The sequence below is a fragment of the Vanessa atalanta genome, chromosome 10 (assembly GCF_905147765.1).
Source record: "Vanessa atalanta chromosome 10, ilVanAtal1.2, whole genome shotgun sequence".
Lineage (NCBI taxonomy): Eukaryota > Metazoa > Arthropoda > Insecta > Lepidoptera > Nymphalidae > Vanessa > Vanessa atalanta.
In genome coordinates, this window is record NC_061880.1 from 12,208,807 (window position 1) to 12,271,747 (window position 62,941).

The window sequence follows — 62,941 nt, forward strand, 5'->3', positions numbered from 1 at the left end:
TCACTGCTCTGTTCTTGCTTTTCCTATCACGATTTACTCCATCTATCCTGTAAATTACAGCCATCTAAAGCTAAATCGAGAATTCATCTGCAGCGTAATTTTGATGGAATGGACTTGAATGTTCTACGGGAAGATGCTCTTAAACTTGACTGGGCTGAAGTCTCCAACTAAGGTCTCTAAACTCTGAAGACATGTCAATTCAAGGTCGAAGCAGATTATATGTCTTTACTCGTTATGCGATTGGAATAGCCTTTAGTTCAAATCAATATTAGAAACCCTTTACGACGTTTATAATTTCAAATAGTGCCTAATAGTTAAAATGAGTTCCAATATGTAGTGTCCCTTTCTAATATAATAGTTTCAGTAAAGAAAAACCCCCAAATAACTTTAGTTTTAATTTCAAAGATGTTTACAATAAGCTTATTCCAAGTTACTTGAAATGACTTATGACAGTTACAGTTACAGTTAAAGAAACAGTGACAGATCGGTATAAGTTGGAATATGGAACTTTAAATTCAATAAAAAAAATCCATTATAGATATATCTTATAAATAGCATAAAACATAGTCGTTTTCTATTTCCGTCTACTAAACCAATTAATGAATTTTGATATTATGGCTACCACTAAAATAAATACAACTAATCGATGATTTATATGTATAATTCAAATATTTTATTAAAAGTGGCTGTACTATGACAGTTTCTATAAAAAAAAAACTGATTTCGTAGGCTAACACTAACTAAACCTTAGGAGATACTTTAAAACAATGTACTAAAAAATTTTAGACCTTTAGAAGGCCTACAGCATGTATCAGGTACATGTTCGTTTGGCATTTAATAGAAATTGATATTTTTTTTAACATTATATCATCCGAATCTATTTGGTGGTATAACTTTGTGCAAGCCCGTGCAAACAGCAATACTTGGTATTGTGTTCCGGTGGTGGCGCATTGTCGATGAAAGTCATGGTTAATATTTCTAACAGCGCTAATGTCTATGGGCAGTGGTGACCACTTAACATCCGGTGACTTAAGTGCCGGTCCTCCTACCTATTACATAAAAAAATCCCCTTTAGAAGATCGTTATTTATCATTGTTTTCTAAGTTCGGAAAACGGGTTTATGTTTCACAGTAAAATTATTATTAATAATTCTCGTGACACACTTATATAAGAACTATTAAATAAATAAACATTATAGAATAAATTTACCTGATAAACTCCCCACTTCTTTTATTAGTAAATGGCACCAGTGAAAGGACGGGGCGGGTCGTTGGTCTTAAAATAAAATAAGCTTAAAAAAATAATTAAAATATGTATTTTAATAGGAAGGATAAGCGTGTGGCACTCCTTGTGACAAGTGGTCACCACCTTAACCAACTCGTCAACGATGAAAAGTAAAGTAAATAAAATAAAAATCTGAATAGTTTAATACGTCTTATTTGTATTAGAATAGAAAAATATTTGGTACAATATGTATACAATTTATAACAAAATTCAAATAATATTTAACTAGTTAAACAATTTCAAATATGTTCAATAAATTTAGACCTTATAAATAAATAGAATATTAATTGCTTTGTGACCTTCTGTGACGAGGAATGATATCGCTATATCTGCGAATGGCGAAGACACGAAGGGAATTTAATGATTAGACGTATTTTCTTTAACGGGACTTCGCTTTGCTTGTAACGGAAATCGACCCATATCTACATATAAATAAGGAGTGCAATCGTATTTACGAAATTAACGCCACACATTTCCAAGTATTTGTCGGGAATACGATTATGCTGTTTATTTATAACACGACACGGATTAATATCCTATGCAAGTATTTCCAAATTTAACTGCGAACTAGACATTTATTTTGAAATCATTTTTAAATTACTTTCTACCCTGGTAATATCTTATATGGTAGGTCTTATAATAGTAAAATCATTATGAACCTTACTCTAAAAATATATATCATTCTTTTAATCTCTACTTATAATACAAATGCGAAAGGATTTTTCTTTAAAGTAAAATACATTCCAATGGCAGGAGGAGTAGAATTAACAAACCTCAGGTTGACTAACTGAGGGTAGCGACTCAAAGCAGATGCATTTGTTCACCTATTAGGCTCTAGTTACACAGTGAGAAAATCGTACACTTCGTTATATACGACGACGTTTAAATTCCTCCAAATCACATTATGTAACCACAGCCCTAACAAATCATCTTACTTATGATACGTAGCTAGTATTTTGCAATTTCTATTGATCTTAATGAACTACTTTATTAAACAACTTCAGTAAATACGCCATGGTAGTTAGCCTTTGTGCAAGCCCGTCTGGGTAGGTACCACCATCAGATATTTCACTGCTATAGTGAGTATTGTTGTGTTCCGGTTTGAAGGGCGAGTGAGCCAACGTTACTGGCACAGGGGACATAACATTTCAGTTCCCAAGGTCGGTGGCATTTGTTATGTAAGAAATGGTTAAATTTTCATATGGCGTTATTCTGTCCGCCTACTTATGAAAAAAAAACAACACACTTCATGCGAACTGTCAATGTTAATACGTGTTACCTCATCTGCAATAGTCAGAGAGGTATTTATCGTTCATTTAAAGCGCCCTTTAATTTAAATTTATCATGTGAAATCTAAACCAAGATAAAAAGCGGCTCACGAAATCGACAAATATCTCCGAGAAACACTCAATCACGCACTACACACAGTTCTCGATTAAAATATATTCAATTACAGGACGACACCACCTCACTTAACCACCGACGTCCACTCCTACTTCAAAAAATTTCGATAAAAGTTTGACCGACGCTCAAAAGGTGTTTTCACGAATGCGCATAGATCGCTACAGATCGAGACCGCCGCACTCCTCCTGCCGTCGGAATCGACTTCACTCCTCGTTCGGGCGCAGGCAGCGCGAGCGAGATGAGATTCGAGAATGCGTCGGGCGGCGCGCTAGGCGGCGAGGATCTTGAGCGCCAGCTTGGCGGCGGCGCGCTTGGCCTGCGCCGCGTTGGCGCCGACGCCGAACGCGGTGTGCTGCCGGCCCTCCTTCGAGAAGTTCACGGGCACCATCACCTTCCGCAGCGCTGCGGTGCTCACCTTCGGCTTCCTGCAATCGGCGGGTACACGCGTTAGCGACGCACGCTGTGACGAAATGCGTAATGAACTGTTGCCGACTTCAGATATTTAGATTTCGATGCGTTGTTTGATAGAGCGGAAGTATCCAATACTTCAATAGATCACAGACTATATCCCACAAATATTTTAGTATCTCGATTGATTCTTTCCGTTTAGATTTAAATATTTATTTGTAGAGTAATATGGTTTTTACTTTTACTAGAAATTAAGCTTATAATTGAAGTCGGACAATCGGCCGTTCGTTTGGCTAGATACGAACAAGAGAGGTGTGCTGACTAATAAACACCTATATTATAGAAGTAGAGAGTGTATTTAATTATAATTAAAGTTCTAACGTCCAAAAATTAAAGTGTATTAGTGAAAAATAAAGTGTTGTGCGGCTTGAGTGATTAAAATGATAAGGCCGTAACAGAAGCAACCGTGAACTCCAAGGATAGGTTACTTTTTATGCCCGAAAACTTTTTTGAGCGAAGCCGCGAGCGACAACTCTTGAATGATAAACTAACCCGAAACTCGGACAAGCGTGGATCATCTCCATCAAGACTCGAACCGGTTGCTTCGGAATGCACATAGCGAAGTTGTTTATCTCCTTGTACATTATCTTGTACACCGTCGACCACACCGTGTTCAGATCGCCTCCACTGTCCAAGTATATCGCTCCGACTAGTGCTTCGAATATATCGCTGAGGACCTGCCAAAATAATCACACAATTAAAAACAAGTCAATGTAAATATGAATCACTTTCAGTTTTCACAGGTTCACATAAAAAAGAATACCCAACTCCATAGAATTTTCGTGTGCTTTATTTTTTAAATAAAGTAAACATCTTCGGGAAACCTTTATCGAAATCCAGCATACGTGTATCCACTGACTCGTACTGGAGTAGCGTCTAAATGATCTCGTATCCTCAAGATGAATGTTTTATAAGCATTTTATTCTACGCAGATTCCCTATCACGGATACGACATATCGACTGGTTACAGATGATGTGATACGCGATTAGAGTGATATATTAGGAGGCGTGATGCTGTGCTATTGCTGGCCGACCTTGGGCACGTCGATGTACTGCGCCACGTTGGAGTCCTCCTCGTCGATGAGGTACAGCACGTCCTCCACGATCTCGTGGTCGCGCTCCGCCTGGTGCTCCACGAACGTCTTGATCGACGTCTCCAGCACCGGGTTCATTTGGAAACACAGGAATCTGCGATTACCGAGTGACGTGATTAATGATTGTTTGTCACGAGGGGATCTCTAAAAATTGTTTTAAAAATAAAATAAAATATCACTTGTGCAATCCCAGCTTGACGACGTAGGAGGCGAATGTGACGTTGTTCACGAGAGACGATCGCAGGTCGGTTAGATCTCCCGGCGTTAGTTTGCCGAAATTCTCAAAAATATGCGCAGTTATTAGGAAATCCAATATGGCGTCGCCGAGAAATTCCAAGCGTTCGTAGGAGTTCGTGAGCCGGTTCCGTATGTATGAAGCGTGAGATAGAGCCTGAAAAATTTTTATACTTATCGTTTAAATTTGATTAAAGGTTAAACATATAGTCGTATTTACTGTCACGGTTTTGTAGGAAAAGATTATATTCTGAATTAATTAAGGAAAACTAATTATTATTGTATTTAAGAAAAAAACGACAAACTATAGAGAAAAAGGTACTGAATTGTTCTGTTTTGGCCTATGTATCCTATTTTAGTTTTAGTTACCTCCAGTAAAAAGGCTGGGTCGTTAAATTTGTAGCCAATAATATTTTCAATGTCATTCCGACAATTATTCAGCAGCCAGTCGATTTCCTGTTCCGTCGCCTTCTTCTCTGTTATCACCGTGCTCACTTTCTTATGGAGAAACTGTTTCACGTTATCCTAGGAATTATAAAATAATAATTAATCCTTCAAAGCCTGGATTTTATATAGCTAAATATATTATACTTGGGATTCATATTAAAACTAGTCAAATTCCTTCATTCATAATATAAGCATTACTTACATGATTGACAAATGAAACACTATCACGGGTTCGGACAAGAAAATACAGCGGTTATTTTAGATTTTATAATTGTTTACATATATACAATGTGAGCCGAGATGACCCAGTGGTTAGAACGCGTGCATCTTAACTGATGATTTCGGGTTCAGCAACCCAGGCAAGCACCACTGAATTTTCATGTGATTAATTTGTTTTCATCTCGTGCTCGGCGGTGAAAGAAAACATCATGAAAACATCAAACCTGTCTAATTTCAACGAAATTTTGCCACATGTGTATTCCACCAATCCGCATTGGAGCAGCGTGATAGAATATGCTCCAAACAGTCTCCTCAAAGGGAGAGGAAGCCTTAGCCCAGCAGTGGGAAATTTACAGACTGTTAATGTAATAATAAATCCAATATGACAAAGAAATAGCCAGGAGGTGATCCTTTCATTCTCAAGTTGTGCATTCAACCACGAACTCACTAATTGTGTAATAACTTTTTTGCATTTTGGCATTTTAAAGCTTTAGGGGATCCTGTAATAAATCCTCAAAAGAGTTGCAAACTATACTGTCGAGTAACAATATTTAAATATATTTAAATAAATAAAGGTATTTTATTTGACTATAAATATGAACTCAAGTTATTCAAAAAATAAGTTAATAAATACCTCTGGAGGCAACACCTTCGTCCATTCCAAGAAGTCAATCGCCGCTGGTATCCCTCCACTTAAGAGGTATGTTCCTATCAGAGCCTCCACACAGTCAGCCACAGACTAAAAGTGAAAACACATTTTAAAAAAAAACAATAGTTTAACAAATAATATTCAAAACAATGAAGGTAGTTGACCTTGTCCGAGACGGCTTGTTTGTTTATATAGCATTGCATCGCATTCTGGGCTCGGCCCAGGGGCTCGTGTTCAGCTGTCCTGTCACAGTCGGCGAAGCGCTGCTCCATCACTGATCTACTTTCAGGCGACAGTTTCCCGCTCAAAGCGTCCGCTTGAGGAAACTGCATGCCTATCATGAAGGTTGGCCGGATCTGCGAATGAATTCATGGAAGTCAAAATTTTATGAAATCTAAGAGTACAGTCGCGATGTACAGCGTAGTACAGTCCCAATGTCTATTTGTGGTGGTCAGCACTTAATATCAGGTAGCCTATTTTCCAAGCTGCATATATATTTCAACTTAAATAAACATCCTATTAAAACGAACTATTAAAAAACGCATCAATTTATCGAGCCTTAGATCTCATCTCGACAAGACAAGCAGGTGACGTCATCGAAGCATTATGCAAAACGGTAGAAAGCTTTCCATTGATTTTTGTTTAAAACGGAGTTAAATATTAATACACGTTTGCGTGTTTGAAATGATTACACATATGTACATATGTGTGTGTGTTGAGTGTAAATATTTTACCTTTTTTAATAAACGATCCGACGGTTTTAAATCTTCTATCCAGGTTGATAGGATAAAATATTCATTGAGTTTATCCGTAAATATTATCGCAAGACATTCGGGTGTTCCTCAATTCGATATTAGGCAGCGAAGATGACACACGTGGAGAATATGTTTTTTTTTTATATATCAGGTATAGGTGTAGGTAGGTATCACCTATAGGTGCGTACGATCAAATGGGCCACCTGATGGTAAGTAGTCACCACCACCTATAGACAATGGCGATATAAAAAATATTCAACATTCCTTACATCGTCAATGCGTCACTAACCGTGGGAACTAAGGTGTTATGTCCATTGTGCCTGTAGTTACACTTGTTAAATCACCCTTCAAACCGGAACAATACTACCCAGTATCACTGCTGTTTGGCGGTAGAATAATAATGTATTTTATTTAAATGGACACGTAAGTTATACGATAACGTGTTAAATAGTTTTTTAGTTTTACTTTAATAGTCAAAGGCGAAATCTGTCATGGAGCAAATATTTCTAAAAGAAAGTTTAGCTAACCTAGTTACATTATCATCGCATACTTTTTTTATAATAAAATGACTTCATACCTACACCTTCTTCTCTAAACAATGCTATCAAATTAAAGAAGAAAGTTATTATAATCTGTACTAATATAATTAATGTGAAAATAATTCTGTTTGACTGTCTGTTAAACTTGCGCGACAAAACCACGGTACACGTGATGATGATGATGATGATGATTATGATGATGACGACGACGAAGACGACTAAGTCGATGATGGCGATGGCGATGACGCCGATGATGATGACGATGGCGATGACGCCGATGATGATGATGATGATGATGACGACGATGATGATGATGACGATGATGATGATGATGACGACGACGATGATGATGACGACGATGATGATGACGATGGCGATGACGCCGATGATGATGATGATGATGATGACGACGATGATGATGATGACGATGATGATGATGATGACGACGACGATGATGATGACGACGATGATGATGATGATGATGACGACGATGATGATGATGACGATGACGACGATGATGATAATTACGACGATGATGATGATGATGACGAAGATGATGACGATGACGACGATGATGATGATGATGACGAAGATGATGACGATGACGACGATGATGATGATGATGACGAAGATGATGATGATGACGAAGATGATGACGATGACGACGATGATGACGATGACGACGATGATGATGATGATGATGACGAAGATGATGATGATGACGAAGATGATGATGATCACGACGATGATGATGATGATGATGAAGCAAGCTTGAACTCAAGGAATTTAAATATCCATAGTCTAATGTAAAAATGAATATGCTTAACAAATGTCAACCAAGACCTAAACGAAACCGCAGACGATATCGAGTATCAAATATAAATGCACTGATTATGCAGACTTAAAGCAGTTTACTGAATTATAATCATACTAATTACTATCTCCAGTTTCGTATATCTCTAAATACGCTGTTTATTACTGTAAGGGCTCTTTTTACTGGAATAAATCCTGTATAATACACTTCCTGTACTCTAGGATGTTTGGTGCTCAAGTGCGGATAGGTGAATACACGCTCACCTGACACATACTGGTTTCCACGCAATATTTTCCTTAACCGCTAAGCATGAGCTGAATAACAAACACAATTAAAACACACAAAAATTCTTTCGAGATCGTCCGGCTTTGAACCCGTTATCTTGATATTAACATATACATAGTTATATACATGTAGGATATGTAATTTTATTTGTAGTTGAGTTTTAACAAAACAATGTGACTGACCAATCACTTCGGATGTTCAAATCGTTAAAACTTTTCACGGTATAAATTTTAGGATAAATTTGTTATTATTAAAAACTCCCAAAGGTTCAATGTGTCCAAAAATAAAGACGAAACAATAATACCATCTAAAACACCGAAACAGTCGGTATGTAAATAAAAATAAAAGTGCAATAACATTGCCTATTTAAAATTAGTTTAATATTGTCAGAATTCCATTTCCGGGACCAAGAATATTTTTATTTACGTTTAACTTCACGTACACATAGGATATATGAATTTAATTGTATAATAAAAGTAACTGGATATTCATAAGATGAGTAAATCATTTCGCTTTTTAACCACCAAAACTTCCGTTTTACGTGTAATTTAATCAGACAAAATGCCGATCGAATAGTGACTGTATGACCTTAGATAAATAAATTATATTTTGCTTTGATTTAATTTAATTTCGTGAGAGCAGTAACTGAAGACATCGACCAGTTAATCGAACTGAATTTTCAAGTGACAGTTCCTCCCGTATGCAATGCGTCTGCGTCGCCCTCATAACTTATCTAGCAGTAAACGCAAAATCCTTTATTACTAAAATGATAAAAAATAACTATGAAATCCTTCGTTTCGTAACTCGGGATCATAATACAATGACCATATTATACTAGACTACTATTATAGAGCCGAGATGTCGCAGTGGTTAGAACGCGTGCATCTTAACCGATGATTTCGGGTTCAAACCCAGGCAGGCACCACTGAATTTTCATGTGCTTAATTTGTGTTTATAATTAATCTCGTGCTCGGCGGTAAAGGAAAACATCGTGAGGAAACCTGCATGAGTCTAATTTCAACGAAATTCTGCCAAATGTGTATTCCGCCAACCCGCATTGGAGCAGCGTGGTGGAATATGCTCCAAACCTTCTCCTCAAAGGGAGAGGAGGCCTTTATCCCAGCAGTGGGAAAATTTACAGGCTGCTAATGCATGCTAATGCTAATACTAAAAATATTATACTTATATAACTTTGCACAAAGCCTGCTTTGAACAGTATACAGGTACATTAAAATATAAATATAACGAAAGTAGATATCGAGGCTTTCTCTCGAGTTGCAAATTGCTCGATAGGCAGGCTCGTTTAGTTAAGTATAAACCGGTTCCATTTAAAAAGATAAAGAACGTGTTAGCATTAAATTTACACTAAAAAAGATGATACCTAACTATTATATTCACTTTTGGAATTTACGGAAAAACAACATAAGCAAAGTCAAAAATCTTTATTCAATATAGAAGTGTTTACACTTGCTTATTGATTGTCAAAAATCTACCACCGGTTCGGAATTTAGCACCTCAGACTTGAGAAGAACCGGCGAAAGAAACTCAGCGGGATATATATATATCTTTTTTTTTTTAACCATTTTTCATGTACAATGATGATTATATTTTAGTTATTTGAAACAGCCTGGAGGCGATCATTTCATTCCCAAGGTGTGCAGTCAACTAAAAAGTCATTAGTATTGTAAGTAAGTAATTGTAGCAGTAACCATGGTATTAATTTTCAAATCAAATCTATATCTTCTAAATAATATAATCTAAATCTATCTAATCCTATATCATTAAAATACTTTCTTATCATCCAAATATACAACTTAACAAACTCTTTAATTTTTTTAAAGATTTTCCTAAATTCCTGTCATATGTGCGTTCAACCATATAACATACATATGTAGATGATATTCGACGGTGAAAAGCCGAGTTTATTCGCAAAAGAAAAACGCATCGCGTGACATTCCTCTTTCTTTCAGTCGATAATACGAACAGCGAAGTCGACAGACGTGCCGACTAGTGGTGTGAAAATATATTTTAAATTCTCAGTGACACAAAAATTATATCGTTGATACGATTGTTTTAAAATATAATTATAGTTTTGGTTCAATCATTAAAGGTCGGTACCTTGTATTTATTTTATATATTGTTGAGATGAGATATATATACACGGAGAATTTCTAGTGAAAGTTTTTAGACCTACTTACTATAGTCTGATCCAAACACAGACAAAGACAAATAAAAAGACAGTAAAGACAAATAAAAAGTATTTATAATTAATGGACGCGATGTAATTATTCGATATCTCGAATAATGTCAGGATTTGAATTCTTGATGGATTCGCGAAAAAATGCCGTTTTGAATCGGTAAAGTTGCTTCGGAACTTACTTTAATTGATTGTAGGGTTTTGTGCCCGTCCGACTCGGTAAATACCATCAAATCATCACATACCTACCATCGAACAGCAATAACTTAGTATTGTTGTTTGAAGTGTAAGCCGGTGTAACTACAGGCACATGGAACATAACACATTTATTCCAGAGGTTGGAGATATTATTCATCGGAATGGTTAATATTTCTTACAGTGTAAATATATATGGACGGTGAACATTTACCATCAGGTGGTCTGGTTGTCTATTGATAACCCATGTCATAAATATATATATATACTAGTCATTAACTGTTATATATAACATAATAATATAGCAGAATTATAAAGCGCACGAAATGTCAATTTTAAATTTGTTTATATATATATTTATTGCTTCGGAATATAATATTGGAATAAGCTTTGTATCATTATTTAATTGTATTTTATGTATATTTAAATATCACATTACATTTTGACAATATAAACGATACATATTAACTGATTAATTTATTCTTATGTTCTGTTGCGTTAATGTTTATTATCTTCTCGATTTCTAGAAACAATGATATTTAAACCAAATTGGAATATTCGATTAAAAAAATTTAATTCCACACGTCTATATTTTATAGGCAAATAAAAAATGATAGAACAATACTGCAAGTAAATCAACGCAGAACACGAGCGTGAAATTCCAGAATTCTGATATGCGAAATTGCCAATAATAACTATAAAATTAATAGGATACACGTATAAAATTGGCGTGTCACTGTAAGTCAGTTGTCAACATTTCACGAGTGAGATATCAAGCGAATTCTTACATAATCACACTAGACAACATTTTTCTCCTTTTGACTAGCTTCAGTATTAGAATAGACTATTAATTAAAAAAAAAAATTAAAATATCTCTAGAAAAAAGGGTTCGAAAAACGTAATTCATATGAAAATTTTTACTTGGTGGTAGGGCTTTGATTGCAAGGCTGTCTGGGTAAGTACCACCCACCCATCAGATATTCTACCGCCAAATATCAGTACTCTGTATTGTTGTGTTCCGGTTGAAAGGTTGAGTGAGCTAATGTAATCACAGGCACAAAGGACATAACATCTTAGTTCCCAAGGTTGGTGGCGCATAGGTGATGTAAGGAATGGTTAATATTTCTTACAGCGCCTTTGTCTATGGGCGGTGGTGACCACTTACCATCAGGTGGCCCATATGCTCGTCCGCAAACCTATGCCATAAAAAAACTCTAGTTTTCAATAATGAAAAAATTTAAACATAATTTCAATGTCGATCGCTGTGCACACTTTGGATACATAAATTGATACATCTGTGTCAACGTTCGTGTATGTTTGTGTGCGGTTGTATTCGCATAATTGGATACACATTTTATTACCGCTGTTGTATCATAAAACGATGAGAGATTTCTTTAATATTAATATTACCGAGTTTATTTATATAAATATAATTAATTTATCATTATGAGATTTTTTTTATTTGTCTGACATAAGAAGTATAGATTTAATTGATCCACGAATATGTAAAATATTTTTTTGCTATCTTTACTTTTACTCACACTAAGACATTGTGTAAGCACGAACGTCACCCACTCACACTAATTCACGATTACAATTAAACGTGCAGGGGCGCACCCTCGTAAATAGATCGATACCAGATAGATCTTTAATATTCTAAACAAGACAAAAACCCTTTTAGAAAACATATTTTTAGTATAGTACCGCTTTTCACACACGTTTATTTTTGATATCCAACCCATAATGGAGCCGCGTTGTGGAAAGGAAAGAGGAGTATTTTGCCCACTACAGAGACGTTTGCCTTTTAGACTGAATTGCCTTCTATTAATAGAAATATCTCACACTTCATTACATGAACATCGACATTAATGTAAATATTAAAGTAATAACAAATAAAAACTCGTTTTCCTTAACAACCAGAGAGATAACTGGATTTAAATACAATTACTTTTTATATACCCGATTCAGAGCAATTTATTTCAATAATAATAATATTACGACAGATACTATTAATATTATTACAAAGTCAGTCTTATGTAATTATACAAACATATTTAACATTTACATAACTACATGTAATTATCCCACATGTAAATTAAATATAATTATATTTACATTGTTATTACATAATGGATCAGACTAAATATTTCAGATGTTCAAATCATTATCACTATTCGCGGTAGTAATTGTTGTCTTGGGAGTTTTTACCAATTACTACCTCCAAAGGGTTCCTGACATGCCCAAACTTGATTTAAATCGATGGTGGGGAGATGGCGACAAACCAAATCAAGAAGATGAAACGATACGACCATTTAAAATCGTATTTAACGACACGGTATGTACATATTTTTACATAAATTAAGTGCAATTACCTAATTCGTAATGTGATTTGAATTTTTCTTGGTTTAAATTTAAAATTCATACAAAAAGTCACCAATAAAATATTGAATGCAATTTAGACCATTTATTTATTTATTTATTTATTTATATATATTATTAATATTATTTATTTTATATTATTGCTTTTGGTAGACAATTTCTTTAATATCGTATTAAAATAAACTATAATTAAAAAAAGAGATCAATCTCTTGTTGCTTTTGTATTTCCTTTTTATTATAACAGGACCGGCACATGGGCCACCTGACGGTAAGTGGTCACCACTGCCCATTGGTACCGTTAGAAATTTTAAATTTTACATCACCAATGCGCCACCAACTTTGTTAAAAGAAATGTTATCACTCACTGTTCAAACCGGAACACCTGCTTGGCGATAGAATATCTGATGGGTAGTTCCTACCCAGACGAGCTTGTCAAAGCCCTACCACTAACTAAATTTACTGTTATACAATAATTTTACAAATAAAAATAAAACTGTATTTCTTTGTTTCAGTTTTTAGTTATAGAATTATTTCAAACTCCCCGTACTTCGTGTTGCATAACACAGTTTATAAAGTCTAAAGACATTTAGACATGACACTTTATTTTAACAATTAGCAATAATCTTATATTACACACAGGATAGGGAAATGTTTAATAACATATTGTCTACAATTTAAATGTGTAATCTCTCTTACAGATGATCGATGATTTAAAAATGAGATTACGAAACCGGCGACCTTACACTCGGCCTTTGGAGGGCATGCAATCTGAATATGGAATGAACACGATATATTTGGAAAAACTCTTGAAATATTGGCAGGATGAGTACAGATTCAAAGAGAGGGCTGATCTTCTGAATAGATATCCTCATTACAAGACGAGGGTGCAAGGTCTCGACATACATTACATAAGAGTGAGACCCGAAGCGAAAGGCAAGCAGGTCCTTCCAATGTTGCTCATGCACGGCTGGCCGAGTTCATCTAAGGAGTTCGATCGAGTTATTCCGATGCTCACGACGCCTAGAAATGGATATGACTTTATCTTTGAAGTGATTGCCGTCGATCTACCTGGTTTCGGATTTTCTGAGGTAACTAAAATTATTCGATCTTTAAGAGTATAGTAAATGTTCCTGTTGTCAAATAGTTGTCAATATTGCTACGTAATATTAAATCAAAATCGTTTACCTTTACACAAACAGAGTAATTGAGAAGAAAGCCGAGAATTTCAAGTTTATTGCCGAAAAAACTTCTTTATGTTTGTTAAGTGTCGGTCCCGTGTGTAGCCGGGGCGGGTAGCTAGTTATTTACAAAACAGTGCGTGCAAAACACGCAAAAGTAATGTTCATATACTTTTGACATGTAAGTGATAAGTCAATAGAACAATTTTAGATGTGGCATTTCTTTCGTCTCGGCCGCTTCACTTTATCTCTGAAGTGATTGCTGTCGATTTACTTGGTTAGGATTTTCTTAGGTAATTATTATTCCACTTACATCCAATTTACCTTCCCAGCGTACCAATTTTCTTGGTTATGTCTTAATTTATATAACACGTCCTCCATATAGAAAAAAAAACACTTCGATATCAAATAGCATTACAATCGAATAAATAGTTAATGGCAGTGAGGAAACAACCAGACGGTTATTTTCTCATTGAAAATATAAGGCTGATTCATAAAACATAAAAACAATATTATTTCAAGTATTTTAAGCCAATTTTATTGATGGAGGTTACGCTGTACGATAATGTTGTAACGTTCGGCAAAGCCTAACTTTCCATTTAAGGAAAAGAGACTTCCTGCTCCAATCCGGTTTGTGGATACACACGAGGAAGGAATCTATCCGATACGCATATTTCTCATGACGTTTTTCTATACCACACACCGCACATAGCAGTTCATCGGTGATATAGACCACAAAATTTGGACGAGGATAACTTTTTACCCAAGTAATATTTGGCATCGTCCGGAAGCGAAAGTTTACCGTCCTGCTTTTATAGCCATGTCCTGTACTTCACGTATTGTAAGCACTGAGCCATTTCGACCTTGTCATAGGATTTTTAAAGAGTAAGTAGATAAATAATAATTCAAGAATGTTCTTACAGGGTACAAATAAACCTGGCCTGGATCCTCTCCAAATCGGTATATTAATGAAAAACCTTATGAATAGACTAGGTTTCGAAAAATTCTATGTTCAGGCCGGCGATTGGGGTTCGCAAGCAGCGACACATATGTGTACGGTGTTTCCTGATGATATACTCGGGTTAGTAGCAATTATCACTTAATAATAATAACTAAGTAGATCATGAAGACGCGGTTCTTTACCACGATTTGGCTAATAAAATTGTTTTAGTTTATCTGTCAAGCAATTCAAAAATATATAATCGACGCGTTATTTGCTAGGCCCTAAGATATTTTTTCAAAAATATAATGATTGGATATTTCAATAAAAAGAGTCGCCCAATAGACGCTTTAAAATAAATGCAATGAAATATTTTCATTTAAATTAACAGCAGAGGTATTCTGTAAGAACAAAATAGAAACTCACCACTGCACACGAATATGAAATGCTAGAATGTGTTATGAGATATAATAGCTATATAAGACACGCGTATCTAAGTATTATATATATATATAGTTGGTTGTCAACATATCACGAGTGAGATACGAAGTGAATTGTTTAAACCTGTAAATGTGTTATTTTACGTATTATTTTCTAGAATGTAATTCGCATGTGTAAGAAAAATAATTTATGAAATTTTCAAGAAGGTTTGACTCATAAGTTTGTTATTTATTACACAGATTCCACACAAATATGCCGATATCGATAAGACGAATAAGCAAACTGAAAACCTTATTCGGATCACTGTTTCCTAGTTTGGTTGTTGAAGACAAATACAGATATCGAATGTATCCTCTGAGTGATACATTATCGTACCTGATGAGAGAAAGCGCATATTTTCATTTACAGGCAACTAAACCTGATACAATAGGTAGGTTATATGTGTATCTTCCATTGAGACTACCAAGACTAATTGTCAATGGATAAATTACCCGACTCGGGATATAAACCCAAAAAACATAGTACGAGTCACTAGTCTACTACACTTATGAGCTAGACGCTCCACGAGTCAGGAATTATGTTGTCTAACTATATTATGTAACACCTAAAAAATCTAATAAATTTTATTCAAATTATTTTAAGAAGACAGACGAATGTTCTTCGTCTATGGACACTGGAACTGTCAAAAAATATTAACCACTACGTATAAAGTCAATGCGTCGCCAAAATTGGAACGCAAAATTTAACCCAAATAATTTTGTATCTAGCGCCTGTAATAACAGTGGTACTATCACCTATAGAACAGCCCTAATAGAAAATAGAGCAGCACTAAGTATTGCTAGTCGGCGATAGAATAACTGTTAAGTTTGGGATATCCACCCAGACGGCAGACGTCTTCTCTTAATCCTATAATCGATTAATGTTTAAATATAAACAATTGTTTATAGGAGCCGCATTAACAGACACACCAGCGGGGATGGCTGCTTATATATTTGAAAAGATCGCTATGGGTTCCAATAAGAATCAATTACATACTCCACACGGGGGCTTAGAGAATATAGCCTTAGACGACTTACTAGACACGGCCACAATACTATGGGCGAACGATCGAATAACCACGTCAATGAGAATATATGCGGAAGCGTTTGTGATGTCAGAAATATTTATCATTCATGAGTAAGTTCAATTAGTATTCTTCTTCTTGAATATCAAAATATATACAATGTTGCCATTAGGAAAAATTATGTTCCATCGTATATTTCACTTGACGGTAAATTAAAAACTTGGTGATACGACTTTGTCTTTGATCAGCCCATATACCTGAAACGCGAACGGAGCGACGCGTGGTGTATGGAATGATAATCGTTTATTATTACTAGTTTTATATTCAAGAAAGAACATATTTTAGATCGATTAGCAGTAAAACCTGCACTTCTCTATTATTATAACAATATATGATAACAATAATCATTATAATTCAGTTCGGGTTATGAGTGAGTCTCGAATGAGTTAATAACTGTAATTCCATTTTTACAGGATTCCAACAAAAGTACCAACGGCTGCCATAAAATTCCTTCACGAGATCATATACCAATCGGATTTTATACTCAGGGATAAATTTACGAACCTTGTACATTCTACTACATTAGACGTCGGTGGACACTTCGCCGGCTTGCACACACCAAAGGAATTAGGTGACGATGTATTCGACTCTGTTGTCGAATTCATTAAATTTCATGAAAAAAATGACAAATAACGCTGATTTTAAATTTATAATTAATTTATTTATACTATAGATTATAGCAATTAGTTGGCATAATATTAAAAAAAGATTTCATGGGTTTAACATCTAAGTATATAGGTGGTCTATAAATGGCACCTCCAATAACGAGAAATATTGTAAATAAAATCTTTGGGTGCGAAAGATTGGAAGAGGATGACTTTTATTTATGTCTTCATAAAATTGGAAGCATTGTTTACTGTCCATTTTAAAAAATAAAAAATTTACTAAGTATATACAAACATAGGTATATAGCAATAAAGTTATTGTCTAGCGTCTGAATACGAAGATAGTCATTAACTCTCACCGTCACTGTACTTTTCGTAATATTTATCAAAAAGTTTAGTGCTGCGCTCGTGCAAAGCGACACACGTCCGACGAGCAACACGACTCGCCCCGCACTGAGTTCAAGGACAAACGCGGGAATGGCTTAAAATCTCGTTTAGAAACAGACTCATTTTTAATTTATTACAAACGTAAATATTTAAATAATTGGTCGTTAAATGGTTTCAATGTACGCTGGATGGATAAATTTATAGAAAAATTACAAAATCTCGAATTCACTTCTCACACCTTACATATATCTATGTTTTTACTTGACAAATTATTTTTTGAGATAACATAAATTCATAAAAGCCGTCAAAATATTATGTTTGTGACTGCACGCTATTTTTATAGATTTTTTGATGAGCGACCTTAACCAAACAATTCAATAACAGCAAGAAATATAAAAGAAATATAAAGTTGATTGAATACGATTGATTTAATTCAAGTAATTTAAGAAATAAAAATAAATTAGTAAAAAAAAAGTAGGAAATATCCTATATACATACTTTTTTACCGTACATGCATATTTACATCACTAGTTCTAGTATCAGTATCACGTACTCATGTTCCTTAAAACAATTTCTGCGCAGCCACCTGTGACTAACTTCACTGCGAACTGACAGCATGAATCATTATGCAGAAGCGAATTTTAAAATCTCCCGAAAGTCATTCAATGCGAGGTAATGATGATACGTTTAGTAGGATATAATATTACTCACTTGGTGTTTTTCAATGAAGTCTGCTACTTCCCTCGGAGCGGAGAAGCCGGGAACTACGAAGTCACTCCTGGGACTCAGCTGGTCCACCTTCATCCGTCCGGCCAGATTCACGCGCTCACCCGCGTAGTAGAGGTTCCTGTTGACGAAACTAATTTTGTAAACGCATCACCGTCGGCCGTATCGGGGATCGACGGTATAATCGCCGGTTCGGAACGGCTCAACGAACTCGTGCCGGTCAATCTGGATGGGTACCACCCAACTTTCAGCCCCGACGGCAAACAGAAATTCTTTAGATCGCTGCGATCGGATCGGAAGGGAGAGCAAATGGAGCGGCACCTGTTCCCGACGAGGCGGCCCTTGAGGCCGGTGAGCTGCCCCTCGTCGAGCGCGGGGAACTTGTGGAAGAGGTAGAGCGCGGCCGCGAACTTGAGGAAGGCGTCGCCCAGCGTCTCGGCGCGCTCCAGGTTGAAGCTGTCGTGCGCGCCGATGGTGGTGAGCGCGCCCAGCACGCCGCGCAGCTGCGGCCCGCCGCGCGCCCGCAGCAGCGCCAGCCGCTCCACGAACCTGCGGCAAGCGGCACGGTCACGCGGGCCCGCCCGGCCGGGACCCGGCTCGTGCTCGGCCCACGCACTTGTGAGGCGGCGGCAGTATGGCGGCGGCGGCCGGCAGCGTCCGGGCCGGCGCCGGCGCCGCCGCCGGGTCGGCCGCGCCCACCGTGAACAGCGGCGCCGTGACGAACGTGTCGTAGCACTCGACGTCCATGACGGTGACCGTGGACAGGTTGCGATCGATGTCGATCGGCTCCTTGCTTTCCTGGAATAAAAAAAAACAGTCAATATTCGGTCCCCCTGGTTTCCATTTATTTGATTAGATGCAGGGCTATCTTCCATTCGTCCCTCGCACGGTCGTTCACTTTTGTCTATCTTCCTATTACCTTCCACATTTATTCGTCCTACTCTTCTTCTTCAAACCTTGTTCCCTTAAAAAATATAGAAAAACCAGCACTTTGGAAAAAAATGATGAACAGAAACAACTTACATCCCATGGATATTCTTTGCTGATCTTCTTTTTTTGAAGCTGGTAGACGCTTTCCTTTACGGACATTATATTGACCGGCTTCTGGACAGTTTCATCGATTGGATTATTAATTCTGTTAAAAGAACACAATTCATTATATCTAACTGTAATTATGAATTTTCCCTTTGAGAAAGAAATTCATGGTAAGACTTAGTGCAAGTAGTAGGGACCACCACTCATCACCTATTCTACTATATTAGTAACGCTGTGTTCCGATTTGAAAGGGTGAGTGAGCCAGGGTAACTAAAAACACACGGGACATAACATCTTAGTCCCCAAGGTTGGTGGCGCAGTGATAAGTTAATATTCCTTACAGCGATATCTATGGTTGGTGGTGACGACTTACCATCAAGTATCCCATTTGCCAATCCACTCAACTATTATATAAAAAAATAGCAATAGCACTTTGCTGTATGGATCCAGTATCAAAATCTTTTACCCAGATAAGACAACCTATACACTCACCGGACAATAAACTATTTCAAAATTAAAAAATATTCGTCGCATCGTTGCTTGTCGTTTCGTGCTGCGTGAAAGAAGAACAAAGCGACCGCACTTTCGCATTTATAATATTTTACAGGATGATATATTTATTAGTTATTTAAAATTTTATATGTTATCTTTATGAATGACTACCCAATAATACATATAACGCACCTGTCAATACTGGGTATAGCTGCGGGCTCGTCTATATTTGACAGTAGTGACTTTATAGCGATCGGTAGATCCACTTGTATCGGCAGCCATTCTTCCCCTGTCAATAGACAATCACTATTATAAATATAAGGAATGTTTAAGAAAATACTACTTTGTAATCCATTACTTTTTAAGTGCAACTTTTTGAAAAAGTGATTAATTTTTTTTTTAGAAACATTACGTAGCTTTGTTGCTTTAGTAACCGACTTAGAAATTCAAAAAATAAATAAAAAAAGTGGCATTCTATCAATAACACCCTCACTGTGTAAGCTTATCTTGAAGTAAATTGAAACATGGTGTTATCCAAGGTGTTTTACTTTTACAATTCTTGTTGGTGGCGTTTTATAAGTTAACAATTATTTTTAAATGTTTCTCGTAAACAAACAACATCAGAACAAAAGGTGGTTATTATGTCCAAACTATTCGGTTATAATGATATTTGGTTCAGTACAATTAACTTTCAGAACTTATCATTTAATTCAATTGATTCTCTTTCAATCCTATCTTAACAAAAGAGAATCACTAGTGGTAATCAATGATTATAAATCTAAATCATTTCAGGCTATTTCTGGAGTCCCACAAGGCTCACATTTAGGACCAATTCTTTTCAACATATTCATTAACGATATAAATGTTTGCTTCACGAATTCCAGTTTCATGCTATTTGCAGATGATCTTAAATTCTTTCGCACTATTACTTCGCCCAGTGACGTTGCTTTACTTCAGGACGATTTAGATTGCTTAAATACATGGTGTGAAGATAACGGCATGAGTCTCAATGTTGATAAGTGTAGCTTAGTGTGCTTCAATAGACTCAAAACGATTTCACAGAGATCATATAAACTAAAAAATTCAACGCTTCAAGAACATAGTGAGGTTCGAGAACTCGGTGTCATTCTCGATCATAAATAACGTTTCCATTTGCATGTCAGTAGGAGGGCTTTTAAAATTTAGGCTTTTTATTACGTAATTGTAAGGACTTAAAAAACCCAACCACCCTAATTACTTTATATAATGCTTTTGTCCGCAGCGGACTGGAGTACTGCAGTGTTGTATGGAATCCCTTCTATGATGTTTATTCCAAAAGATTAGAAAGTGTTCAGAAACGTTTCTTGTGGCATCTATGTTATAAAAACGGGTTGGCTAAAAAAATACCAAACTATAAAGATAGGTTAATACATTTTAAAATGAAATCGTTTGCTGATCGAAGATGCTTGCTGGATAGCCTTTTTATGTATAAAATCATTAATGGCATTTTGGACTGTCCGCGCCCACAAAATGCTTACGCTTGAACAGGTGTAAATTGTTTAAAACTAAAGCTTCAAAATCGAACCTAGGACATAGTTCACCTATAAATAGAATTTTAAAGACCTATAATTGCGTAGACATGGACAAAGATGTAAACATCTTTGCCAACAATATATTTAAATTTAGAAGGTCCATAATGCCATTAATAAGTAATACTTAATTATCCATATTAGTTTTCATTATTAGTTTTATTTTAGTTTATTAATTTTTTATTCATGGTTTTGTTTTTTATTTTTTTGTTTTGTAACTTGAAATTTTGATTAGTCTTTTATTTGTTTTTTTTTGTGCTTTAATGTATATGTTGCTTTACTGTTCATGCAGTTATCACCTTTAATTGAGGTACCACTTCTTTTATTTTTTATTTTATGAACTGTGTGCTGTCATGTATCAGTGTGTACTTTGTTGGTGATCAAATAAATAAATAAATAAATAAATAAATAAAATAAATAAATTTATACACATTTTATCTTTGCTTAGTCAATCAATATACAATACTACAAGTAGCAGAGATAAGAAATGTTATGAAAGATTTACAAAAAAATCACCTTTTAGTAAAGCCGTCTGTCCGATTTTCATGTATGTAGCGATTTCAGTACGAAGTTCGTCGGCTGTCAAAAGCATGGTTACCCTGAAAAAAATAATGGTTCAAAGTGAGGCACTCATTTGAGGCATGTGATAGTCCAAAATCATCGATACTATCGCTGTTACCAATAGCATTGTTAACGGAGAGCTATCGATACTATCGATAGTATTGCTGGCGGAGAGCTGTCGATGCTATCGATAGTATTAATACAGAACGATACTATCGAGAGTACTATCGATATCCTGAAGTTTTCGAGGTCAACTATCGATATTTTTACAACACTGTTCCGTAGTTTTGGTTGACAATTATAACAATTACAAAGTGGTAATTGCAATGAAATACAAAAGGTTTCAAAATGCCAACATTATGTTTATACTGTCGAGAACCTATAAATTGGGACGAAGCAAACGCTAGCGCGATTCAAAAACCAACCCCTCCTCATACAAATATTCATTACAAACATTTAATATATTTTTTACGGTTTGAAACGCACCTCTGAGAAACGCGTTACGATCTCGCACAAACGGAACGGCATCAGCGTCAACTCGTACCTGTGCACGATGCTGGGCAGCAGCACGGCCTTGTACCAGAGGTGGCCGGGGTAGGCGTACTGCACGCACAGCTCGGGCACGAACACCTCGGCGAACCCGCGCGGCCGGTCGTCGCCCTGCGCCTGCGCCGCCAGCTTGCGCTGCTTGTCCGACAGCGTGCCCAGCGACGCCGCGCGCGGCAGCAGGCACGCCATGCGCGAGCTGATGTTGCGCACCTGTGCCACACACACACACACCGACACTGAATGGGGGGCTGGTGCGGTTTTGTCGCACGTACGAGTGCCCTAATTAAAAACGTCCCCCACGCGGCGAGCGGCTCCCGATTACCTCGAGCAGGGGCTGGTCTTTGCTCCCGAAGAGCTCCAGGTTGTACTTGATGAGGTAGTAGTCTTCGAATGTTTCGAAGGTGTCGCAGTCGAAGCGAGATTGCGGCGTCATGTACTCGAGTACGTCGGACACTATGTACCTGCGCATGAGAGGCGGCGGCGATAGAATTAATCACACATTATTGAGTTATGCGAGCACAGAAGACTCAGTTTACACGGGATGGTATTCGTGTGGTGGTCCAGCAGTGAGGTTACACTCGCAATGAAACAACATCGTAAGGAATCATGCACGAGTAGAGTGACTTTCGGAAGGCATGTAAAGCCGTTGTTCCCGTGCCTGAATTCTTTCCGGACTTTTTGTATTGCCGTCCTACTTTATATGTTAGTGAGGGTATAGAGTGCACCATTGCTCGCAATCATACTATAAAATGTCCTGTAATTACGAGCACAAGGGACATAACATTCGAATGTCTGTAGAAGACAGTAGAAGTTAGATATGATTGCCTAAAATGTTAATAAGAATTAAAGGGAAATACCCTTTTGAATAAATTGAATACACACGTATGATAAAGTGAATAATAAACATCATACCTGTCGGGCAGAATGCTTCCTCTATACCAAGGAGTGACGACTGAATTGAGGTACGTTTCTCTCGTGACATTCAGAGACATTCTTTCCTGCAAATAAAATCAATCCTTCAAGCCGTGCCTATAAGCACTGGCCTTGTGAGAAAACTCACACTCTAAACAAGAGTTAAGTAACTAAGCATGAGTCGTGCAATGCGTGTTTAGTGTAGCTAATTCCGTGACTTGGGAGTCATAATTACTCATGACAATATAACCGTATGAATACATGTAGGGTCCGCGTGATCGAGGTTCAGCAGCTTATTTAAGAGGTTGCAGCTACAAAATTCCTGGTTTCAAACCCCGTGTTGTGCTATGATAATCTATTTGTTTTTTCCTGACAATAAATTTTCAGTAACAGCCGAAGTTTAAATTATTTCCAGGGCCTGGAAGGCCACGTAAATTCGATGGTGCTGCGCCTGAATTGTTTGCGGTCGGGTGAGATTGTCATCCCGAAATGTTTTATGGAGTTTACTAAGCTATCTCCTGCGTAGTCATAACTGTCGTTTACACGTCTAAAACTTATCTTACCTTCACGGTCGGTACAGCGACAGGACGTATCTCATTATAAGTCTGCATCACAGTCCAGTCTATGTCATAGCCCTCCCCTTTGTCTGTTATCGGAACGACGAAGAGATTGTTAATTTGTCCATCAAATATGACGAACTTCTTCGCAACTTCTAGAACTTGATCGAAAACGAACAAATGAAACCTGAAAATATAAAGATTTTATGATTACTATTGAAACTGAAGTGGTCAGTTAAATTTTTTACCGAAGATCTCTTAATTTATTAGAACAAAAACAATTTTCAAACAGCAAATGAAATACTAATAATTACAAATTAATTTAATTGTTAAAAAGTCATTTAAATCAATCATTCTCATTTAAATCTTTATGAAAATATAATAATTTAACAAAACAGTTATTGTTTAGTTCGAAGTTTTTACTATAACTTATTAATTCTGTATTAGGCAGCTTTTGTGATATTAAGGCAGTACTGGGCAGTATTGAGTCATTGCAGTGTGATTTTATATATAATTCTAAAATAAAAGTAGCCTAAGTTACTCCTTATTACATCAGCTATCTGCAAGTGAAAGTCCCGTCAAAATCGGTCTAGCCGTTCCAAAGATTAGCGGGAACAAGCATACAGACAAAAATTGTAAAAAATGATATTTTGGTATTTGTACCGCGTGTACATACATACATATGCATTTAGTAAAAAGCGGTTATTTCAATACTACAAACAGACAATTATATGTATAGATGTATAGAAGATGGATAGATGACTATTGCTTTATGACTCTCATCTATTAGACTGGCTCTAAATGTATACATATATAACATATATATATAATTATTAATTGTTTTTTAATTATTACGCACATTGACATAAGATGGAAGAGATTAACTATAAAAAAAATTTATGATTTAGTGGAATAATACTATTGTATAATTATGTTAAAATGTAATGTTTTTGTTTATAATACTGTTAAAGGTTTAAATAAATATAGAAGAAAGGATAACACTTAAACTAGGTAAAAAAAACTAAATATAAATCGCTATCTAAATCAGTTTCGTTTTTTTTAAACCTAGCCTTTCCAGACGGACATCCACCGTGTGCTTCTACCAAGTGGTACTGTACTGTGGCACCAATCCTTATTTCACTTATTTTTCGACCTTATCGAGGAATTGTTTAAAAATGTTTGCAAATTAACGCAAAATATTCATAAATGACATATAACCTAAACCTTTCTCGAGAGTCCAGTTAACGTTCAAAAATATTCAATAGTAAAATTTAAAAAAATCGTTAAAGAGCGTCTGTGTGCTAAAGGATATTACAAAATAAATGACTTCTTAGTTGATTGCACTCCTTGGAAATGAGGTGATTCCCTCCTGGAAAACAATAATTGTAAATCCCACTGAGCTTCTTTCGCCGGTTTTTCTCTGGTTCGAAATTTTCCGAAGATTAGCGCTTACATACAAATAGACGCGACAAGAATCTTTAATCATTTATACATTCAGATAGATATCACAACAAACTCACTGTTTAACGAGTGCGAATAACGCAGAATCCAGCACAATCTTGGCATAGTTCACGTCCAGCTTCGTATTAACCTCCCCTACCGTCAGGAACATTGGAAAGCTACACAAGACCGGCAGCGGTTGCAACGTCAGGAAGCCATAACCGTCTTTAGTCTGTAGCAGGTTATACAGAGCTCGGTCGCGAGAATCTTTCGGCTCCTCGAAGGCCGTTTTTAGATTTATAATGTGCAAGTAGAACGCCTGCTTATTCTTCAAAGATACGGGACCATTCAGACACTTGGGATACTGTAAAAAAAATAAGTTCTAAGATCACTGTAGTCGATTTTAATGCTAGAAGTTTTGCCCTTGAGCGATATGGCATTATTTGTAATTCTATCATATATTGGACAACATCACGTACATTACTCTGATCCCAATGTAAGTAGCTAAAGCACTTGTGTTATGGAAAATCATAAGTTACGACGGTACCACAAACACCCATACCCAAGACAACATAGAGGACTGATTAACTTTTTCTACATCGAGTCGGCCGGGAATCGAACCCGGGTCCTCGGAGTAGCGTACCCATGAAAACCGGTGTACACACTACTCCACCACGGAGGTCGTCGATCATATATATCACTTGTTATAAACATGTTATGACGCAACTGTAAGTGTTCCCACTTTGTTATGACATCGCGACGAGAGCTCCTATATTATAAAGAGACATAATAAATGTCATCGACATAGCCCAGCGGATCAGTAAGCTGAAGTGGCAGTGGGCCGGCCATATTTGTCGTAGAACCGATAACCGTTGGGAACAACGTGTTCTAGAGTGGAGACCGCGTCTCGGCAAGCGCAGGGTAGGACGTCCTCAGGCGCGTGGGGTGACGGCTGGCAGGAGCTGGGTGCGAGGTGCCGAAGAAAGACCACAGTGGCGTGCATTCGGAGAGGCCTATGTCCAGCAGTGGACATATGCGGATGATGATGATGTATGATAATAAATGTATGTATATTCACCGTTTTTGGATGTTTCCGCACTCTGCTCTTAGTCCCCGGCTTCGGTATGTCATTTGAGTCGTCGTCTTTCTCATCGCGCCAATTAAGAAAACATACTTTTACTTCGTCCGAGTTAAAATCTGTTTTGCTGTTAAATTATATTCAGGGTGAATTATAGTAAGATACAATACGCGGTAACTCATGTATAACAAATTGGCCAGTTGGAAATTAGTCACGAGTGTATACTCAATACTCGGGGCGTATAAATCGTATACACATTATACTGTTACTTTATGATACGATTGCGAAAACTATAAATGATTAATTATCGTTACATATTACTGATTTACTGAGGTTAGTCTAACTTCAAACCGACCAACTTACATTACGCATACCATTTTGACCACATATCTCCAAAGAGCTCAGCCATAGCTCAGTGAACATATACGAGAACAACAGATACAACAGAACAGCAATACTTAAAGCACTGGGTAATATAAGATCTATTCTATTTCATCGTAACTGCCTCGTTAGTGGCTGATGATGTCGTCTTGACCGTTCTCGGCTATATAATTAATTTTGCTGGTCTCCCTTGAGATTGTTAAAGTTCATAACGCAAACAAAGGTACTCTCTATTCTCTCACTCCTATAGTCCGTTGGGACGGCAGATTCGACGCGACCGGAAAGAGTTCAAGAGTTAGAAGTCTAGTGGCATATAAGGTCGACCCCGAGACCCTGTCAAAAAAGTTCCATCTGATTATGAGAGTGAGAGCATAGATACCGTTAAAAATGGCTCCAACATCATCAAAATAATAATGAAGTTTCGCTTCGTTTGACGGAATAAAACTAGCGCATGCGTGGACCATTACAATCCATACGTACCCGTGCAGTCGCGGTAACAAAGTAAACTCGTCCAGCTCGGCCGCTTCATACAACTTCTCACACGTGGCCAGCGCCGCCGAGCGCTTGGCCGATCTCAAGCTCGCTGAAGGTTTCCCCTGCGGCAGAGAACGTTTTACTCGGCAACGCACCCGCGGTCCCGTCGCGCGGCGCCTATGCGCTGACCGACGACTTCGATGTCCATAGTTTCAAGTAAATTACGTTGGAACACATTTGTAATTCATTCTGATCGTGACATCGCGTTACATTAGACACCTTTTGTTTTGATTAGTTTCATTTTAAATAAATCATTTTATAAGGAAATTTTTTTGGGGTCCTGTTTGTGTCCTTCTTAACTAACAAAAAGATTAAACAGTTGAACAATTCTGTCTCTCTTTCGAATGTCAAATCAATGATGATTAAAATGGAGAAATGTTTGTTCTAGTAGACAAACGTTAAGGTCATTAACTACGAGCTTGAAAGGTTCAATTAACGCAGATATTATAGGCAATGATAATAAGTAAACTGTGCACACATGCTGGTAGCGCAAGTGCGAGCCCCTTTATCGAGCCACCATCCAATGATCATACATTATATTGCCAAACAACAGTATAGTTAGTATAATAATAATAATAGTTTCGTTGAGTTCCGGTTTGAAGGGTGATTGAGCCAGTATATTTACAGGCACGACATTACATTTTAGTTTCCAAGGTTGGTGACGCCTATCCATTTGAAATAAAAACAATAAGAAAACTAATCAACAACCCCAAAATCCTCTTCTTTCGAGAATAAGTCTCAGAGCGTCCTCTCCCTCTAGCGCCGAGCTCGTGTTCGTCTCAATTTCATCGCACTGCTCGATGCTAACTTATAAATAGAATTCAATCACGAGACTCCTCAGAGACGCTCCCTCCGAGGTCTCGGCGAGTGACATCTAGAAAGAGACGGAGCTACTCTGCGACCAATACCTGTCTCAGATAATTACCGGCTACGCTAATTTCTCTTCGTTTTTTTCAAACAAAGTTTTTCATTATGGTTACTTTTAACTTTCAAGTAATACATATATTTTCAGATACATTAATTTATATACTTTCAAAAACTTTCCGCCGGCAATTTTAGCTAATGACTATTCTAGTAATACTAGATGGTATCGTCGCCGGCCCTGTGCGTGCAAACCATCAGCTCGTGCGTGGAGCCGGAGTTATAAGACTCGCCGCACACGTGCTGACAGCTCGAAACAACTAAACATTCACGGAATCGTCGTAGCTCATTATTCTCACTTGTATGGGATCCTTAACCGGGCACGATATGGGCATGATGACAGTGATGAGCGGGAGCTCGGTGTCTCGGGAGACCACTTTCTCGAGTATCCACATCGGCGTCAGAACCGTAAAGTGGTCGGTCGGCAGAGAGCAGCAGTAGCGATTCAACAGGCTTATCGCTGACGCTCCTGACAGCCGAGCTGAGAACGTGTCAAAACATTATTTTAAACTTTAGAAAAAGTGTTATTCTAAAGACCAACAACTGCCTAGTAGCTTCGCTATAGGGTTTTGAACCCTGGGTCGGTCCGGAGCCTGGAAATTGGCAGTGTGGGGCAGTCCTGTGCCTAGAAAGCACGATAACTTGTTCGTCTTCGGGAACTCCCCGGGTGTGTCAAATAGCCGTCCCATCGGAGTATGAGAGTCCCGCGCAGTCGGCTCGCCCGCTGTGACACTTTCCCTCGTGCCGTTGCAATCGACTCACCTCCGTGTTTAGTGATGAACGGCGGGACGTCGTCGACCTCGTAGAGGTTCTCCTGAATGTCGTCTTCGGTGGGAGCGTTTCTTTGAGAAGATTTTCCGTAAAGCATCTGTAATAGTAAATATGTCAAATCATCAAATTATAACCTAGTAGCCGATCCATGTCTCGTTGGTTTATATGGCAGCAAGTTTTCTATCCCGGGTTCTGAGTAGCCTAAGTAGACCGAAGTTAGTTGTCTTTGCCACAACTCTCCACGAATAGAGCAAACAGATCTGGACTAGTTGTAGTGTGATTCGTTTCATTAGATATTTTTATTAGTTAAACAAAAAAAGAGATATTGATTAATATTCTAGCTCGACATAACCGATATTAGATACAATAAAAATCTACTATGTAAAAATTTAACAATGTGCGTTAGTACTCAGCGTATAGCTAGACTTTTTTCATTTATATAAATGGACTTACATCGACTATATATTGTTCAATCTTTTGAAATTCTAAATATTGCTGTTGAAATTTAATTTTGTTCGCTTCATCCACAAACAACACGAAGCTCGAATCCTTGCTTCTAGCGCGTCCTAAAAAATATATATTTTTTTTTTATTTTTGTAACAATTTTGCTGATTTCTTGACTTTCCTGAAGAAATGGAATGATGGAACGCCGGGAGTCCCACAGATCATGTCGGGGGACGGGCCAAGGGCCAAGGGCCAACGGTTAGTGTTCACTAACGCCCAAAGACATTTTGGCCGTCACATTGAGGCTGTAAGAATGTTAACCATTTGTTTCATCGCCAATGCGCTGCCAACTTTGGAAACCAAGAAGTTATTGGCTCACTCATTCTAGAAACCGATTAATGCTAATTACTGTTTGGCGGTGGAATATCTGATGAGTTAGAGATAGAGAATATATTTCAAATAGGCGTGGGTGACCATATTTGAAACTATGAGAAATAGCAAAAAATATTATCATAGATGCATTAGCAGCCTGTAAATTTCCCACTGCTGGGCTAAAGGCCTCCTCTCCCTTTGAGGAGAAGGTTTGGAGCATATTCCACCACGCTGCTCCAATACGGGTCGGCGGAATACACATGTGGCAGAATTTCGTTAAAATTAGACACATGTAGGTTTCCTCAGGATGTTTTCCTTCGCCGCCGAGCACGAGATGAAATATAAACACAAGTTAAGTACATGAAAATTCAGTGGTGCCTGCGGTTTGAACCCGAAATCATCGGGTATTAAGATGCACGCGTTCTAACCACTGGGCATCTCGACTCATAGATGCATGTGTGATAGTTATTCATCATTGAATATTCCACGCCAGAAAAAAAATCCATTGATTTCGAAAAAAACAAACACACGGTTTTACACCGTCGGACTGATAAGAATCGTATTCTGGCAGAAATGCCGTATGACAAGTAAAAGGAAAATGAATCGTAAGGAAACATGTCCTCGACGATTCGAAGACACTCCGCGAGCTGCAGAGGCTCACCCTTGCTCTGTATGTAGGAGCGGTACTCCAGCGGCACGTCGAACTTCAGCACGAGCGAGCACTGCGGGACGTCCACGCCCTCCTCCAGCACGCTCGTGGAGATCACGCAGTTCAGGTCGCTGCAAGGTAGCGGAACTCTGTTCATTTCACTTTTGGGATCACGACGAGACTTATATTACGTATTTTTTTAATTATTATTTTATATTTTTTCTTAGGGGGTTTCCGATCCCGAGGCCTTGGGTTAGGACTGAAATTCTCGAGTATAAGACCGATTTTTGAAAATTGACAGCGTTAATACTAATGTCTCTCTAGAAGCGCGCAGAGACCTCCTTCCTCCTGCGCTTATATTTCCGATCCTCTCGGATTTGCCGTCCCACAGGATTATGAGAAGGATTGAATAGACTTTACTTAGTATTGTTGGGTTCCGTAAGGAAAGGTTAAAATTTCTTATGGCGCCCAATGTACATATGGGCTGTAGTATGCTTTTACCACCAGGTGGCCTGTATGATCGTCCACTTACCAATTTCATTAAAAAAGACTACACTAAAGCATACACTAAAGCACGATAATATTTCCTACGAAATTGACACTAGACACCGAAATTGTTCAGAAGAAAATTTCAATCATAATATATCAAATAAATGAATCTTACTCATTCTTGAACTTCAAAAGCGCTTGCTGGCTCAGCTTTTTAGTGTAATGCTGTTCTCTGGTATTAGTGAGAGGATTTATATTAAACCCAACGATGTAATCGTGTTTCAGAAAACCAAATTCGGTAGGATTAGTTTCCCTCACATCCTTTAGAAGATTATAGAGTACTTTGGACGTATGTCTCTTTTGAGTTAAAATAATTCCGGATAGTGCCGCCCGCTTGAGATTTACTTTAAAGGTCACTAAAAAAAAAAATATGAAATTATTAATTTTTCATAAAATTAGAGGCAGTTTCAACATAAAGTCTTCCTCGTCATTAATTCCTTCACCGCTAAATATGAGAACAAATAATATGTTTGTTGTTGTTACACTAATGAATATAAGTAATTCTTATCCGGGTTTGTATTGTCTTCGGTTAAGATTATTGGGTTCTAACATTCGTTTTCAATTACATTTAACCAAAATGTTTATTGTAAAATTAATTTTCTATATTACATCATCTCAATATTAATCGTTAATTATAATCGAAAATATTACTTAATTAACTTGGTAGCGTACTTTGTGCAAGCGAGTCTGAGTAGGTCACTCTCTCATCATACATTCTAGAATACAAATTCAGATACTGTATAGAGCAAAATACTATGTATTGCTCTATACAGATTTGAAGAGTGAGACAATGTGACTACAGGCACTAGAGACATCAAATCTTACTTCCCAAGGTTGGTGCGATGTAAGGACGACTTCGATTTCTTACAGTGCCACTGTCTAATCGTGGTGACCACTTCCGATCAGGTGTGTCGTTTGCCAGTTAGCTACCTCATTGAGCTTAATTAAAACTTACCGCCATCAGTTGAACAGGTTTTCGGGTTGTATTCTTTTAAAATATTCAAAAGTTGTAACACTTTTTCCGAAGAATGACGAACAATTTTACTATAGCCGGAATCGTTTGACATTGATTGTAACAAAACCGCTCTTGCCCTGAAAATTGTAAAAAATATTATCATTACAAAATTAAAAGAACATAATAAAAGCAATGTAAATATAATCTGGTATCATCATCGTAATCAAGTTTAGAAACTTTTCGAATCCGACTCTTGTGTAGAAAAATACAAGCGAAATAAAAAAAAAAATATTTAAGCCAACCAAGAATTAATTAGCATTGATTAGAAATAATAATAAACTTGACATGCTATGATAGCTTGGGTAATATTTTTCATTGTTGAATGAAAGCTAAAAAAATCATCTAAAAATGTGACTAAAATTTGAAACAAAACTAATTCTAGTGCGGATATAATACTAGATTTAAATAATCGTTTAATTATTGTAAGTTCTGTATGTATAAACAGATGTATCTACTTAAGAGGAACCTTTGCGGAAAAAGAAAAGTTCGATTAAGTTCTCCCCCTAACCTCCTTCTCACTTGTATGTTGGTAGGGCTTTGAACAAGCCCGTCAGGGTAGGTACCATCCACTCATCAGATCTTCTACCGCAAAATAACTGTACAAAGTATTGTTGCTTTCCGGTTTGAAGGGTGAGTGAGCCAATGTAACTACAGGCACAAAGGACATAACATCTTAGTTTTCAAGGTTAGTGGCGCATTGGCGATGTAAGGAATGGTTAATATTTCTTATAGCGCCATTGTCTAGGAGCAGTGGTAACCACTTACCATGAGGTGGCAAATATGGCCGTCCGACAAAAAAATGCCATAAAAAAAAAACTACAGGACATACTCAACAGAATGTGTCACAGCGATGGTGTACAGCAGCTCCTCATCCTCAGTGATTGCCCGGCGCTTATTTCGCTCCAGAGTAATGATGTACGCAAGAATACCCAAGGCACCTCCATACACGCCAAACTCTTTGATTGTTAATATCATAGATTCAATCATGTTCTTTATGGTTTTTGTTATCTGTTCATAAGAATAAAGTAACGATTACAAGGCGTAAAATAAAGATGAATAAAATATGCGAAAGTAGCTCTGTTTGTCTGTCTGTATGTTAAGCTTACACCTCTAAACCACAGTGCCGATGAAATTTGTTATGTAGCAAGCTTCAACTTCAACCCTACGAAAGGACATAGGCGTACGTTACATACTTTAAACCTCACGACCTGACATGACGGCGAATGCAAATATTTCATAAGCAATAAAAATAAAACTCTATGAAAAGGGTGATGATTATTTGTGTATGGGATTAGATTTAATGGAGTAACATTAATGCGTATTCGTTAAAAGTATCAAACATATCATTAGATGTTGAAAAAGAGTAAGTACTGAGTTTCTTGCCTGTTCTTCTCGGTAGAATCTACATTCCGAACCGGTGGTAGCTTCAGTTTAAATAGTTTGTTAAATGATGATTCAAAAGTGTTTGTAAAAGCCTACTAGAATAAAGTATATTTTGATTTCATATTTGGCTGACCATTTGTTATATTCTTATTTATAACAACAATTACATCAAAGACAAAAAAAATTGTATAAAAGGCATTCATATAAAGGCTTGCCTATTTATTATTAATAATCTGCCATCGGTTCGGAAATAAACACCTTGGACTTGAAGAAGAAACAGCGAAAAAACAGGATTTTTAATGTCATTATTTACAATTATTGATTTCATACAATAAACAAATATTTTTGTTATTTGAAACAGCCTGGAGGCAATCATCACATTTCCAAGGCGTGCAATCAATTAGGAAGTCATTAGCACAAAAACGCTTTCTAACGAGTAAGAGGAGTGGGAGTCCTTGTATTAAATAAAAATCTTTATAATCTATTTCAATTACAAAAGGACTAAAGCGACAACATTAGTTGATATGTTTAATACTCTTTGATATTTAGTATGGATACGCGAAAAAATGGGAGTTTTGAATGTCGGCAAGTTGTAATCGGAACTTTGGAAGTAAAATTTAACTGGATATAAATAGTTAAGCAATTATGTCCAAAAATGTATTAATCAAGGACTGATTGTAGTGCATAATATATGTAAATTTAAAATTTTTATGTTTACTCCGATTGGCATACGTTATTTTTTTTATGGTTTAGCCTGACGGGCGATCAAATAGGCCACTAGGTGTTCACCAACGCCCATAGACATTGGCGCCGTAAAAACTAATAAGCATTCCTTATATCAACATTTCGCCCTTCCAAGTGAAATACACTTAGACGGTAGAATATATGGGGCAACCAGACGAGCTACCATTGTGACACCTGCATAATACCCTGGTAGGGTGTAAAAATACTAGCGTGGTAAATAATTCAAAGCATAAATAATACAGATAAAATATGAGATTTTCATCGTATATATTAGTAGGGTAAGCCGATTTTTGTCCTAGTGATTATTTATGAGAAGAGATTATTTTGAAGAGCCTAGTCGGAGATGTGCAGAAATTTAATGAGGATTCTTGATTATAATTTACTACATTGTTACGATTTAACAAATAATTAATTGTAGAGAGCTGAAAAAGAAGAGCTCTTTTAAAACGTGCGAACAGACATAGTCAGTTTACAATCAAATTAAATAAAAAAAAAACCTGTCATAGGTTTCGAATTTCTTAAAAATCTATTAAAAAAACGCGAAGTTTCGCGGGCGACCCACTAGTTTATGATAATCGAAGCATGTTAAAGATATTAAATGACGCCAGTGGTCTCCAGTTTCTTATGTTAAATAATTAAAATTCACACTTAAACCTTCAGTTATTTTAGTCCAGCATGTTTTAGGAAACAATTAGTTAAGGTGGCGTTCAAAAAATTCACATCCTTACTTATAAATACTTTTAAATGTTGATTTCGTTGCGACCTTTGAGATACAAACTGTTCTCCTTCTTTCCGTCAACCTTTGAAAGAAGAAGACAGCATTATTGAACTAATTACCCCTTAAACAACATTTATAAAATCATTATTATTTACAAAAATGGTGCGACCCTGTTGTGCGAAAATGTACCAACCCACAGCATGAATGATATTTATTAAGATTTGACGGAGAACATCATTTTTATAGTGATAGGAATCTTATTTAATTACGCATGTAAAAAATAAACATAAAATAAAAATATTCTTTATTCGAGTAGACTCATATAAGCACTGGAATCATCTCATTCCGATATGAATTAAATGTAAAGCTACGACCGCTTCTACAGAAAAACACTCAGTACCTTGTAAATTTATAAATGATTAAACAAATAGTGAGTCCATGCTTTTTCATCATGAACATAATTTTGTATAGATTAATATGACTTATCAATGTTTTTTGATTTGAGATTTATGAACAGGCCAAGTTAAAAATAACTGTGCAGTCTTATTATTGAAACGAATACATGTGCCAGGAATTATTTGACTTTGCGAAGTCGGAAACTAGGTACTATAAGTTCACCTTTCCCCCTCTTGTCTATACAATGATTGTCACTGTTTCTTTCATAAATATCTATATTATTTTAAAGACATTTCATTTATATTTTTATTCCTCAACATTGTTTTCTTTTCTTTAGAATTTTAATAAGTTTTATTTGCGAAATTAAGTTATGGTGGTTAGTGAAAAAACATTTTTAATGAACGAACGAACATATGATATGGAATCTCACTGTAACCTATAATTGGGATTTGTCAGGGATTATATATTTATAATTAATACTTATTTGTAATAATTGCAGCTGATGAACACAATTTTGCGTAACTGCACAAGGATGGATATGTCTTTCTTAATTTCCAAGGTTTGTGGCGCATTGACGTTGTTAGGATCGGTTACCACTTACCACCAGGTAGCCCATTCGTCAGTCTGTCTGCTATTTTTTATTAAGAAAAATACATTCGGTTCTTTTACAAATAGTTTTAAACGTGAAAATAATTTATAAATTTTATTTCAAATATTAAGTATAATCTTTTAAAAAATATTTTTGAAATTTTAACACCATTGCGAACGTCTATTGTTGTTATTGTTAAGCGTGATTAACACAATATATTTTCCATTAACGAATCTTATATTACAGTGTCTGTATTCTATTATTTCTTCAGAGGGTGATAGACGTACGAGCAAGTACACGCAATTATGACTCGACGACCTTTTCCGCCTGTATCGCCGTAAGTACGCGTACCTTAAAAAAACATCACAAATCGACGATCTAATCGGTTTGAAATTTTGCTATTAGCTCATCTAGTCTCGTAGAAGACAGTGCTTTACCATACCTTTCTCCAATATGGCTTTTTTATTCGTTTTTAAAATGATTCCTAAATAACACTTAAGCTTTTTCTTTCGAAGACATCGCAATACAGCGAGCAATCTCCATAAATGTCACCGACAGCGGACCGGATAAGTTCGCCATTCTAAAAACCGCCTACCCCAAGTTCACGTTCGGAAAACGTACGAACATCGACCAGACAACTATTTCTCCAATTTAAAATTTTAGAAAATCGAGCAACTCACTTTTGACGGATTACTAGATATATCCGTTTGCCAAGGTTTCAGTTTCAAATCCGATTTCAAGTCCTTCGTAGGCAGTTTTATGACCATAACGATCGCTTGGAGTTCCGTGAGGAGAGTTATAGCTTCTTGGGCGGCATCCGTTAGGCTCGGCATTCTGTAGTACTGCACAGATTCGTGAGGATTTGTTGAATAGCTGAAAATATAACGAAATCTAAATCTTCTGTTACAACACGTCGTAGGCTAGAATTATACACTCATAAATATGTGTATAATAACATTATAATTTTTATTTTATATAATGTAAAAAATAATTAATTATTTTAGCTCGCGTCGCATGAACACAAACGGAACCTTGAAAATGACATTTGGGATAGAATGATAGAAGTCGAAATACGTGTCTGTACAAAAATTCAGATCAATCGGAACCATGGGCTTTTCGGAGTAAAATTCTTATAGTGCTATAAGAATTACAATACAACAAGAACATAGAATTGTCTAACGAAAATTATTCATATTTGAAATACTAAAAGTACAAATGATGATAGAGGCGTCATATCATTATTTACAACGGTGGATTTAGAAGCTAGAAATTTCGTAATTACTTATTATTTAAAAAATAAGCGGTTGCAAGTTATAGTTCATCTACATCACTACATAGTATAAAACAAAGTCGCTTCTCGCTGTCTGTCTGTCCCTGTGTGTGGTTAGATCTTTAAAACTACGCAAAGGATTTTGTTGCCGTTTTTTTTAATAGATAGAGTGATTCGAGAGGAAGGTTTATATGTATAATACATGCATAATATTTTAGATTCACTGATAGTTTTAGAGTTTTCTAATGTGATGTCGTACATTATCACATCTTCTTGCGCTTACATTGCAAACGCTGCTTCCTTCAAGATAGATCAAAATAGTGGAATACGGTATTGTACACCTTAAAAAGGTCTACAAGAAAGTCCGCGATGGTATATGTCTATCTCTTAGTGATAACCCACAAAAGCCATTATTTATCCTTTATTTTTTACGAGAAATAATGGCTTATAGCAATACAGCATAAATACTTATCTAATTAAGTAGTAAAATACATTGTGCATTTAATATAGATTAAGATAACCCTTTATATACAAACAGCAGAGGTTCGTATTGTCTAATGATAAAAAAGCCGTGAACGTTGTATATAAAGACATTCTGTAGTATACTTAATATCAGCATTGCACCCGTGCGAAGCCGGGGCGGGTCGCTAGTAAAATCTAAAAGTTAAGTCCATAGAGAAAGAAATTCAGCTTGACAGATATAACATCGATTAAAATACTCTATAGCTTTTATACAAATAACCAATGCGCCTGCGGCTTCGCTCGCGTTTAAGGGGTTAGGCATAAAAACTAGGCTTGTAACTCCAAAAAATGGAGTTCAAGCTTGCTTCATGAGAAATTTCATCAAAGTCGGTTCAGTGATTTGAACGTGAGCAACAGACAGACACAGACATATAGACAGAATTCCTTTCGCATTTACAATATTAGTATAGAATATATTAATCACAATGTCTATTACAATTGCTAACGAAATTTCATTTGAAATTGCTGAACGTGAGTCACATAGCGTTTCCATAATAGTCTCCCGATAACCTTCTGAGTCAAGTAACAGTTTTTCGTAGAACTTAAATAGGAAACAATAACAATAAGCCAAACTGTAACTGAGTACTAACCTCAGTAACAGTTCGATCCAACCTTATAATCTAGCCACAAGACGAACGAGGCTTTCGAAAACTGTCTATAACTGCTGTCTTTTAGATTAAATATTACGTAACGTTTAATTGATATATCTTACATAGCGACTTCTCCCATGTCGTTGACTGTAGCGATCGTAGCTTGAAACGTCGCCTCCAATTTGCGCAATGTTTCCTCAACTTTATTTAATTTCACATTTGAATTGAGCAGCGTTGCTGTTAAACCTAAAATAATTATACAATTAGTTAAGACAGCAGTGCGAATCTGTAAGAATCCACTCTCTCATCATTTCGATATGTGTATCCTACAAATTTTACAATTATTATAACCTATGTAGCATATCTGAGTTCTGGTGTGAGCTTCGTGTTTCGTGTTACAGAATTGGGCAAATAAAATGTAAAAAAATCTGGGATCAACACAAGTACGGAACTTCGGAATATATCGTGTGCATCGGTTCGGATAACATCGTATTTACGAACACGACCGACCTATGAGATATACAATATCGTTGCTTATAACTTAAACTTAACCGACTTAAAAAAAATGAGGAGTTTATATTTTATTTTGTGTATGTTCGGCCAAAACTCCTTCGTATATAGAAGGATTTGCAAAATTCTTTATTTGTTCGTAAAAATTTTATTTCGAAATGATTCCATTCCAATTCCATAAATACACTTATTAGTTTGTGATAAAGTAAATTTAATATTTTTGGATAAAAGTAATTTACTTTTGTGAATCAACTTTGTAACGAGACGATACTTCTTCCGATATTTGCCGATATACTAAAATTTACTCTGAAGTGTAAGTATCTACTCCAATGTCATTCTTCTCAAACTATTAACAATGAGATTCTGTTTCCAACAATTATGTTATTATCAAGGGCATAAGTTTTAAAATTCGAAGTACAGTTTCTTATTTTTGACTGGTTAATATCATAGTATTGATCAAAGCATAGCGATTTTGTTTTATAGAATATACTTTTTAATACTTATATATACTAGATATGCCCGCGACTTCGTGCTCGTTTGAATTTAATAAAAAAGCGTGACTTTATTATTATTTTACATATAATTCTAAAATAAAAGTAGCCTAAGTTACTCCTTATTAAATCCGCTATCTGCCAGTGAAAGTCTCGTCGAAATCGGTCCAGCCGTTCCAGAGATTAGCCGGAACAAAAATGACAGACAGACAAAAATTGTAAAAAATGTTATTTAGGTATATTATGTACCGTGTATACATACATATGCATTTAGTAAAACGCGATTATTTTAAAATTACAAACAGACACTCCATATATGTATAGATGTATCAATGACAAGAGCAATAAACAAAGCTCCGTTCACGTTATTTCTTGATAAATATATCTTTGTTTATAATTCAACACTATTCCAGTTGACTAATTACTAAAGACCGATAACAACTTTGTACCTCAGATTGTTTTAGAGCTCGACCAATGGTGTCATACCCATTCAAGGTCATGCTTGTTTGTTTATATTTAAACCTAATATTGAAATCGGTTTGTCTACAAAATAATAATTTGAACTAATAAATCATTTATGAAGATTATTTATGTCTGGATAGTTGTCAACAGTGGGCCACTAAGTTGAAGTACACTTACACTCTTAAATCCAATATGCATTATGCAAAAGCGAACAATTTTTGATTTATCACTGGTTTTCTGACCAAGAATTGTTGTTTTAATATTGATAAATAACCAGTGTATAATCATTTTTATAAAGATTTGAAATCATACTTTTATTGCATACATAAATGACTAAAAAAATAAAGTTAGTTAAAATTAATGCAAATAGTCATTCCTATCACCTTCTAACGGGAATACGTCGAATTACCAATAGCCCTGTATAATTCTGATATTGTCAATGCCGTTTCCAGAACTTTAAAGAATCACAACTTAGAATATGTTACATCATAATTTATAAAAATAGTAAATATAATAGTTTAATTATAGTGGATAAACTCGTTTTTAGTTAATGTAGTATAGTATTTAAAGGAATAATGTAAATAATGTGTTTTTATCATATAAATAATATCATACCCAGAACCCTTGGATGTTTATTTTTCGGAACAACTTCAAAATGTTTCATCACCGACCTCATTGGGTGATCATCAACCGCATGATGACACTCATCAAATATAAGCAGACTTATATCCCCAACTGATATATATCTGTGAGTGAGCATGTCACTGAGGATCTGACTTGTCATTACAATTACCTAAAAACAGAAGCAAATCTAATGCACTATAAAGATTAATTAAATTTCATTAATTTTTGTTACATGATAGAAACTTTACGTGGTGGCAAGGTTTTGTGCCACCCGTCTGGGTAGGTACCAGCCACTTATCACTCTGCTGCCAAGCAGCAATTAGTATTGCAGTCTTCTAGTTTAAAGGGAAAGTGCGCCAAATTAATAACATGCACAAGAGCCATAACATCTCGTAAAGTTGGTGCACAGGTGGTGGTTGGTGACAGCACTAATGTCTATGGGCGAAGGTAAGCACTTACCATCAGGTGGCCAATCTGAATGCCCTCCTCTATTCGCCATGGAGCTGTGAAAATTCCAAATTAAATTCTGACAAAGGTGACTTCTAAAACTATTACAATTTTTGAAGGTGAGTTGCAAACTCACATTCAAGAACTTTATGAAATATGATCAATGTTTGTAGAATAGACTAAGATAATATTGAAAAAATTATACAGTTAAAGACTTATTTGAATTAAACTTAAAACAAACATAATTCAAGAACAGTGATTCTAACACAACAAACAGAATGAAGCTTACATATTACTTTATACAATATATGTGCATTGGTGTTGTAAACTTGAAAATGCCATCATATTACTTTTTCTCACCTGATACTTGGATAACTCGAGGTCCCATTTACTCTTATCCCAGTAATCTACATTGTCCTCACTGCTGTATCCAATAACATCAACTGGACATAATAGCTTAATCATATTTGTCTGGAAAAAGTATTATTATTATGATGTTTATTATGAACCAAAATTACATACTTGTCCATATATATTTATTTGCAAAATTAACTGCTGCTTAAAACATAATACGTTCGCTTTCATGCAATCTATGGGAGTATTTTAATGGAAAGGGGTGGTAATATTTAACAGGAAGCCAGGGAAAAACTCAGTGTAATTTGATTCGAAGCTATAAAATGATATCAAGCTTTTTCCCGAGAGGCTTTAATGTAGATGTTGCTCATTACCAATTTGAGATTTCATATACTACACTTCATATGCAATAACTGTTAGGCTTGCTCTCTCTCTCTATCATACACCACAATTATGTATGTAAATGAAGGTAAAAAAAATAATTCGGAAATATATGTATGTACAGAACAAATGGCCCATAAGATTATAAACAATTTCTTCCAATTTAGGTTAGGACATATGAAAATTGAGATCAAGCTGATTTTTGTATTTATATCTATGCACAGAGTCTGTCCAGTTGCATATATAGGTGAATTTCATATATATTATAGCTTCCTACTTTTATTGGCGAACCGTTTTCATGTTAATTATAATAAAACTAATTAAACTTGTCTATATATAGTAAAAAAAAAAATTGTTGACATTTAGAGGTGAAAATGTACTGTTTTGTCAATGCCTATATATTTATAAATAAACACATATGACGAATTTATAAAATAGTGTAAAAAATATATTCATTGTTTAAAAGTTAACTATTTTATATATTAAATTTGTTTTTTTATATGTAAAGTTGCTGTATAATTTAATCATTAATTATTGAATACCTGTTGCATCACTAGTGGAACTGTGTTCACTAAAAAAAAACACCTTTTTCCTCCCTCTCCCCATGGTTTCTTTAATGTATCTCGTAATCTTTTTATCAGTCTTATAGCAATAAAAGTTTTACCAGAACCTGGAAACAATAGGGGTTTTATACAAAATTTCAAAAATGAGGATTACAAACACTCCCAAGTTCAAGTTAACTAGTCTTCAAGTTACCTGTAGGTAAAAATATTATAGTATTTTTTCTAACTGCAATCTCTTCTAATTGGGTTTGATAAAATCTTGATATAAACTCTTTTTGATCTTTTGTATCACTTGTATTCATGTTGAAATTCTTTTATAAAATAATAGCCCATTAAATACCTCACAGCTGGGCAAAGGCTCCTCTGCTCTTGAGGGAAACGGTTTGGGGCTTAATCCAATTTATTTTCAATTCCATTTAGTTCATGTATACTATTATGTAAAATTCCGACTAAAACTGATATTTGGAAGTAAATATTAATGTCATTAGAAATTAAACTGTTAAAGAAACAATTAAAAGAATAAAATAAAATTGTGTATTTATCAGGTTAAAGTCTCATTCATTGATTGATGAAATAAATATTGGTGTAAATATACCTAACTATTTTTTTTTACGTTGAAACGAAAAAGGTATTAAAGGTAAAATATTTATATTATTTAATAAAAATATTTTCAATTTATATAAAGTAATAAACAGTAACGTGAAATTAAAAAAAATCTTTATACAATCGTTTTTTCAAGTTTTTAAGTCACGAATTAAAACTAATTTGGTTGTTTGATTCATTTAAGCTTAAGTATAATTAAATTTACTTTAAATAGGAATATCAGGTTTATGAATATTATTTCCGCCTTTTATAATAACTTCATATTGCTTTCAATAAGTTTTGTTTACTCATAATAATATCGGTGTCGTATTCTTTTTTTATACAATTTATTTACCGCTTATACACATAAGTAATTTTGTTGTACTTACTACACGGAATAAAACAATATACACAAAACTAAACTGATGCAATAATCATTTATGAGCTTAAAACAGATACTTTCTGCACTGAATTGAATGTCGTGTACTTTTCGATTTCCATTTGCAGAATTTATACAAAAATTTGACAGCTAATGTCAATATCATTCATAGTCTGTCAGTCGGGATTGCCCCGTTTATTGTTGTAGTTATACAATTATGATAATGTCCAGTGCTGCAATTACTAAGAAAATTACCGCGCCACATGGCAAATTAGGTATAGTAAAGACGCGGGTGAAATTTATTTATTTACATTACTTACTTTTCTTTATTATGAAATTTTATTTAAACGTTCTGAATTACAAAAAAATGAAAATGTTGATTATTGAAAAGAAAATAGTAAAATATTATTTTATAAAATTATAAGAAATTTAAATTCGCGCTTACAACGTCAATATTTTATATTTAAATTGAATTGATCAAGGAAAGCCGGAGCCGAGATGGCTAGAACGCGTGCATCTTAACCGATGATTTCGAGTTCAAACCCTGCCTGGCACCACTGAAATTTCATGTGCTTAATTTAAGTTTATAATTCATCTCGTTTTCGGCGGTGAAGGAAAACATCGTGAGGAAACCTGCATGTGTCTAATTTCAACGAAATTCTGCCACATGTTTATTCCGCCAACCCGCATTGGAGCAGCGTGGTGGAATATGCTCCAAACCTTCTCCTCAGAGGGAGAGGAGGCCTTTTTTCCTAGCAGTGGGACATTTACGGGCTGCTAATGCTAAAAAAAAATGCCAATGATCAAAGAAAATTTGTATTTCCTGTTCATCGATCTAGAAAAGGCTTCCGATACGGTACCCAGAAAGCTAGTTTGACAGGCTATGAGAGTGTAGCAGCACATCGTTACGTCGCGTTCCTAGCCACATGTCAAGCACATGTTAGACACTCCATAGCTACTATAAGCGCCTACCACATCTGTACCACGTCGTTACATCGCGTCGCTAGCAACTCGATAGCCACTCCAAGCGCATACCAAATCTATACACAAAAAACTGTGTTAGAAGCATATGATAGGCTTTGGAAGGGGTTGTTTTTGTCACCGAAACCTTTTGTATATGTAACCGTAACATATATTATTATTAAACATTCCACGTTCCTCCTCGATGCAGAGCAGAAGTTTTATTTCACAGCCACACTCCTCTAAAAAGAGCTTAAAATATCCCGGAGTATTATATAACATATACAAGACATGTGCACAAACACTAAAACTTGCGTTAAAAGCACAGCAGGTTTTGGCAAGCCCTTCGACGTAAAAGTAGGATTACATCAGGATTTTGTCTTGAATCCATTATTATTCAACCTGTGAATGGACAACATTACACGAGGAATACAAAAGCCAGTACTAGTGTATGCTTTACGCAGACGATATCGTCTTAGTGGCGAAAAATGTACAGAGCTTACAGGAAACACTCAACCAGTGGGTGACACAAATTAAATACCATGGGCTGCGCATAAGTCGAAGCGGGACAGAAGAGACGGAATTTAATATTTACATAGACAACCGTGCACTCTCCAAAGTGTACAACTTCAAATACCTTGGTTCTGTGCTTACCACTGAATATCGATAAGGACGTAGACCACCACGCCAAAACCGCCTGAATTAAATGGAAATCGTTTTCGGGTGTACTATGTGACCGTAAAATGCCCATTCAAGTAAAGGGAAAAGTTTACAAAACGGTACTACGCCATGATTTATAGGGCAGAGTATTGAACCATCAAAAATACACACGAACAACAACTGCAAACAACCGATAAAATGCTCAGATGGGCGGAATTCCGGAAAAGGCGGAAGGAATAACCCAGTTGGACAAAGTAAGGAATGAGTTTGTCAGGGGATCGTTCAAGAAAACACAAATTGTTACGGACTACGCCGATACAGCCACATCCTGAGACGTAACGATGACCATCCCATCAAGAAAGCTTTAAATATCCCAGACAGACCGTAGGGAAAAGGACGACCGGTTTGGTGGTCAAACATGCAAAAAGAGGCCCAGAAAGAGAATCTGAGTACACAGACAAGCCAGAACATAGTTCTCTGGCGCAGACGTATAACGGCAGACTCGACCCCGGCTGAACTGGGAACAGGGTTTGAATAAAGAAGAAGAAGAAGAGATTCAAATTATTTACTTACCTTAATATTTCATAATTATTTTAACTGTAACAGTCAAATTAATAATATCAATACGTTGAATTCGTTTATTTCACGGACATTTGATACATTAATCTTTAATCCCTATTACGTACTTTTACTCATATATGTCTATGAATTACATTTAAGTTCTTCCCCTCCAAAGAGTATAATCAAATCGCTATGTTTTATTCCCCATTCAACCAAAATTCAACACGTCACCATAACATGTTTTTTACTTCAAATAATACATAGCAAGTTAGCTCGAGTGATACACTATACAGCCAAGTTTCAGTGTATACTTTCGGTACGTATCTAGTACATAGAAATTAAATAAAAAAAATTAAGCATTTGATTCTTATTTCACTAATCGCTTGTTAAATGTTGATTATGATTATTAATAATGAAGAATAGGTATTATATTTCTTGTCGGTCCTTCTCGGTAGAACTTACATTTTAACTATTGAAAAGTTCTTCTAAGGGCTGACTTGAATAATTTTCTTTTAATAAAGAAAAAAAACACGGAAATATATTCAATATCCAAGTGATAAGACTACTACACTAGTCGATCTGCATTTTGTTTAAATGACATTGACATTATTTTCATAGAATATTTGACATTCAATAGATTACTATGCCCTCCACAATTTTTTTAAATATTAAAAAATGTATTTATTTAATTGTCTGTATATTATTCTCATTTTTAATGCCAAAAGTTTCGTCCGGAGGTAAATAATCTAAATTTACATTAATAATAAAAAAATATAAAATTTTTGAATAATTTAAATTTAACTTTGCAGCCAACGACTTGCATTTCTACGATGGGGCATCTACAGCTGATATTATTGCAGGAGATATATTTTTCGAAATCTTGGACCCACCAGAGCTAAGATATTCGTATCGCATTAGACCAGCTAAAGACTTTGGTACTCCTTTTGTATGTATAGTTTCTTTATTATTGGAATTATGTTTTTTTTTATAGTTATATAAAGTAAAACTGGAATAACTTTACACTTCTGGTCAAAGTTATTTCTTAGTCGTTTCTCCTTCGGTTCACATTTAACTTGCTGGTCCATTGCAAGTTAGACACACAATTGTCAGAATTCCATTCAATACTAGGCATCTCTACAATTATTCTTATTATAAAGCCTAAGATAAAAAATCTTGCAGCTAATATTTGTTGAAATACTGTTTATTAGCAGGATATATTATATACATATCTAATTGTAATTAACTAACATAACTTTGTATTTTAAATGTTGGAAAAGAGTAACTACTGAATTTCTTGCGGGTACTTGGTGGAATCTACATCCGGAACCAGTGGTAACTTCACTTAATATAGTTTTATAAAATGAATAAAGAATGTTTTGATTGATTGATTTATTCATTCATTGAGATGAATTATATAATCAAGCATTGGTAAATTTTAGTGCTTGTCCAGATTTTCGAAACTAAAATTTTCTTAGATCTAATTTATTTATCCTTTAATCAACTCGGCTCTCAACTTTGTATTATAAATGTTCATTGATTTTTCAAACTTATAGTGCATTAGTTTTGCGTAACATCATTTTAATTTCACTTTTATTTATATATAAACATTGATATTTATTTTGTTGTCTTGTATAGTACGAAGAGGTAATTATTTTCAGAATGGCAGCATTCATTTTGAAAAGGCAAGATTAGTTCCAACAGTTCCATTGCATAGCTGTGCTGATGTTATGAATCCAGATGAAATATTTGGCAATATAGCCTTATCAGAGAGGGGGTGAGTGTATAATTTTTTTTACACATTGAAAATCTTTATAAATTGATGTGAAGTTTCCGCAGAGAGTGTGAGACCTTCTTAGTTTAATCTGACCAAATAAACATATCATAGTTTGGGATATCACCCAGGCAGTCTAAATTATATCTTATAAAAATGATATTTGTCCTATACAAATGAAAATTTGTTTGTGTTTTTAACTTGTTAATATACATATTTATCAGTGTAGATTAAATAATTTTTTAGTGTTAGATAGCCTACCTATTGAGAGAATTCTATAGCCTCTCCATCTATTTATCTATGTATCTATCTATCTATATATGATGTTCTATATCTATATTACAAATAAAAATGTATAGAGAGAGGCATAGATTATTAAAAATTAGAGAGGATTTTCTAAAATGTTTAATGGTGCTAAAATCTATAATTTTTATCTTAAAACCATTATCCTTTCATCAACTGTTTAATTTTTCATAATATTATACATTTCATTTATTTATAATATCAAATTCATTGAGATCTAACATTTTATCATAAGAACTTAGATATGATTCATGAAAGGAACATCTATGTGTTTTAAAAGATTTTGGTTTGCCTTATTGCATTTACTTGGAATTGTGGGTTTATTTTTAAATTTTTTTTCTAACTTTGCTTGTTGTAACTTATTTTCAATCTTTTCATGTTTGCAAATTTTTTATGAATTAATAAATGGGACAACTATTATATTTTCCATGCAAGGGATGACCAATTTGGCTTAGAACATACTAGTCTAGTCTAAAATTGGGTTTGTTCATGAATATATATCTATGAATATCAGTATATTGTTCTATTTTAAAATTTATAAATTATATTGTGTTTTTGTGTAGCCCATATTACTTATAAAACACTGGAAACTTAACTAGTTAAATTACAATAATGCAATTGAACTGCATATGGTGCCACCAAGTGTATATAAACTAATTTATTTTGGTATTGTTTGTTTTCAATTTTTTATTTTTAAAACATATAGAATAGTATCAAGATAATACCTGCGACTGTTTGTAATACTTGGAGGCCCGTAAACCATTGCGTTATAAACTCTTAAATTGTTTAGTAATTGTTAAAATTTTTGGATATTTCAGGGAGTGTTCATTCGTGTTTAAAACATTGAAAGCACAGCAAGCGGGCGCTCAAGCAATTATCATCACAGAATCTGTAGACAAATGGGATGATGCGCTGGACCATCTCATTGAAATGGTTGACGATAAGTAAGATGTTTTTATAATATTAAACTCATTTCTTCACTTTTTTTTTCCGAACCAGTGGTAGTGTTTAATTTGACTATCAATAAAAAAGGGTAATGCGTCTATATTGAATAAAGGAATTTGAGTTTGACTATACAAGTTATGAAATATTAGTATTTAATAATATTTCATAAAGATAAGGATCTGATAGAAAATGAAACTGAAATTATAATTATTGTTTACTAAATTGTAATATCCATATATATATTGTTGCCATTTAGAAAAATATGATGATGATGTCTTCTTTACTGACTATGCAATAATTCTCAAGATATCTTGACTTCTTGAGATACTTGAACAAAATGCACAAGCATGTGCAAAAGCGCGAGTGCACTCCATGTTCCTCTACTCTCATAATCCAATTGGACGGAATCTTAGAGGACCCAAAAGAGTTCTCTCTCTTAGAGACTTCCAGAGTCTGGACTGTTAATGAGAATTACTTGGCTAAAAAACCAAAAAAAAAATTTTGGCATTACCTGGGGTAATTGAACTAGTTTATAAGTTACTCACTAAACTAAACAAGTAGCAGGCAGCCCGTCTGTACGACAGTACTACATGGCTTATCTCTGACTGTGTAAGTAATCAATAAGACATCTACTAACTGCAGGTTCACCAAAACGATATGGTCCCAGGTCTTTTTTATAAAGTCTTCAAATAAATAAATATCTATAACAATATAATAAAGCAGAGGAGTTTTCGTATTTTTGTTTAAATGCGTTAATCAATGGATTTTCAAGCTTATTAGAAAAAATATATTTGTATTAATATTAGATAGCCCAATGGTTGAGGAAGTTTGTCGATAATATGCGACTATAAACAGTATAAGAATATTACCCAGTGTTTTTTCAAATATCATAAGATGTTTCTCTTACTATTTCAGGATGGAGTTGGACGTGAACATACCCGCGGCTTTTCTACTGGGTCGTAGCGGGGCAACAATACTGAGGACGTTGAAAAGACTGCATAAAAGATATGCCCTTGTAAATTTACCAATAAATATGACTCATGTACCATTAGGTAAAATGAATCAACCACCTTGGATATCATGGTAAAGGAACGACATTGTTTGTTTGTTTTATGTTTGGATTATTTATGTTTTGTAGTTTTACAATAATTTGAGACTTTGAAATTAAGTCTTGATACTTTTACAAACAACATAGAAAATATTAATTGCATTTTAATAAGTCATTAGTTACCAGTAACTTTTGGGAGATAAATAGCTGCTAGTAGTTATACTGTTATATGTCTTTGACCTTCACTATCAGAGATATTGCCCAACAGTAGGACATATATACTCTGTTTATTTTACTTAATGATTGATATGATACTGGTGTAACATGTTTTTTACAAATCGAATGACAAAGTGCCTGTACTTTTAACCGATTTTAAATAAGGGGTTATCAAATTCGGTGATTTTATTTTTATGTTAACTCAGAACCGTTATTTATGAAGCAATTTGGATTTTTTTTTTGTTTGGGAGGGGTATACTTCCCTCACCTTCTCACTTTTTGAACACTCAGTGATGAATAGGTTTTTTGTGTACGTGTGTGCGCGTGGATTCATATAAAATTTGTACCGGCGTGTAAATCGCAAGTCACGCAAATCGTAAACGAGTGCAGTTAACTCAAAATGCAAGCAATAATATAAGCAATAACCGTGATAGGCAGCTGTAAGCTTTCAATGTTGCTGTTATGAAGGAAAGCAATTCTAATCTAAACCATAACAGCGAGAACAAATTTGTTATAACATTATAATTATTATACAAGTTAATAAAATCGGTTGTACGTTAAGCCGTACGCGGTCCGTAGAGCAGATTACGGTTTTTTATTTAGTCCCAGCTTCTTGGCGGCTAGTAACTTTATAACCAATAAGGTTGTCAACATCTCTTTCACTTTTTTTCCCGCTATTGCTATACACCTGAAATTCAAAAACATTCCAATATAAATATCACCGTAAAATTGTAAATACCGTTATATTATCTATCTCGCGCAATTGTAGACTGACGAAAGATTGTGAACGTTTATTCAACTTACAATAAACATATACAATTTCGATAGTTCATAATATTTCGGTTAGGTTAGAGTTTTTATAATTTAACTGAAATTAACTTCGATAGATCATAATCTACCGAAAATGTTGCGTTAAATTGTAAGCAGTATGTTACGGTACAGTTCACAATCTCGCGAGACAGATTATAATCTAACGGTATTTACAATTTTACGGTGATATTTACATTTATAATTTATTAATCAGCTAGAGAGCTATCAGAGAGAATGTAATTTATTGCGTAATGATGATTTTAATAATTGTTGGATGTAGTGTCGTCCAAAGTTTTGTAGAAGTACGGGGACGTTATTTTGACGCGATCCCGCAGCCTCTATCCGTGCCGAAGACGGTGATCGCAGTGGTTTTACTGGGTAAGAATCCTACATAACCCACACTACGATCCCCAAAGTGGCATGGTATATTACTGAAGGTTTCCACCTAGTGTTAAAATGTTGTATTAATAACAATGCACCGTTCATAATTTCGTTAAAATCGATAGCTTGCGAGGTGTCTAGATTTATTGTATACTAACGGTCCTTACAAATATTCGGTAGCATAAAAATTGTCGTGGTGATGTCGACGAAGTTAATGCTGTCCTTAAAACTTTGAAAAGCTAGATGGCGCTGCACTCGACTACCGGCATAACCACGCTCTCACAGGCAGGTCATGTAACTACTTCTATATGGGTTCGTAGACGTATGAGTATATCACACTTTCATTCAATCGTAACCGAAAAATCTTTAAATACACAATAACATCTAATAAAATCTGTCTGTTACATCTTCACGCTTGAATCGCTGAACCGCTGAAATTTCATGTAAATACATTAAATTTGGTGTGGAGATAGTTTGAGTCTCGGGGAAGAACACTTTTTTTAATTCATTCCCCATGGGGGTAGAATAGGGATGACGGTTTATAATATTATAGTGCGAGTAAAGCCGCAGGTTCAGCTAGTTTCCTACAAATTATTTTTCTTTAAAGGAAAAAAAAGCATTAATAATAATAAATAATTTGAAAAATGTATCACATTAAAATTGTTTACTCATTGAAATTATATTTTTTTAACAATCTTACCAGCTGGCCCTTAATACTAATGAAGATCATGAACTGTTTGGTTTATGTCAGTATTGACAAGTACCAGTGTCATGGCGATATTATCTACAAAAAGTCCTATAAATAATTTAATCTTTTCTTAATCGACTAAAGTGTAAGTGTGCTCTGTACTGTTGTGATCAATATTGTCAATGGATGTTTATCTTTTTGGCATTTAATATGTTTTTATTTAGTAAACAAGCAATTGAATTTAATATTAAAATCAGTAAAATAGAAAATTGTACATAAGATGTTTTTCGTGTAGAAGACATAATATTATTAGTATTATTATAATTAATGTTATATGATGAGATTAAAAAAAGATTAATTACTATTCCTTAACCTCGTTAAACGCATTTTTGTTTGGAAAACGATTACAGTACAGTAAACACGACTTGCCGACCAGCGACGCTTTCTTCTTCTTATATATTACTAATCTCCTTTATATATATAAGGTCATGGGTTTTTCAAGCATTAAACAATTTGATTCATCTAAAAAATAGAGTTTAATTTTGTTAATAACAAATAAATTTTACAATACAAATGGCTAACTAAAATACAAACCTAAAAAATAGAGAATCGACAATTGCAATGTTCATGCTTTATTTCTTCCTTAAAGAGAACTGGAATTGTCCTTTCCACTCTTAACTGAACTAAAATACTAATTAATAAAAAAAAACGTTTATCACTAAGTTTAAAATGAATATTTTAAATTAATTGACACTTCTTATGTCATTAAAAAATATTATATGGTTTTTTACTGAGACGGCCTCCTTCGACTCAACTGCCAACACTCGAATGTAATCACAAAGCTTACATATATGGTTTATTGCAGAATTAAATTATCCTTTATATTTAAACCGATGTGTAGAATTTACCACCCATTAGCTATTTATCGTCAAATATTCGAATATGAAGCTGAATCCGAGGGAGAGCGAAGCAGTGTTATTAGAGGCGCAAGGGATCACACCGTAGATAGGTATCAAAGTTGGTGGCACATTTACTATGAAGGGAGAGCTTACACTATTCATACATTGTCAACGTGTATTGCCTATTCAAATAATAAGAAAAAACTAAATAATAATTCAAGGTCATCGTGGGCATCGTGTCACTAGTTTGTACACGTCGAAGTGGTCTACAAATACAATAAATACTCATACTTTATATAATAGCCACTTAGATTTTAAAATCTATGCTTTTATCTTACTTTCAAGAATTTCCCTGTATCCGTTTGTACTAAATATGCCATGCTAATAATCCAAGAATAATTTATGAGGCAAATAAAATATATATCAAATAAATATACCTCATTAAAACCTACTTATGACTTATTGAATTAAAATGTCACCCAAAAAGTGAAATATTTTTGGGTCAAAAGCGTTTCACTCCAACGTTTCATATAGAAACGTTGCAAAAGTCGACCTTGATATTATCTTCTAACTGACCAAAGATGTTCACTGTCAAATCACCCTATTGTGTATTAATATGTAATGTATTGTGTTCGTGTATCAAACTGATGTCTGATGTGAATTAATATATTTATTAGTGTATTTAAATATAGGATTATCGTAATTGTTTAAGTTATCGTTGGTTTCTTGTCATTTGTTCCTTTTTACAGAAATATAATAGACACCATTAATGATATGACTTTTATTTTCTCTCCCATTACATAAATCAATTGCACTGTAGTTTTTAATCTATGATTATTCTATTTAACTTTTTAGATGTCGCTACGTCATCAAATTAACAGTGGGACGGTTAGAAAAAAAAAAACGTTTTTACAGAAATCTCTCATAAATAATTTGTTTTTGCAAAATATTTTACTTAATAATTATTTCACTGAACCGATAAAATAAATGTAATTTATTTTATTATTTAAATTATAAGAAAATGCCAAAATGCAGTATTGGGCTAGCAACACCAATATATGGGAAGTAGGTATGGGCACGGATTCAAGCGAATTGACACCTTTTTGACGTTATAGATAATTAAATAAAAAAAGTTAAAATTATAAATATAATTTTTATATTTATCATTTTAAGTAACAATTTCTTGCTTGGCAGTGATGGAAAATATCGCAAGGCATCAGGTGAAAAGTTTGATACGTGTGTATCAGCTTACTGCAGTGGAACAGGGCAAATAAGCAAAAACAGGAGAATTTCTTTGTCCAGGTTACATTTCCGGGTTTCTATTACTTTACATAATACAATGTTGGACTTAAATTCCTCCTTGTTTTATTTACCTAAAAACATTTTACTTTATGTGAATCTTATTCATAAAATATATTGGCAATTACCAAGGCGATATTTAAAATGTGTTTCGATTATTTCAACTTTCGGGGAGAGGACTGGTTATCCTTAATACAGATTATTGAATTAGCCTAGTTAGGATAGCCTGTAGTACCTTATTTTTATTTCGTTTGGTTACTATGTTGCTATACACTGAGAACTATATTATCCTAGATCAACTATTAGAATATATATTATTTGTATTATCGTGTGAGTATGGGATATTGTAAAACATCAAGATTCCAGTTTATAATGATTCAATGTCACTCTTCTATATGGGCTATAGATCGACATTGTTTAATATAGGAAAAATATTGATTTTTTTTTAAATATTATATGTATATACAAGTGAAATAATAATTAATCTTGACGAGTTTTTCTAAACCGTAGGTCCGGCTTACTTGAAATCAATACAGTTAGGTACTCCGCTCGCGAATTACATGCCCACTCAGAAAGTATTTTTGGAAATTTAAACTTCAACGGGGAAAGTGGGAGGTCTGTTTGAATTTTACTCGAACGAAGTCAGGACGGATAACTAGTAACGGTATAAAAGAACTTTGCTTTCACTCAAATGTAATTTTGCTAGACTGACTAAATTGTTTGCTAGATTAAAACTTATCAAACCTTTGGTGAAAAAAACTGCGTGTATACTACATAACTAAACGATATTAAAACAATTAGAAAATATAATAAAATTGTTCATTATACGTAGATAGATAGTGTTCGAAGCGCAGTGAATGAGCGCTTTGCGTGTTACCGATACCTCGTGCAATCTTTAGGTGTTCAAATGATGGTATATTATGTTCAAACAATATTTAATTTAGATCCACTGTCATTATGGTCTTTGTCATTAACTTTTTATATTTGGTTTTACACAGGGCATTTTGTAGTTTTCAAGGACTAGGTAAGACATAGGTGGCTGAAAGCAGAACTATCTCGCTCAAAATGAGGCGTATGGACGTTTAGTTTACGTACAATTTACGAATTTTTATCATCCAATGATAGAGTCGGCGAAAAATTATTACAACTGTAATTAACCCCGTTAATTAGTTTATTTACGCATAATTTAAAGGAAGTCAAACTAGGTTAAATAAAAACCATTTATTACTGTGCGATAAGAAAATTATAAATTTAACATATAAATATTTTTCCAGTTTATTAGATAGCGACATATTTGTTTAAAATACATTATAATAATTAATGTCACTTACAATAATTAAATAACAACGCAATATTAAAATGACGTATCTCGACATAAATTCCACCACAAGAAGCAGCACATAGTATGTTGTTTCGATATGGAGAGTAAATAAGCCAGCTTAATATATAAATAATTCCCAAGATTGGTCGTGTATTGGTGATATGAGGAGTTTTTAATATTTTGTACAGTTTTTTACGTAGCAATCTATATGACCAGTGGTGACTTATCATCAGCTGGCCCATTGGCCAGTCCGTCAACCATTTGAAAAAAATAAACGAATACTCAGGCCAAACCTAATTTAACCCCTTTCCTGTTCCCTGTCGAATCTCATTCATACCTTAACTATTAATATACCTATTAAAACATCGAATTTATTGATTAAATAAATGATTATGTCGTTTTTTTTCATTGCAATTATAATTGATATAATAGCCGCCTAATTATTGTTTTTTGATGTTATATTTAAGTTAATATTTTAACATTGAAGTATCATATTTATGAGACGTACAAAAGTTAGTCAATATTATCAAAAAAGTGTTACTCTATCGCAATCGAATCGAATCTTAATCCTTACCATTTAATCGTTTTCCTATTATACTAAAAAAACCCGATCCTGTTGCGGTTTAGTTGTAGTTGATCGGAATTGAATAGCAAAGATATCGTAACCGTTATAAATTAGTAGAGTAGATCCCCCTATTCAACTGTTTTCCATTTAATTGTAGTTTATAAAAGTGAGGCTTGCTTAACATCACTGTATACGTGGTTATTATGACAGAACTATTTGGCAAAGACCCCCTTTATGACGTACAGTCAAATATTATACTTTCCTTCTTTTTGTCGTTCATTTGTGCCAAAACCTAAATTATACTACCAACCTAAATAATACTAAATTAAACAATTTTTTACTGATATGATATATTCCTAACGAATCATAATTGAGATATTATGAATACTAAAAAAATAATAATTATGTTAGTGAAAAATGTTAGACAGTATAGTACCTATAATTTATTTACACGTAGCAACAAAGACTCTATTAAGAAAGTAGGGTAGAATAATGAAATATTTAAATTGACCGTACCTAATGCCGCCATGGGAATTGTGACATATGATAGATGAATACGTTATTTTAATCCATTCTATAGGACAAACCAACCACAAGTGGAGTAAATAAAAATTAAAACACAATATTGACATTGAATTGACGACATAATTAGCGAGATCTTGAATACTCTATTGATTAATAAATACCTTAATCCACAGTAAAGTTTATTGAGTAACTTTTAACTTTACTATGGATTAAAGTATTTATGTAGGTATACGTTTTTCTATATAATTTATATGTATACATTTTTTGTTGTACATATGTGTAGATCAAATGTTACAATAAGAGCCGTTTCACAATGAAACCACAATCAATTTATTTAAGTATAAAAGGAGTAAGGACATAAACGACTTTGATATTGTATTGGCGCGATATAATTGTATCTTTTATATTCATTATGGATTCTCAAAAAAAGGCATGTTTAATGCCGATGAAGTTGTTTTTGGAACTTTGGAAATTAATTTAGAGTATGAATTAGTAGTAAAGTGGATATTGGAATAGTTTTGTATTGTCAATTGTATTATTATCACAATAAGTTTTTTCATTTCGGTCATCAAATTAGGTTTATTTTTGTATGGTTCATATACATTAGATACTGGTATGGACTTGAATACTGTTTACGCATAAATAGAGTCATACCTAAGGAGAGATAGACCTTGAGAATCACATTGCCTACATGCCTCTAAATTTCTCAGTTCGGCCTTGATACTCAGGAATGAGTCGTTAAGCTGTAGGTATATACATATTGTAATTTCGCCATACAATCAATACGGAAAAAAATTAAGTATATTTGTGCTTTACGATACAGAGAGGATTTTAGTATATAAGTACTGCTTTATATTTAGAATATTGACGGTATATGGTGGTAGGGCTTTGTGGAAGCCAGTAATAGGTACTCGTCACCTATACTACAGTCAAATAAAAATACTCAGTAATGTTGTGTTCTGGTTTGAAGGAGGAGGCACAAAATACATAACATCTTAGTTCAAAAGATCGGTGGCGTAATTAATTCGTAAGGAATGGTTTGTATACCATTAGGTGGTACTATTTTATTTGAAAAATACAAGGGTTGATTTAATGTTCTCGTAAGAAATAAACGGTGACACTATAAAACCGATAATAATCTCCGAGTCTCAAAGGAGTTCACTAAATGCGGGTTCATTGCGTATGCGCATAGATATGCCGTCATTTTAATATTACGCCTGGATAAGTTTGAACAAGGGATATTTAAGTATTTTAATGAACTGGAACACTATAGGTACATATAGATTACAGTTAAACTTTATGTGTAGCGATTGATTATGTTTTAATCAAACTATTCGTGTGTTTCGTCTGTGTTACGTTTTATATATAAAACAGACTTTGTTTAATAAAACAATATACCGATGTGGTGACGTCAATTCTATACGATAAATCGTTAAAATGAATACTACTTCCGAATATTAAAGAAATATATACTGATGTATGTATGTAAACGGTTGTATAATTTAGGATTAACATTTTATAAAGTAAAATTTACTGTATGCTCTTCCATTATTTTACTTCATCACGCTCTGATATCCTCGCTTTAAAAGCGTACAACAATAGCCACAGTTACGGCCGTCGATTTCTCTACTGCGAACAATGTTTATGTAGAAAAAAACGGTTCGCGCTTGGCCGGTCAAGCGTAACGGACACGGCGTGTGCGCTGTGCTCTATGCACGCCATCTTGGATGCGCGGATTGGGTTGCGCACGCGTTGTTTCAGATCACATTATATGTATATTTATGAATACATTTATTTACCCACTTATTTCTCTTGTAGTTAAATCGCAAGTCAAATGTAACAAAACGTTTCCGGGTTTTTGTGATTCATTTGTAACGTTTATGTTGATATTGTTAAGTTTTATGCTTTCAAGGTATATGATGAAGATTATGATTTTGAGCTTCCAGTCACACAGAAATAATATTTAGTTAATTTTTTCTTGTTTTTAATTTGTAAACCTCTCAATGAATTCTGACGAAATTTGAAAATTTGACAACGGGAAACTTGAAAGTAATTTTCGTTTAAAAAAAATAATTAAAAGTCTTGCAACGCTGGTCGCCCCCGGTATTGCCGAGTTCGTTATCATTTTCCAGCATGTGAAACCGGTGAAAGTTGAACCATCTCGTATAAAAAAAAAAAACTTTAAAAGGTATATTACCTTTAAATAAATTTTTCACTGATGACGCACCCCTCTACGATAAATTAAATAATTTAAATGAAATAAAGTTTCCAAATACAATAACAACACAATACAGATAAATGGTTATAATCGATTTCAGAATTGGATGTAATCCCGAGTTGACTCCTATGGTATAAAGTATCCTCAAAGGAAGAAGAGGCCGTAGCCCAGGAGGACATTTGCAACCTTGATACACATATAAGTTTTAATTTTGGAAAGTGGCGTTTCACAAAAAATATCTTTACTAAAGTTTTTTTTTTATTAATTTAAGGAGAATTAGGTATATTGTTTAATATTTATTTAAAGAGAGACAAATAAAATTGATGAGTTTATTAATTTATACGGCTTATTTTTTGTATCTACGAGTGTATATGGGATTTTAGTAACTAAACTTTTATTGAAAATATGGAATCCACTAACAACACATAATTAATACTAAAAACTGAAAAAGAAAATCAAATTTTAACTTAAAATATAAAAGCCGATTACAATCATTTTGACTCGCGAGCATATTCAGTAAAATTTTTAATAAAATTTTTAATTACGTCGATGAAAACTTTATTAAGTACATTTTATGAGTTTTTTTGTGTAAATTTATATTATAATAATATTACATTCTGTATAAATTGTTTTAGTATAATTAAACTGACAATAGGTACTAAAGTAACCCAAAGTGGAAATGTAAATAACATTTTCGTAAACTAAATTGTGAATTGTGAGTGTGCTTATTGAGAGTTAGAATTTCGAAAACAAATTCTCATTTAATCGGAGATTATTGTAAACGGACCCGCTTTTAAACGGATAGTGAATTTAAATTCACCTTTCCAATGAAGCATGTGTCACTTCGTGTGTTTATTAATTTTATGAAATTATTAAATAAATATAATCCCGAGTAAGTGCGAGTCGGACGCGCGTACCGAGAGTTCCGTACCACCTTAGCTTACTTACCTATGTAAAAACAAATAGTCGGTTTTTTTATACTTTTGCTACAAGAAACTACGACTTGCCAAATTTATCCATATGAAAAATGCGACATATCTTCGGCATAAACGGCTATATCTTCGTATTGCGTAGACTTAGAGGTTTGGTATTCACAATTCCAAGTGACTGTAGACCTTAGTATTTAGAAAACTTTATACCTTAACGCGTTCCTGAGAAAAAGTTTCTTGACGGAGGGACGGACAACGATGATAATGATGACGATCTTACAAGTGTTCCTTCTTTCCTTTAGATATACTGAACCCTAATTAATTTACACCTTTTAATTTAGAATCTTCAGCTAGCCTTGTGCTTAGGAAAGCATTTCTTTTCATAGATGTTTGAAACGTGCAATGTAACAAATGGTCTTAAATAAAGAAGAAGAAAGAAGAATTTAAATAAAGTTTTTGTAATTTAAAATGTATTAGGTACCTGCCTGACAATTATGCGACAGTACTCGCTGTTTACAAAGCTAACACGTGACCTAAGCCGCCGTTGTCGCAGTCATATTTAATAAGTTATGACATATCGATCCTTATTGTGACGCATTTCATTTATAAACGTTTTACTTTTATTTTGTGCTCTTTATATGATTAACTAGCTACCCGGCCATGCTTCGCAGGAACTTATTATATATATTATTATATAATAACCCTTAGAATAAGGATCTTCATAAAACTATTGGCTTATGCGGTGCACGCAAGCTACCTGGCGTTATGATTTTATGACATCTGCAACAATCATCATAATATCATTACGGATTATTTTATAACCTAGCGAGGAGTACAGTACTACACCGAATTGATTGAAATAAGATTAATTTGTACAAATTATAAGTATAACTAAATTGCTCTGTTCAATCTCTTTTTTTAATGAATAAAGATTTATTATTACATTATTATAATATGTCGACCAATTTATACAAAACCCTAATAATTTATAAACTTAAACCTAGCTTATGTCTCACTCCATCCATTAGTGGAAAGTTAGTTTTTGAGCTTATCGCGGTCAGACAGACATATAGACAAGACAGGGGACTTTTTATATGTAGTGTTAATTGAGTGTTAATATGTCAATGATCTTATTACGAAAAATCAGACTAGTATATTAATCAGAATTAGTATATTCCTTTTTTTAAAAACGTACCTCTTCTGTACATATGTATAATAAAATTGGAGTGTCTGTTTGTAATATTAAAATAACCGCATTTTACTAAATGCATATGTGTATATACATGATACATATGTATACCATTTTTTTTTCAATTGTGGTCTGTCTGTCTGTTTGTTCCGGCTTATCTCTGGAACGGCTGCACCGACATTGACGGGACCTTCACTGGCAGATAGCTGATGTAATAAGGAGTAACTTAGGCTACAAGAATAACTTTTTTGTTAAATAGGCATTAGTAGTGTAAGCAACAATCCTCTCTCATATCACTAATGCTCTACAAACCTTGGGAACCAAAATGTTATATCCCTTGTAACTGTAGTTATACTGGCTTACTAAGACTTCCTAACCAGAACACAATAATACTATCACTGTACTTATTATAAGACTATTTAAGACATAATTAATGTAGTTGTTCAGCTAATATAAAAATGTAATTGCTGCTGCTTATTTGTTGTTTTATTAAGAAACTTGTAACTTTCTTATTTAATGTTAACTAGTTGTCTTCCGCGACTTTCCTCCTGTTAGGGTTTGATCGTCAGATTATAGGCATAAAAAGGCTTCCTTGCAGTTCAAGCTTTTTTCATACCGAATTTCATCAAATTCGGTTCATTAGTTTGGACGTGAGAGTTATAAATAGACAAACAGACACAAAGTTAATTTCGTATTTGTAATATACATCTAATATTTGTGTAATCGATATTTATTTGAAATTAAATGCTTACCACTAAAACTCTCTTGGAACTCGAGTTTCTTTCTCACTGTAATTTTAAAACAGAACTTACAATGGTTCATACTGATACATACGGAGTGAGAAACACACAAATTTATATATGTATGTATTTGTTAGACGGAAAGCGATAATCCTAGTAAGTGGATCCTGGCCTCAATAAAGGCTATATTGAAGCTCTAATTGTTTTCGGTAGCACGTTAGGTACGTCACCATATTTGAGCGATATTTCTAATTGTTTCATTTAGCGACTACGAACACTGAAGGCCTTTTGTTTCGTATAAACTCTATAGAACTTTGTTTACGTTCTTTTGTTTTGTTTCGAAAAACATTTTCAATTTAATTGCAAATAAATTCAGTAAATTTTAGTGGAGAGAATATAGTTTGTTTTTTATTTAGCATCGGGTCATATTTATAAATGAAATAAATAAATTTAATGCTAAAAAAATACAAGACAGCTTTTTTCTTTTTTTTTTCATGACATGAAAAATGACATTTCATGATTATGGATATGTCATTGTCATTGATGGATATTCTTTTTTTTTTCGTGTCAGATATGGCCAATATACTGTCTATTAAGGTGGATGTCCTAAATAGACAGTATACTGGTCATAGACATTCCCTCCGTCGCCAATGCGCCACTAACCTTGGGAATTGAGGCGTTATATCCCTTATACAAGTTGTACCTGTAGTTACACTGGCTTACTCACCCTTCAAATCCGAACACAAAATTATTAAGTATTGTTGCTAGGCGGTAGAATATGTAATGTATGGATATCTACCCAGACGGGCTTGCACAAAGCCCTACTATCAGGTAAACCTTTCAATGTCGAAGCGTTTATAATTTTGGTATTATTTTCTAAGCTAATTTTTATTGAGTATTTATTATCCGTTGGACATTTTTTATATGTTACATTTTATAAAGATAACAACTGTTTCTTCCTGATCGATATCGGTTACGGAGGCCATTCTCATCGGAGTGCAATTTGCGCATTATAGGTTAATTACATTATAATTTCCATATGTACCTTACATTACATTATGTATGTGTAAGGTACATATGGAAATTATAATGTAAATAACTTATTTAACTCTATATAGTATACATAAAGTAAATGCCGAGATGCTCCAGTGGTTAGAACGCGTGCATCTTAACTGATGATTGCGGGTTCAAGCCCTGGTACCACTGAATTAACATGTCCTTAATTTGTGTTTATAAGACATTTTGTGCTCGGCTGTGAAGGGAGATCGGGAGAAAAACTAAATGGATCTAATTTCAAAATTGAAATTAAGCCACCCCGCATTTGAGCAGCGTTTTGGAATAACCTTCAAACTTCTCCTCAAACGGATGGCATGCCTTAGTCCAGTCGTGGGACACTCACAGGCTGTTACTTAAATATATAAAAAATCTACAACGATAATGAAGTTAAAGTAAAGTAATATAACAACACGTTAATGTCCCACCGATGGGCAGGGGCACTCGTCCTAAGAAGAATGCTTAGAACGTATAACGTTACGACTATTCAATGCGGTTCGGTGGATAGATATTTAACAGAATTTTATTCAAAATGTACTGGTATTTTGTCTTTAGAAAACCTCTGTACTAGAAATAACCAAAAAATGATATTCAACCCATGATCCGGCTCTTAGTGATTAAAATACGTATACAATATACATTAAAGTATTACTAGGACCTAGTT

At 34.6% G+C, this 62,941-nt stretch overlaps 2 protein-coding genes across 2 annotated transcripts; one reads left to right on the top strand and one right to left on the bottom strand.

Annotated features, from left to right (window-relative positions):
• Positions 1 to 1,417: 1,417 nt before the first annotated feature.
• LOC125067040 (endoribonuclease Dicer) lies at positions 1,418 to 43,338 on the bottom strand. Its single transcript, XM_047675417.1, has 34 exons — positions 43,207 to 43,338; positions 42,429 to 42,690; positions 42,215 to 42,342; positions 41,298 to 41,408; positions 40,482 to 40,659; positions 38,526 to 38,649; positions 36,702 to 36,894; positions 33,021 to 33,199; positions 32,132 to 32,268; positions 31,292 to 31,532; positions 30,640 to 30,758; positions 29,616 to 29,728; positions 29,154 to 29,259; positions 28,691 to 28,872; positions 27,417 to 27,532; positions 26,556 to 26,682; positions 25,558 to 25,841; positions 24,044 to 24,224; positions 23,481 to 23,566; positions 22,891 to 23,029; positions 22,564 to 22,778; positions 21,975 to 22,057; positions 20,083 to 20,179; positions 19,387 to 19,498; positions 18,980 to 19,161; positions 18,685 to 18,912; positions 18,349 to 18,484; positions 5,964 to 6,155; positions 5,785 to 5,889; positions 4,854 to 5,009; positions 4,430 to 4,641; positions 4,191 to 4,344; positions 3,649 to 3,833; positions 1,418 to 3,113 (listed from the first exon to the last, which is right to left on the bottom strand). Exons 2-34 carry the CDS (start codon positions 42,535 to 42,537, stop codon positions 2,957 to 2,959), a joined length of 5,067 nt encoding a protein of 1,688 aa, XP_047531373.1. The 5' UTR covers positions 42,538 to 42,690; positions 43,207 to 43,338; the 3' UTR covers positions 1,418 to 2,956.
• A 2,657-nt stretch (positions 43,339 to 45,995) lies between these two features.
• On the top strand, positions 45,996 to 50,245 carry LOC125066915 (PRADC1-like protein). Its single transcript, XM_047675241.1, has 5 exons — positions 45,996 to 46,114; positions 46,187 to 46,323; positions 47,036 to 47,151; positions 48,270 to 48,395; positions 49,312 to 50,245. The coding sequence occupies exons 1-5, from the start codon at positions 46,021 to 46,023 to the stop codon at positions 49,481 to 49,483; spliced, it is 645 nt and encodes a 214-aa protein (XP_047531197.1). The 5' UTR covers positions 45,996 to 46,020; the 3' UTR covers positions 49,484 to 50,245.
• Positions 50,246 to 62,941: the final 12,696 nt, after the last annotated feature.

Bases quoted from the DNA above. Each gene is read 5' to 3' on its own strand.
- LOC125067040 (XM_047675417.1), bottom strand. From the start codon at position 42,537: ATGAATACAAGTGATACAAAAGATCAAAAAGAGTTTATATCAAGATTT. The intron at 22,058-22,563 runs GTACGAGTTGAC...TATTTTTTTCAG, and splicing joins CTGCCCAGCATCGTGCACAG to GGTAACCATGCTTTTGACAG. The intron at 19,499-20,082 runs GTGCGTTATATG...TTCTTTTAACAG, and splicing joins GCTATACCCAGTATTGACAG to AATTAATAATCCAATCGATG.
- LOC125066915 (XM_047675241.1), top strand. From the start codon at position 46,021: ATGCCCTCCACAATTTTTTTAAATATTAAAAAATGTATTTATTTAATT. The intron at 46,324-47,035 runs GTATGTATAGTT...AATTATTTTCAG, and splicing joins AAGACTTTGGTACTCCTTTT to AATGGCAGCATTCATTTTGA. The intron at 48,396-49,311 runs GTAAGATGTTTT...TTACTATTTCAG, and splicing joins ATTGAAATGGTTGACGATAA to GATGGAGTTGGACGTGAACA.